At 36.5% G+C, this 68,064-nt stretch overlaps 1 protein-coding gene across 1 annotated transcript; it reads right to left on the bottom strand.

Annotated features, from left to right (window-relative positions):
- Positions 1-6,311: 6,311 nt before the first annotated feature.
- Positions 6,312-60,304, bottom strand: FAM184A (family with sequence similarity 184 member A). The gene is made up of 18 exons (XM_083368801.1): positions 60,066-60,304; positions 46,719-47,573; positions 40,189-40,324; positions 37,328-37,509; positions 35,923-36,120; positions 35,039-35,161; positions 34,082-34,243; positions 32,972-33,097; positions 32,435-32,581; positions 23,859-24,071; positions 22,843-22,996; positions 20,205-20,332; positions 17,399-17,583; positions 16,817-16,963; positions 13,481-13,598; positions 12,642-12,746; positions 8,323-8,522; positions 6,312-6,824 (listed from the first exon to the last, which is right to left on the bottom strand). The coding sequence occupies exons 1-18, from the start codon at positions 60,237-60,239 to the stop codon at positions 6,743-6,745; spliced, it is 3,435 nt and encodes a 1,144-aa protein (XP_083224927.1). The 5' UTR covers positions 60,240-60,304; the 3' UTR covers positions 6,312-6,742.
- Between the last annotated feature and the right edge of the window lie 7,760 nt (positions 60,305-68,064).

The raw sequence follows: 68,064 nt of genomic DNA on the forward strand, positions 1-68,064 counted from the left end.
AAAAGCAGAAATAAATGATTGGTGGCTGTTCCCCCCTCCCCCACCGCGGCTGTTCCTTATCTATATTACTTCTGTACAGTAAAATTTGACCATAAGAAAGGCTGAGCGACAAAGAATTGAAGCCTTTGAACTCTGGTGCTGGAGAAGACTCCTGCGAGTCCCTTGGACTGCAAGGCGATCAAACCGGTCAGTCCTAGAGGAGATCAACCCTGACTGCTCTTTAGAACAGGGGTCTTCAAACTTGGCCCTTTTATGACTTGTGGACTTCAACTCCCAGAATTCCTCAGCCAACATGCCTGGCTGAGGAATTGTGGGAGTTGAAGTCCACAAGTCATAAAAGGGCCAAGTTTGAAGACCCCTGCTTTAGAAGGTCAGATCCTGAAGTTGAAACTCAAATACTTTGGCCACCTAATGGGATGGAAGGACTCACTGGAGAAGAGCCTAATGCTGGGAAAGATTGAGGACAAGAGAAGAAGGGGACAACAGAATGAGGTGGCTGGATGGAGTCACTGAAGCAGTAGGTATGAGCCTAAATGGACTCCAGAAGATGGTAGAGGACAGGAAGGCCTGGAGGAACGTTGTCCATAGGGTCGCGATGGGTCGGACACGACTTCGTTGCTAACAACAACAACAACAGTAGTAAAATTTGGTGTAGGCGTTAAGGTAGCAAGCTAGCAACTGGGAGACCATGAGTTCTCATCTTTCCTTGAGTCATTCATTTTCAGCACTAGGAAAAAAGCAGGAAGGGGAAGCCACTCCTGAGATCTTGCCAAGGAAATTGCAGGGGCCTGTTCACGCAGTTGCCAGCAATCCATGTCTAGAGCAGTGATGGCGAGCCTTTTAGAGACCGAGTGCCCAAACTGCAACCCAAAACCCACTTATGTATCATCGGGTGTGGGGTGGGTGTGGCCCATTGGGTGGGCGTGGCTGCAGTGGTAACAGTTGAATGGGTGGGACTAAAAAGTTCAATCAATCAATTCTAACTGTGTGACAACTCCGCACCACCACCCCGCGAGTTGAAATTGATTCATTGAACCTTTTTTTTTGTACATGGTGGACGCCTAAAGTGAAAAGGTTTTATAAAACCCAGCTGAAGGCCTAGGCCTGGGGCGACAGCGTGTGTCCCCACAGAGAGGGCTCTGGGTGCCACCTGTGGCACCCTTGCCATAGGTTCGCTACCACGGGTCTAGACGGAACAAACACACACCAAAAGTCTATAGCAGACGTGTCAAACACAAGGCCCGGGGACCGGATGCGGCCCGCAAAGTGGTTTCATGTGGCCCGTGAAGCCATCCTGGAAACAGTGAGGGAACGGCCCCCACTGCCTTGGCCCTGGCCCAGAGACCCTCCTTCTGCCAGAGACCCTCAGATCTGTCCCACTCCTGCCCAGGCCCCCATAGGCACCCTTGATGCGAACGATGTAGAGCTGGCCACGCCCACCCAGTAGGCCACGCCCACCCTGGCCATATCCACCCAGCCCCTTGAGGGCAACTGCAATGCTGATGCGGCCCTCAATGAAATTGAGTTTGACACCCCTGGTCTATAGAGTGAAGAGAGCTTTGTGGTCAGGAGTCAAATTGATTAAGGCACAAGGGAAAAAAATGTGCTACGAAGCAGGATGTCGGGATCCCTCTGGAAGATTAAGTTCAATGGAAAAATTTACAGGATGTAACCAACATTTCTTCATGGGAATCAAGTCAGTCAGAGTAATAGGCTCATATGGAAGGCATTGGATGACTGCATGAACAAACAAAAAACCTTGCATATCTTTTTGGATCTTTTCTGTAGCATTGAATGATGGTAGTGCTGGTAGTGGTAAATGTCAGGTAGGGTAATTGTACAGTAAGAAATATCTAGAGGAAGCATTGGAGTAGATCCAAGATATAGGAATAGGAACATTGGAGAACAATCTTTGCCAAATTTTGTAAATGAAGTAGGGTGCTTGAATAATAAAACATACAGTACAGCAGTACCATTCCTCCAATATGGTAAGACAAGTTACGAGAAAAGAAGCAGATAAACCCCATCAGTTTATGGTGGTGTGAGATTCCTTGTGTAAAAAAGTTTGCAAAGTAAAATGGAAATACAGGTAAAATAGATTTCTCAATGTTCGCATCCCACTAGGCTCAAGGTTGACTCAGCCTTCCATCCTTCTGAGGTAGGTAAAATGAGGACCCAGATTGTTGGGGGCAATTAAGCTGACTTTGTAATAATGCCGCTTGGGGTGTGTGTGAAAGCCCTAACAAGCAGGCATATACATAGAATGAAGGCTACTGCTAAGCTTGTAAGCCGCCCTGAGTCTTTGGAGAAGGGCGGGATATAAATGGAATTAAAATAAAATAAAAATAAATAATAAATGTCTACCAGTATTTAAATTTGTAGAAATGAAGCTAAAGGTACAGTAATGATACCTATGCTTCTTTCTCATAATATGCTTTAAAATATAGACTGTTTTAGAAAGTGACATGTTGATGCCACACAATGTATGCTGGCTTCAAAATAAATTAAATTAAATTAAGCTGCTCTTATAAATTTAAACTTCTAGAATAACCAGAGGTGCTTCCAGGACTTAACAGTTCTGGAGACTAATACTTCATTTTGCAGCATGTCACCCATTTTTTTGTAATTTAAAAAACTAAAAGGTAGCATAAAACCTGTTGCACAGGAAGAACACTAGTATTCCAAGTTGCCATATTGGAGATCACAGTATTTACAAAACAACGTTTACATGTATAGATTGAACATTATAAGTTAATGAGAACAAATTGTATTGTTCAAGATTAAGAGGAAACTGAATTTTTGTAGCAAATTGTTGAAAAAAATGACTAGACTACAAGATTAGTTCTTTATTTATTTGCCATCTCATATTGGCAAATGACTGGGCTTTTTAAAGCTCACTTTCAGCATTTATATATAAATAAAATTATTATTATTATTATTATCCTACAAAATAGGACTTGTGAAATCTTGAAAAAGGTGCCTTGCAGTGTGTTGGCATGGTGATGCATTCATCTTTGAGGTATTAAAGCAGCTGTACCCTTGGGGAAGCATGTAAACTGCTTTGAAGGTTGTCTCCTGTTGCCTGAGCCATATACAGTCACTTTGGTGCTATCACAGTTTAAGAGAAGTCTGTTCATTCTGGAAACAACTTTTGCAGTAGCTGTGCAAACTTTCCAAAGGATGTGACTGTTTAATATATTGTGGAGAAGAGCTTTGCTTGTAGCAATTTGCTTTACAAAGCTGCTCTTTTGAATGCTTTTGATATATAATATGAAAGTTAAATTTCTGTGCATTAACAAACTGAATGAATAATATTAGTTTGAGGATTAGTTTATTAACTTGAGGACTGTATTTATAATTGGTATGGAGAAATGATTTGAGTTTTGTGATAAAGTTTCTGTCCTGTAGTAAGTTGCTGAGTCAGAGTAAAATATTATGCAAGTGAATGTCTTCTCCCATATTCTCAGTATAGAAGACAAGAGGTTGATTTCATTATTTCACTAGAAAAAAAATTGTGAACAAAAATACTAAAGTACTATTGCAGTTTTGAAGTTTATCATTTGACTTATATCATACCCCCACATCCCCAGGACCTAAGGTGATATATACGGTATCTTTCCTCCATTTCTTCTCCCACAACAACCATATGAGGTAAGTTGGGTGCAGAGAAGGCAACTAGATAAAAAGGTAAAGGTAAAGGTTCCCCCGCACATGCGTGCTAGTCGTTTCCAACTCTAGGGGCCGGTGCTCATCTCCGTTTCAAAGCCGAAGAGCCAGCGCTTGTCCGAGGATGTCTCCGTGGTCATGCGGCCGGCATGACTAGACACCAAATGTGCACGGAACGCTGTTACCTTCCCACCGTAGTGGTCCCTATTTTTCTACTTGCATTTTTATGTGCTTTCGAACTGCTAGGTGGGCAGAAGCTGGGACGAGTAACAGGCGCTCACTCTGCTACGCGGCACTCGGGATTCGACCCGCCAAACTGCCGACCTTCCGATCGACAAGTTCAGCGTCCTAACCCACTGAGCCACTCCATTTCTTCTCCCACAACAACCATATGAGGTAAGTTGGGTGCAGAGAAGGCAACTAGATAAAAGTCACAAAATGAGTTTCCATGGCTGTGGATCTACTTCAGTTTGGGACTGCCTACTTCTAATTCAGCATGTTAACTACATCATTCTGGCATCCTCCACCTAATGACAATGAGGGTGCTTACCGCAAGGAGTTTAGGGTTTGGTGAACTGGTGTAAGGAAAACAGCCTAGTTTTAAACATTGGAAAAACCAGAGATCATTGTCGATTTCAGAAAAGGCAGGCGCAGCCACACTCCTCTGTGCATTAATGATTCACTTGTGGAGATGGTTACCAGCATCAAATTCCTGGGTGTGCAGTTAACAAATAGGCTGGCTTGGTCACTCAATAGCGAGACACTGTTGAAGCGGGCACAGCAGCGCCTGCATTTTCTGTATCGCATGAGAAAAGCACATCTTCCTTCCCCTGTTCTTACCACTTTCTACAGAGGGATGATCGAGAGCATCCTGTCATACAGCATCATAGTCTGGCTTGGAAGCATCAGTGCTTCAGACAGGAAGGCAGTGCAGTGTGTGGTGAGGAGGCTTAAAAGATCATTGGCAGTTCCGTCGCTTCCATCCAGGACATAGCACGTAAGCATTGCTTGAGCAGGGTCCACAAGGTTGTCTGGGACACTACACATCCTCTTCATGACCTGTTTTCCTTGTTACCTTCTGGGAGGAGTCTTCGTGGTATCCGAAGCAGAACATCCAGATTCAGTCAGTTTTGTTCCATACAGTATCAACCTTGTGAACTCTAAAGTTTCCTCCTTCTATTATGTATTCAAGATAGACAGTAATTAATATTTATATGTTACTTATCTGTAAGGGTGTAGATCTATTCATATGTTGTATATAGTATGTTTAAATGTGTGTTATGTATGTGTATCCTTTGAGAGCAAGCAACTAAATTTCATTTTTAATGTGAGCCATTGTACTGACAGTAAAAAATGACAAGGTCTATCCTATCTATCTATCTATCTATCTATCTATCTATCTATCTATCTATCTATCTATCTATCTATCTATCTATCTATCTATCTATCTATCTATCTACAGTATCTATCTATCTATGAATGATGAACAAATGATACAATTTTAAAGAAAAACATAACACAATAGTATTTTGGATCATTATTGCAAAATTATCCAGTATATTTTATTATAAGGAACAGCCAAGAAATCCAACTTTAACTTAATATGGCTTTCTTCTAATGTAAAGGATGTATATACCTTTACATAGACCATAGAATATCTGCCAAATACTGTTTTAGATTAGCAGGAAAGCATTAGAACATTGCTTCCAGTGAAGCATTCAGGATGAGTTTACAGGAGATACAATTTGAAAAGTTTGATTAGGACATTTTATATGAAAACATACAAATTTTTGTACATATGCTACATATAAAACTGATTATATTATTGGTGGTACTATTGGTTGATTATGCTGTTGCATAATGGGAAGACGCAGTCAGGCTTTAGCAGAAATAATGAAGAGCTATATTTTTGTATCTAAGAATAAAAACTGTTTTTAAAATAACCACACAATCTCCCTAACTCCCCCTTTATGCATACAAAGATCAGATCTTAAAAGTACATTCATAAAACAAAAGTTTCTCCCTGAGATTACCAGTGTTAGTTTTATTGTGGTAATCTTGGAAATAACAGCAATAGTATCAACAAAATATATAAAAACCAGATTTGCCAGTATATTACATCTTTTCTCTCAGAAAACCTGCACAATTATAAGACAGGTGTAATAGAGTGGAAAATCAGGCACATTCTCCAGTTTAAAAAGATTGCGTGGTCATGGCTTAATTTTGTAATGGAAGAGAAAAATGTTAACATTTATGCTGGAGCTGTAATGAAAGATTTGCATGCTTTATTATGCATAATTATTTTGTTTAGAACTATTTTTCATTAATGCCTGAGTTTTGTCCAAAGGATAATATCCTCAAATTGCAGCTTTCCATAAATTTCACTTTATTAATACAGCATTACATAATGTAGTAACCCCAAATGTTAAATGTCTAAAGAGCACTGTTTCTGCATGTATTTATAAAATATTTATGACAAAAGTTGATGAACTTCAACATTAAAATATTTGTCATTTTTCTTACTATAATCTTATTACCACCTAGCTTTATATATTATAATTTAGCAGTCTTCCCCACTTTTAGAATAAACCACAATTTTTAAAGTCAATTCTCTTAAGTTAATTAAAAATATATGGATTTAAACATATTTTGCCATTGCCTGATTTTTAAATTAACATTTTAATATATAATAATCATGCAATTAATTGCATTTGAGAGAGAAATGGGATGTGAAAACCTTCCCTGAAACTAAAGAAAATACATATTTATAGGAAAAGTGGAAGAAAGATTGCATTTCTTCTATGAAATTTTATTATGTAGTAATTACAAACTTTAAATACTTTTCAATTTTAAATAAAAATAAGTGTCATTAAGCACATTTATATAACTATGTCAAGTGATTCCAACAAGTATCACATAAAATAGAGTGCATTTTCAAATCAGAGAGACAAATACGTTCTCATTCACAGTGTTTGACATATTACAAGGAAGCTTATTTCACATAAGGGTTTATTTTAAGGTCATGCTATTATGAACAGTACAGTCCACACCATGCTGTGCCATTCAAAATAATCTCTTAGAATGTGAAGTAACGAGCAAACCATTCCTGACGTTGTGGATCTGGTGAAGCCATTGGGGAAGCTTCAGTCTGAGGAGGGCTAGATTCATAAAAAGAAAAGACAGATTTAACCCACAACCAAGAGTCAAGGTGCAAAATGCCTGGAAAAAGCATACAAAAACAATACACAGCACAGAATCAATTTTTATAATGTCAAAGTCACGTTAGTCTGTGAGGTAGTTTAATTCCCCATTTTCAACCTTCGGTCATCCACTCCATTGGAGAGCATCAGCAGCATAGACAAGTCACTAAGCCACACAACAGGGTAGAAAAATAGTGTTTTGGAAAAAAAATTTGGAGTTGCTGCTTTGGTTAAAGAAAAGCAAGGGAAAGTTTGTTTTTAAAGAGCATCCTCTTTTAGCATCCTTTTCTTCTGGTCAAGTTAGTTGTCAAATATGATGCAAGCATCATATTCTTTAGGACATGCTGAATTGTCTGGCACTGAACAATTACATACTTTAAATATTACACACCCAGAGTGATTTATTGAAATTGCATGCACATGGAATCAGATACAATAGAACAAGGGATTCAGTACAAAGCAAACTCATTTTTACTCACAAACAATTATCAAGTAAACCTGTATGATATAATCACTACATATACTTTATTGCTTTAGTAGAACTAAATTTTATAGCTAGAATGTTAAAATAATCCCTACCGTTTATAGGACAAATCAGGGAACACAATAATTTGTAAGGAAACTCCATCATCACAATTCATGAATTCATGCACATGCTTGTTAATGGCGTCTGAGCATACATGCATTTTACATGCAAAGGGAAAATAAGGAAGATTACATTTTAAAGGGTTCTTATTTCAAGTTAAGAAATAAAATGTTATTATAGTGCAAACTTCCTATTCTATTTTCTGCCCCAGCTCTATTTTGTAAGTTGCATTAAAACAGAACTACATCAGAATAAAGAAATATTTATTTTCCAGAATATCAAGCATTATATAATATTATTTCAGTTATATAATAAAACATATTCCAATTGTAATGCAAAGCGGAGCTTGATAATTTAATGCTGAAGCATAGCATTAAATGGTATGTAATACATGCACATACTATATTCACATATACTCAAAGCTTGTTTTCGGAAAATATTTTTTCTGCGGTGAGGAAAATCAATACAAATCTAATATGGTAAATATTTTTTGTCAGAACTACCGTTACAAAATACCATTTTGATTTGGGGGATTGTAACATATACTAGGAGGGCAGGTAAAAATAAACATTTAAGACAATTGTTCATAAAGGTAAATAACTGAAAGCACACAATGCATTGGTAATAATACAACACACTGAAATTTTAAGGGAAAAAGACTTATTGGGGGAATCACATTTCAACAAGCTTTACAATAAAAAGGGATACTATAAAGAGGTTTAAAATATAGTGCAAAAATTATGATTCTAAAATAATACCCTTACTCCAGTACTCTTAAACCAAGTGGGGGTTCAACTAAAAAGAAATCAATTTTTGTTTTCCAAGTTAGGAAAAAAAATAAAAATAAAAAACTGGTGAGGCTCTGCTCACCTCAAAACCATCTTGGGCTCTTTGGGTGGTATTGGCTGTGGAAGTGGTCTGCTGCTGTTGAACTCAATATCGTGGATGGATGAATTAGGAATAGGGTCCAGGCGGTTAGCATGTCCATTGCCCACTCCACTAGATTCCAAAGCACTTAGATTGGGGGCACTCACAAACCTGTTTGCTGATCTATCATTCTTCTTCTTTTGCTGCATTAAAAATAACACATGTAGGGAAGGGAGTGTACAAATCAGGAAATTACTAAGATGTTTTAAATTATTATTCTTTATTAATGGTTTGGGGATTGCTGCAATACAATGCTTGACTTTTCAATAATTTTAGTAGATTTAGCTTATTTAGTTTCAATTCCCAAAGAACAGTGGAAACTGCTTTTCTGTTAAAACTAACACTGTGTTGTTGTAATTCTGAATCTCCCAACCAAAAAAACAGAAAGTTTGAATTGCAGGAGAAAAACTGATTTTACTTTCTATTATATTTGCAGCCATTTCCTTATATAATCGTGGTTCCTGATTGCCATAAAATCAGTTAAATCCTGCTTCAAAATATTTTAATAGGAAGACAAATAAATAACTAGGATTATAAGCAAAGTTTGGCCCAGTACATTTCATTTTTCAGAGAAAAAAGAACTTCCATTTGTATTTATTTTATTTTTCTGGCTTTGGCTAAGGAGAGAATATAGCAGATGTTGCCATTTTGGTACCAAATTCTTATATCCTGCCAGCTGAGTAAAAATAGGTAAGAGTTGAATAAAATGCTTCCAATCACACAGTGCCCCACTAAAGTGAACTATTCAATAAGATACTTCTTCAAAAATTACCAATCTTTTGATTGGATTAAGGATTTTAATACCACAACCTTCAGATTTTCACACAAAAATCTTCTCCCTATTTTCAAAATCATTCAAGTATATCTTTCCTTAGTTATTAATCTGAATAATTCAAAACGTAATTACTATAGTCTACCAGGCACAACTAATTCATTTTTTATATTGTTGAATATCAAACAGATGGGAAAACCAATTTATGAATTAGTAGCAAGCCATGATAAACGGTTAATATATTGTAAGTGGCCCAGGAAGCACTTAAGATTTTCTTCATGACTTAGCTAAAGTGCTATCATTTTTAATTAATTAAAAAAAGTAAACTACACAATAGCCAGTTACATACTAAAATTACCAAATTACAAATATATATATATATATATATATATATATATATATATATATATATATATATATATATATATATATATATATATATAAAAAATATGTGTGTGTGTGTGTGTGTGTAAATTACTAACAAAGAATTAAAGGGAAACTGAGATGCATTTCTGACTCCTTAGTCGTCCTCAGTCAGCTATACCCTTCTGAGATTCGAACCTGGGCTGATTGCATATGAGGCAGTGTTATGCAATCAGCCCAGGTTCGAATCTCAGAAGGGTATAGCTGACTGAGGACGACTAAGGAGTCAGAAATGCATCTCAGTTTCCCTTTAATTCTTTGTTAGTAATTTACACAAATATATGAATTGTCCGGTGTGACTACTGCCTGTTCGATAGCCTTCAAGATAGGCTGAAAACAGGAAATAAAGATTTGCCCCATGTTTGGGGCCTAGCAAGGTAATCTAAATAGTTAACATTTGAAACATATATATATATATATATATATATATATATATATATATATATATATATATATATATATATATATATATATATATATATATATTGTAAAATAAAAGCACTACTTAAACCTGAGTTGACAGAAACATATTCCAGAAGACAATTTATTGAGTCTGCTGACAATTCCTATTTTATTATAGTAGACTGGCTTGTAAATAGGGCTCTCCTTAATTACTGTAGGCCAAGTTAAGGAAAGGGATTACTGAATTTCTCTATTTTTGTTTCCTTTCTTATCAAACATCACATGTTAATTGGAAAATAAAAACCAATTACCATCCCTTAACATGGTGATTTGGATAAACGTTTCATATAGTTGATTTAACTACCTGTCAAGTTGCCAGGGCATGTTTATATCAAAGTTAGGGTAAAGCAAAGAGGCCAAAAACTATTTAATTCTATTTAAAAGAAGTAGGGCCTGTTTATATACGTAATAGATTTTAATTAAATTAAATATACGTGCAGTGGCAAGGAGTTAATTAAGCAAACCAGCTTCTTGTTAGAAGCAGAGGGAGAAAAATATACTAAAAGCAAATTATTAATACACAAATGAGATCTGAAACACTGCAACAGTGTTTTGTTATCTTTTCTGCTTCCAGCCAGTGCTTCACTATACAATCACCCTGCCTCATTTACATAATATTGTAGAAATGCAAATGATATTATTTGTGATCATTTGTAATCAACCTGTTTTTTTTTTACTTTAAATATCTCTTAGCACAAAAATATATATTAAAAGAACATGAATTGTATTATTTTTTCCAGTGAGATGTTAAGGAAAAACACACTATTGAGTAAGCGATAATGCAGAGAGGATATTTTGTTTCCCTATAATCTGCCATGCATTTCTGATTGCAAACACATCTTGTATCACCCTTCCTCTCTGCTCAGACTTTATAAAACAGAAGACAAATCTTATTAAACCTAGCACAGATTACGTTTGAATAAACACACAGGATACAATTTTAATGTTACAATCCTTAAGCTACTCCTTAATTTACTTATTTTTCCTTTTTTGTTACATTTTGAAATGTATATTGGAATAGACTCATTCTACAATAATTCAAGAGCAGACCCATTTAATTATTTTTAATTGGGTACACACCCGTTTTAACTGCTTGTTTTCCTTCTTTTTGAATCAAAAGAACTGTTCAAATGGCTATAAAAGATGGTTTGAAGAATTAAATTACACAGAGGATGTAAAGTGCCAGTGCCAAAACTGATAAAAATTTTTTTAACAATGATAAAGAGTTTCATTACAGGAAGATAGTATACACTTAATGAAGTATGAAATTTTAAAGAGATGTTCATTTTCTGCATTATAGCTAGTGCTATGAGAACGTCAACTGGAAATAATAATCATTGCAATCCTCTATAACATGTAAATGAAAAGTAGATGACCACTGTACAAAAAGGGAAGCAATGTGATCTATGAATAACTCAGCATCATATTAGGAAGTATAAAAATGATAATTCTTTCACTTGAAGGCACAAATATTTTTAGAAAGTGTACTATGTAGCAAAATCTTGAATTATTTTGGCAATAATTATTCAGATTTCCTAACATTAAATATTATTTACTTTATGTACTAAAACAGAATACTACACATAATTTCCATAGTTTCTGCTACTGTAAGTCAATCCAATAATGGTATTCTTAACTGTTTGGAGTTTTTCGTTTGGACTAACATGGATTCCATTGCTTTTTTTTTTTCTGGGAGAAGCATTTGGTTCTTTTATAACCATTTACTAAAGAAAATACATTCCGCTACTACATTGCAAAGGACTTAAAAGACAAAACTTCAAATCAGATAAAAGTCTGAAACCAGAATTGCTGCTATGTAACAAAGTATTTCTTCTTTTCAAGGAAGAGACTTTGTTACAACAGAAGCTCCAGAAAAAAAAGGAAAAGAAGCAATCTTATACTGATACTTTTTACTACCTTTTCCTGTCTAATTCACTAAAGTGTTAGTAAATGCTAAAACCAAATATCAAAATTTGATTTTGAAAGAGGATACCGTATTAGCAATCAAAGTGCAGTTGCAAAAATGGGTAGAATGAGCAGCGTAGGTTGAGAAAATTGTCAGGAACAAATTGTTTCTGAGAAATAAAATATAAAACTCTTCTAAAGTACGCTTCTTGCGTAGATGATAGAACTGCCTCGGATACTAAACAAGCTCAAAATAAATCAGTGCTTGGATGGCTAACCAACAGACTGTAGGTCAGGAAGTAAAGATGGCAGCATGAAATAGTCTCTATGTGTATTACTGCTAAGAGAACTGAAGGATGGCAGGAAGTCACCAGGGATTGAGCATGACTCTTAAGGAAATGTTGCTCTTTTTAAAAAAAGATATCCTATGTTAAACAAATACACTATAGAAGCACACTTACATATCATGTTTAAGACCTTTTACCCCAAATTAAACGCATCCGAAAATCCCCCAACAGCCACAATTCTACTGTATAAAATCACATAGGAACTTTCACTGAGAAGAAAAATTGAACATATTGTGAAAAACTTGCCTATTCCCAACCTGTGTTGTTGCCTGGTGTTTGTTAATGGATTTCTGTTATTTGCATTATTACCAACCCACATTTTCTATTTTTAAGTTATTAATTATGTTCCATACCTTTACTAGAGGATTAATAACACCAACATTAGGACTTGCATTAAACACTTTGTTGAAGTTAGTCTCCCTATTGACTAGTTCCAGTTGATAGAACTTTTTGTCATCCTAATAAAGAAAAGAATATGTTCATGTTGTTTTCAGTATATTCAATTGTGATTATTTAGCTAGTATGACCAGCCTTTGTTCACAAAAAAAAAATCTTGACTTCAAACATGAAACCATTGAAGCTGAACTAAGATTGGCAACATGGGTTCCATTTATGTAATAATTTGTGGCATTCCTATAATCCTCTACAGCAGCATTAGCATTCTCACTTTGCATTGAGTTCAAAGACTCTGTAAAACAAATTTTTTGCTGTCCCCTTATTGTGATACAGGAAGCCACAAGTGGTTCATATTAGCAAATTTCTTATCAGCAAAATTCAGAACATACTTATTAGAAATTATATTAAAACAGATATTGTTTATATAGATGCCACCCAGGAAGGAAAAAGTATCCACCCCGCCCCCAATGTTTTAAAATTTCTCTAGCATTGTGATTTATCTATAGTACAAAAGATACAATTTTATAAGTAACATTTCCAGTACACATTTATTCCAAACAGAATAGAGATTATATAGAATTAAATTATTTTAAAGACTGAATTATGAACAACTGTTTAAGAGTACAAAAAGAGATATGGAATTGTGTGTGTGCAGCTTAGATAACTGAGATTAAAACTAATTAAAAGTCACTTTCATTAGATTGTTTTCTTTCTCATATAATAGGTGTTTGGAATATTTGACAAAAAAATATTAGTGTCTGACAAGCTCAAAACAAAGGCCACCAAATTATCTTACAATCAGCTTCTTTATCAGCTGATCCCTCTCAGCAATCAGGTCTTTCAGCTCTGCAATAAGCTGCAGGTCTTCTGGCCTTGGTTCCCTGTTTTGATATTTATCTTCCATTTCTTCTAAACTTTATAGAAGACAAAAGTATCACCAATGCATTAGTTATGCGTCAAAGTTAAAAGATAATACTGTAAATCCATATGATTAAACTGATTCAATAAATAAATTTATTATATATAAAAAGGTATATATACCAATAAACATCTTTTTGTTGGGTATGCTAAAGAAAACGCTGTCATAATTTACAGTTAAAGCAACACAACTTCTATAATAAAATTACAATAAATCAACTAATGTATGAGAAAGTATCATGCAAACAACTAAAACAACAAGTTAGTATAAGCAGTCAAAAACACCACAGAAAGAAAGCGGAAATTAAGATAATTGCAGAAAAGTTCTAAAAAGACAGTGAAGAAGCATTAAAGGAGTGAATGGAAATAAATTAATTTAGAGAAAAATGCTGAAAGGCCAATGAAAAAAGAGCCTTGTATTTGTAGAAAGGTTAATAACTTCTGAGTTAACCTTTCAGATTGGTATCTAGTTTTGGACTTTTATATGGATTTTAACAGACAGGGGTAAACATTGAACAAACTGAAGCTATAGGCTGATATGATGAATTCATATGGATTATTAGGTGCCTTGATCTGGATGCTGCTGAAGAACCAGTTTTCTGATGGGGGTTTCATATATATAAAGATCTGGCTTTTCCCCTCAAGTGTTGGGACACACATTAGAACTGATTGGCACCGAGTTGTGGCTTTTAATGTTTTAATTGGCTGAGTTTTATAGTTTTAAAATGATTTTATATGTCTTTTCATTTTTAATTGGTAGCTGCTCAGAGTTGGTTGAAAGATAGGCGGCTATATAAATGAATAGGGTATATATTCTGAAAGCTGGATTTTATCCTATCAAATGACTTTAAAAGATGCAGACTTTTTGCCAAATTGCTCTGTGGTCCAATGGAAAAATACTTTATACTACAGTATCTGGCTAGATTACTGATGCATAGTTTTTATGTAACTTCTTTTAATGTCAGTTTATGAATCCCAGTTGATGCAGAGTATGCAAAAGGTGTTCAGATTGTATTATACTAAATACATACTAAGTACACCAATTGCCTTTTTCTTACTATACATAATTTAAAATTCTGCTTTGGTTTTAAAAGTCCTTCATAATTTTAATCAGGTTTTCTGAAGATTACCAGCATTCATAAAATTTGTTGGCACTATCCCCCCAAGCTTAATTCTAGAACATCTTAGGTTCACTACTACCTAGTGTATGTTCTATCAGCCAGGCTCAGACATTAACGGATCTCTTTTATTCTCTAAAGACAAATAGACTATATTTGGAAACTTTAAAAACTTTTATGAAATACTTTTGTACTTCATTAAAATCTGCAGCTTTTATATGTGGTCATGCCCCCAAAGTTACCGCTGTAAAATTGAGTTATTATATACTAAAACTACTTTTGATTTCATTATATTTTACGATAAATATTATTATATTGAACAGAATCTCTCTTGAAGAGGCAGTTTAGACTGGGTTCCCCAACCCTTGGGACACGCAAGCGGCAAGCAAGTGCGAAAGTGCACGAAGCTCCATTTGCACAAGCAGCAGGCACACATAGAAAGCTATCCCCTCTTCTCCCACCTCCGCTGCTGCCAGTCCGCATAACCGGAAAGGTTGGGGACAGCTGGTTTAGACTATTCTTCTGACTTACAGAAAAGCTCTATGCTTCTTTATTACAAGAAGCAAAAGTTAAATAGAAAAATGTATTATCAGGCAGTTTGTCAGTTCAAATTTCATTACAAATAAAACATTACCATTTTAAAAGAAGCATACCTACACAGACAGCTATTTAACTTTGCTACTCTAAGTTTCAGACTCAGACGAATAAGAGCTGAGCAACAGTTTACAATCGATTATGTCCTTGTACTGCAAAGATGTCCAATAATTATTAGTCAGTAGCCATAACACTTGAGAATTTTAAAAGGCCCTTAGTTAGCATTTTTTCCAAAGACATGATATTTTTCTCCAATAATAAAAGTATCCAAAAAGCTATGAGAATATAGACTATTTTAAGATAAGACAGTGCTTAATAATTGTGAAACTGAACTGGAAACTTAATTAGAAGACATAGCTTCAGTGTCATGAAATTAAGATTACAAAGAGAAACATGAAACACAGAAATATAAGGATCATATGGTGGTATAGATGTTTGTGGGAAGACACAGTCAATTAAAACTATTAATATAAACAACATTATGTAATATGGGAGTTATTAGTTTTAAAAATATTGCATCACCTTAATCAGAGGCACAAAAATAAAATAAGAGGCTTACCAAGCATCTTTAGTGTCATGTTCAGTCCTAATGAAAGCATGTATTAAATGGTGGTATTTATTTATTTTTTAAAAAAATTATGACTGCCCAACTCATTTTCTGTGATTCTTGGGCATCTTATAAGGATAAAATCTTAATACAAAAACAATACTGCCCCCCTCCCCCGGATGACAACAATCAGACAAGTCACTTAATTGGCTCCCTATTACTCTGGGGTCCCCAACCCATTGGCAGAACCATGTCTTCAGGGCCTTGTGAACGACTCTACAAATGTGGGGCCAATCTTATTTCTGCAGGGATAAGGGAAGGAGACCCTCCTTCTTGATCCTGCTAGATGGACCTCCTTAGGAGAGGGACCCATAGTATTCCCTGCCTCCCCATTCCAGGGGATTGAGTAGATACGACTGGGAAAAGACGTGACCCCAAGCCATGTAGGATTTTGAAGGTGACAACCAACATCTTGAATTGGACTCAGAAGCAAATCAGCAGCCCATGCTGTTCCTGCAGGAGAGGTGACATGTGCAAATCTAGGCTTGCACAAAACCATGCGGGCTGCTGCATTTTAGAAACCAATTGAAGTTTTCAAATACTTTTTAAGAGCGTGTAAAACTGTTTGAACTGCATCATCTAGCTGAGCTAAAAATTGATTGGTTTAATGAGCATGCCCAATGTCCTTTTATTTTGTACCAGCCTCCAACATTTAATATATTACAAGGGTTAAATGGAAGTATGAATTGGATGTTTTCTTACTGTTTCCCATGGTTTCACTTCTGCATGTTTGTTGAACTAGTTCTGTCAAAGTTAGTGGATACACTAAGCTTCTCAGTTGTATGTAGTTTTACAACCCTATGCCTCTCCAGTATCAATTGGAAACATAATGATTATATATTATTCCACTCAAACTCAGCCCGTATATGAAATTATTCAAGGAAGTAAAACTTACGAAACTTGCAAAGCTGAATTAATTTCCTTGAGCAGCTGTTGGGTCTTATTAAAATCTGCCAGCATACTTTGTTTCTCTCTGATGTGGTCAGCTGTCATGACATCCAGCTCTTTCTCATGTTTCTTGCTTAAATCTTGTTCATGTAGCCTGTTTCATTTTATGTTAAAAACAGTTATTCTTATCAGTTGGGTTCATTAATTTTGATATTTGAAAAGGCTTTGTGAACAGTGATACTGATAATTGCAAAATTATTACAATTTCTCTAACCTCTAGCTTATTTTTATAATTTTTGTCATCTCCTTTAATGCTTTAATAATGAAAAGCAAACAAAATCCGTCTAATTAAATGGTCAAAATAGATTTTTCCAGTTGCTAATGTCTAGAATAATGTGCAATGCCATATAATAGGCAATCCTAGCCTAAATGCACTATTGCATTAATCAGTATTAGACTTTGATGAATATAGCAGTTTGAATTTGAGTACCTAAAATACTCCATGTAAATTAAAAAAAAGGTTATTCTTTATCAGCTTTAGGAACTGAATTAATTAGAACTTGTTACCTGACATCAGAAATACTCATACCTAATTTGCTGATTAGATTCGCTACGTATTCGTAGAATTTCCTTCCCTTTGAACTCCAATTCCTTAGTTAATGCACTTATGTTCTCATGCAAAGCAAGTATTTCCTTATCCAATTCTGATATATGGTAGTCTCGATGCCTCAGTTCATCCTGTACGTCTGATATTCGGCACATAAATTCTTTCTCCTAATAAACAAGTATTAATAATCAAAGAATACTTTGTAATAGTTCTACGTAGTATATTCATTTCTGCAGAATAAACACTCAGTTTTTCCCCTAAAATATTTCTATTTCCTTATTAGTAGTTTAGATGGTATTTAGAAACAGAATATTTAAATCATTGGTGTTCAACCTTTTGGCTTGCCTGAGTTGCACTGAGTGAAGAGAATTTGTCTTGGGCCACATATAATATATATATATATATAAATAAAATAATGTTAGAAGTTTACAATCTTGTGGGGCTCCTTTACTAGCTGTCCAGGACCATATGCAGCCGGTGGGCCATGGGTTGTACACTACTGATTTAAATGAAAATGTATCCTCTTTAAATTAGGGGATTCTTGTCTTCTCTTTATTCCTCTTCATCTGTGAAAAATCAAATATAAAGTTAAAGGGAATATTGAATAAGAATTCTGAGATTACAACTGAGTTTTCAGACTGAGTTGTGCTTGCTTCTTTTTAGCCAACACAAGCTCCCTCCCCCCTGCCCCTCCCCCCCAACTTAGAGAGACTAAGACTGATCTCCAATTCAGGTTTTCAATTATTTGTCCGAAAGGTTTGGTAGTGTCTTTAATTACTATATTTTCTTTGTTATACTAGCTTCACCTTTATTTAGCATCAAAACATATTTCAGTAAAGATGTTTAGATCCAGACTTGTTCTTCTGTGAATAAAATACTTTATTTGAACTAAAGTTCTCTTTAGTTTAGCAGACACTTTTACTGCCACAATGCCACATGCAGTTCCTAAAACTAACAAATTATACAAATTTCTGTTGCAACCCCCAATCTCTTTCATGGAAACAGAAGGAGTAGGGAAAAATCCAGCCCTTCTCCTGTAGAAATATCCTGTGAGTGAAATTTCAGTCATAAAGAATCAGTCTTTAAGCCTAGAGTAGACATTAGTATAAAATATACAGAACATTCTGGAAGGTGCTGGTGCAAATTACTGTGGACTTGCTGCTGAAAGAGATGGATTATCTCCTCATTTTCTTCTTTATGCAACTATCTTATTTCTTTAACTCATCTACATCCTGTTTTAATCTTTACTGCTGAAGAGAGAGAATGGAATCTGAGTGGGTAGAATGTGAGAGTGAATGGTTGGCATGTCCAAATGAAATATCAATTCATAGATTAATGGAGCACATTTTTCATGCAATTAATTTTAATTTGTTTTTCATTAAGGTGTACAGTATTTTTTAACTTTATTATCTGAATATAATAGTTTTTCAGGTGAACAGATTTTTCTGTATGGAAGTGGATTGGAGTCAAATGGAATTGGGACCCCTAAATTGATAAAATAGGGAAGTTAGCAGTACATAATATTTTTATCTATTTATCTATCTGTCTGTCTATCATGTTTATCTATGTCTCTGTAATATTGTCAACCAGTGGGATCTACTGGTTAAGATGCCAGAGTGGGGAAATGCAGGTTCCCATCTTCTATTATGCTTGGAAGTTGGTAAGGGGCTGATAGATTTTATTTTGATGGGTGGATGGGTAGGTAGGTAGGTAGGTAGATATAGATAACCTGCAATTTTCAATTTTTATTGGCAAAATTTGGGAAAATTTTATTGCCAATCTTCTTCATTTTGATAATTTGCTGCTACCATTTAATTCTGTTACTTATCTTTGCAATAATAGTTACAATTATTTCAGTCAAAAATTACCATTGAGGTGATAGTGTAAGATAAATTCTGAATCAGACCAGACTAGATTAGTCTGGCTACAGTAGGTGGTTACAGCATGTGGACAATTTCATGCTTCATTCAAAAGAGCCTTGGTGGAGCAGTGGGCTAATGCCTCCTTAAGTAACACCAGCTGCCTGCAATTAGTGCAGGTTCGCGTCCCACCAGGCTCAAGGTTGACTCAGCCTTCCATCCTTCTGAGGTAGGTAAAATGAGGACCCAGATTGTTGGGGGCAATTAAGCTGACTTTGTAATAATGCTGCTGGGGGGGGGGCGAAAGCCCTAAATAAGCAGGCATATACATAGAATGAAGGCTATTGCTAAGCACATTGGTTTGTGCTTAAAATTGTAAGCCGCCCTGAGTCTTCGGAGAAGGGTGGGATATAAATGGAATTTAAAAAAAAAGCAACAAGGTAACCTGCTTAATGCTAATTTACAATTAGTGTATATTGCTACCGTATATGGTTGTAAAACCTGGACATCAAATGTAAAAGCAGCACAAGTTTAAAGTTACATACAGAAGCATGGAATGATAAATGCTAAACAAAACGTATGATAGATCAAATATATGGATCTGCCACTAGACAGGAGTGTAGGATATAATGAAATTCAAATGGCAATACACTGGCTACATTATATGACAACTAGATCAACAGTGGTGAACATCAATCCTTGCAAAATGCCAATGGACCTTAATAGAGTAGAAAATATCCCAAAGAAATGCTAGACAGATGATGTAACTCAATTCAAATGTGTTAACTGGGAAATGAATCAAATACCATATATTAATTTTTGATCAAACAGCTTTTTTTACTTTTTGATCAAAAAGATATATTAAAGGTCAAACACTTGTGCTATAGCTTTATAGCATTAATAATCTTTAGGGCATAGAATATATGTACCTGATGCCTGCTGAGTTCTATGCTTCTTTCAAGTTCCATTTTACCTGCTGCTACTTCTTGTTGATGATTGTGCCTGAGCTGATCAATTGCTGCAGCATGTTGATGATTTAGTTCTGAGCGCAAAGAAGCTGAGAAATACAAATAAAGTATTTTAAAAAATACTTCACAAATATTATTTAAAATTTTTGATATGTATACATGTTATTATCATATAGTTACTGCATCATTTACTGATGTTTTTCCCAATGGCAGTTTGCCCATTGATTTTCTTACTATTTCCCAACCATTAGTGGGAAAACCTTTTACAATAAGTGTATCACACCGACATTCATTAAGAGTACCACAATTTGTGTCTTCCATATTTATAGTGTTTGCAACCCAGTTTCAATTTATTTCTGTTCTTCAAAATATTTGGTGTTACTCAAGCAAGAAAGTCATTTCAAAATGTGAAGTAAATTTGTTCATATCCAGGTATGTGTACTTCCTATAAAAGAATTGTGTAGAGCACTCATGAATTTGGAAGGAAACTCATAAAGGCAAAATACCAAAATAAAGGATGACATATTTTTACATTTCTGCTTTATTCTTATTATCTTAATATTATTAGACTGGAAATATAATTTCTATTTCCAAAAAGAGTGCTCCTTTTTCAGTATCAATCATAGTATTTCCTAGGATATATAACATGTATATATTTTAAGTATGTATGTTTAAAAGACTTACAACTCAATCTTTTGTACCATGCATATTCAAAACAGTAAGCAAATATTTTAAAAGCAAATCAGTAACACATTCCAAAAAGAGAAACAAAAACAATCCATAGAAGATAATGATGATGATAATTATAGCCAATAAAGGAGAATATTTGTACATCAGGGTTGAAATTAGGGGTCCTTGATGCTCTCTGACCTTGGTTGTTTTCGTACAGACGTTTCTGTGCTAGTCCTGATGATGTTACCTAGTTTGGATAATGAAACATCTGCAAGAAAACAGTCAAGCTCAGAGAAATAATAACAGCAACCAGATAAGCAAATCATACAAGGAAAGTATATTATATAACCTGTGAAAGGATCAAGGAAACAACTCCATTATCTTCCTTTTAAGCAAGTATTCTCTTTTCTTTTTCTAATATTCAATTTGATGATGTTGATCACCACTGCACTTCTTTTAGTGAATTGTTTCTTTGTAATTTTAAATACTACATTGTATTTTTTGTAAACTTTGAGTTTCTCCAATTATGTGGATACTTCCCTCTAATTTTCTATGATCTGATTTTATTCTATTTCTGTTGAAATGAGGCACTGATATTGATAGTGAAAAAAAGATAGATATAAAGGAAACACTAAAGAAACTGCTATTATCAAACTTGAAAAAGGAGAGACAGGACTATATCCCAGAATATGACAATAGAACACATCTACCTAAAATACCTATGGGAAGTTTTTATTTAGCCAGGCGGAATTTTTTATATAAAATCTCATAGCAGAGTCATCAACTTGATTTGAGAGATGATAAATCATAACAACTGTAAAGACTGAGTTATAGTATCACATTTATATTATAAATTGTGTGGTATTAATTACCCTTCAAGGAATACCTAAGGAAGACTGCTATTTTTCATGTTAAAAACCTATATGGTTTCAAGAAGAGATCCAATCTAAAACTAAGGACAAATTTCCTGATAGTTGGCTTCTGGTTGCCCTCCGGGTGCGATTCAAGGTGCTGATAATCACCTTTAAAGCCCTACATGGCTTAGGCCCGGGGTACTTGCGAGACCACCTGCTGCTAATGTCAACCTCCCATCGCCTGGTCCGATCCCACAGAGTCGGCCTCCTCAGGGTGCCGTCGGCCAGGCAATGCCGGCTGGCAACCCCCAGGGGGAGAGCCTTCTCTGTGGGTGCACCGACCCTCTGGAATGAACTGCCCCCAGAGCTGCGGATGGCCCCTGACCTTCGGTCCTTCTGCCGTGACCTAAAGACCTGGTTATTCCAACAAGCGGGCCTGGACTGATCACAGTTTTTAAATTTGGTTTTTTTAATTGGTTTAACTTGTTCTTATTTCTCATATTGTTTAATCCTCTTTTAATTTTTGTATTTATATCTTTTAACTTTTTATTGTTGTGAGCCACCCTGAGTCCTCAGGGAGAAGGGCGGCACATAAATTTAATAAACCAACCAACCAATAGTGAGAATGATTGACCAGTGGAACGGCCTGCCTCTAAAAGTTGTGGGTGCCCCATCACTGGAGATTTTAAAGAAGAGATTGAACAGGCATTTTTCCAGAATGGTATAGGGTCTCCTGCTTGTGCAGAAGGTTGGACTAGAAGACCTCCAAGGTCCCTTCCAACTCTGTTATTCTGTATGTAGGTCCTCCAAACACAGAAAGTTGCAGGTGACCTAGGGAAGGCTGGTCGATTTCAAAAAGCTTGACATTAAAAACCACCAAGAAACCCTAGAACTATAAACTAGTTTGAAAGTCAGAAAAACAACCCATAAGAAGACAAAGGCAAACCATTTCTATATTGTTAGTAAAACGAAAGCCAAATTCCTACATGGTTGTGTATCAGGCAGCAAATTATATCTGCCCTCTAAATCAAAGCTTACATTTTAAATTGTGACATGAAAGTACAGTACAGTACCAAGCATTGCTTTCCCTTCGTCTTCCAATTCAAAGCGAAGAGTCTGCACTTCCTGTTCCATTTCTATTTTGAAAACATCCATAGCTTGTCTGTGTGCATCTTTCAGTGCCTGAAGTTCTTCTGAATACTTCTGTTGCAAGCGTTCCTCAAGTTCCTATGGGAAGTAAATCAGAATGGGCAGTGCTTTTTTTGTAAGAAAAAAGGTGCCGGAACTCACATCTTGTTAATCTTTTATTTAAAAAATTATATATTCAGTTCTTAACATAAATTTAATTTATTGAATTTAAGGCAAATGTTCATAGTAAATTTTATACTAAAAATTAAAGGTTTTCAATTCACCAATTTTTTAAAATAAAGAATTTATTTATCGTTCGCACGTAGTCAATCACTGCACACACACCCACACCCACACACATCAGTTGTTTAATGAAACATAATGGTCACCACCCGCAGTAAGCACTTGGTGCACAACCACACGACCAGTCACAAGGCGAGCACTGCCACAAGCTGAGCAGCGCCATCACAACCAGCACAGGCGAAGTACGCATGCACTGGACTCAACACACAAGCAGCCTGCATGAACCATTTTAATGATTTTGCTACGCTCAACAGGGCGATTCAAGTCCACGTGGACCAAATATCAAGTTTTCAAAAGTTACTTTTAAAACTTGGAAAATCCGTCAAAAAAAGATGCCGGAACTCTTTTCCGGTGCGTTCTATGACAAAAAAGCACTGAGTATGGGAATATTCTTACAATGAAGTATATAAAATTATCTTTACGTTTTTATCTTATGGAATCTTATCTGTAGCTTCCCTATCTTATGCAGTAAATCGCTGCACTCAGAATGCCAGTTAGCAAAGTAGTTTGGTTCCAGACAATTGTAGACCAAAATGGGTAAGGGACTCTTGGATGTTCAAAATAAAAATTAAGTATTTAATTAAATTTGTGTTCATATTTGTTTTTTGTGGCCTTTCATTTGAAAATGTGTGATATTAACAACCCCCACTGAACACACCTTTTGCTCTTGTTCTTTTGTTTCTTCCATGCTCTGAAAGGCAAGCATATGTGCTTCTTTCATGGACTTATGTCTCTGCTGATGTTCTTCCTCCAGTTCTTCAATTTCTTGGGTCAGTCTCTGCCGCTCTTGACTAAACTGTGCCTGCAACTGTTGCATTGTGTTCTGAGACTGTGAAAGCTGCATTTCTAGGTTTTGCTTTAGCAGAGTGATCTAATTCACAGAAAAGCAAAATGACATAGAAATATCAGAATTAAATTCAAATTAAATATATACATAAGATTTTTTAAAACTATAATTAATTTTGGAAAAGGTACAGAAACTTATAAACATATTACTGCTCTGCTGAACAACTACAATCCCAGTTGTATTTTGAGATATGAGAAGCAATGTACAGAAATTTTTTTAAACATCACATGCCTATCTTTTGGCATATGTTGTTCAGTAGCACATTTCTTTTAGCAAACGTTCAGGTATACATTATAACATGAAACAAACATGATACAAAAGATAGGAGAACTGGTACAAAGATTACTGCTTTGCATTCTCATAAACTGCCTTTCCCCCAATGTTTGTGACATTCTCAGATATCTAAAAGTCAAGTTCAAAGCACTCAGTTTCTTTTAATATCTAAAGCTTGTTAGTAAGAGTTACAGAAGTTCTTCTTAAAAGTAGAAAAAAAATGTTTCATAAAAACAATAGATGAAAAATCTTCAATACACCTAATGAACTCAGTTGGGTTTACAATGTTATTTTTGAATTCTGGAGTAAATTACTAATATTTTTTAAAGAAATTAAATATCAGATTTTTAGATTACCTCTAGAATTGTTTAGGACATTGAAAAAGAATAATCATGTATTATATTTAACATTTCTACTGCTTACTGTATTCAACTATGGACTAAGGACACCCAGTTTCAAACTGCTACTTAAACATGTTGCTCAGTTCATGACTACATCTGGTACTATCTGATAATCAAACATACCTCACAAGCACATCATTACAGTAAAGCTGCAGAAGTACTATGTACATTGCCTTAAGATCTGGAAGGAAAGATGATATATAATCCCACTAATTTGTAATTCCTTGTTTTCATATTATGATTTTGTGGCTTAACTCGTATCTTTCTAGATAATTTCCTAGGAATTTCAGTATTAAATTGAGTGATGTGCTAGCCATGCAGAGTAATGTACAGGTCTTACATAGTCTTTTCAGGATGGGCAGTTCATGTTAGAGATTGAGATTTCAAGAAAGTAATAGTACTGTGGTCAAGATCAGATAGCAGAGCTATACTGCTTTTATATCCAATTGGCATTCTTTCTATTAAAACCTGAATATACACTATGATAGTGTATATGATATGATATCATATCATATTGGTGTTATTGCTTCTCTCTGAATAAGTTCACATAAAGTAATAGTAAAGACCACAGGGACTATCACTAGTTTCATTCGTGGTATATTAGCTTTCAAATAACTTAACTGTAGGACAAACTGATTAAATTTAATTCATATGATCAGTGCAAACTTTACTTCATTGGTGTATAAATATTTATTATGAAGATCAGAATGCCAAATAGTTACAAGAGTATTTTTTAACACAGATGAATTCACAAGTAATTCAGTGAAGGTACAGATATCCTATATATAGATGGAAGAATTAATATACAAGTTGATTCAGATTTAAGATTTCTACTTTCATTTACAAGATAACATAAATGCTAAATGTATTATACCACTGTAAAGTTTTTGAAGGCACTTTGTCAGATGCAATAATGTGAACAAAGAATCTATCACTGAAATGTTGAGGTAGCAGTATTCTCAGGAGGTTATGGGTACTTCAAGGGCTTTGTCTTCATGTGTCTGTGCTTGCAGATCTGCTTTACTTTATCAGCAGTCCCCAAAGAAGTTTTGTCTGGACATACACATGCACAGATCATCTTCCTGAGAACACAGCTGCTTCAACACAACAGAGAGGCACATTGCTTAAGGCAATGTGGAATGCAAATTACCCACTTGACCTATTTGTGCAGTGGAAAAGCATTTGTAACAAATTCAGTACCTTTTGTTAAGATGTTAGATAAATGTTTGAGTTTTCTTCCACCAACCTTTTCTCAACCTTTTCTTGCTCATGGCCCAATTCTGAGCTTCATTTATCTCTCTGGCTCCCCCCCCCCATTTCCACTATTAAGATACTTATTATAAACTGCAGTAATATTCAATATCTATATTGCTGAAATTAGCACAAAGAATGAGATATAAGGATTATGACAAATTAATTATATGCCCGGCAGTTAGATTTGGACGTCTCTAAACGTAATTATGACTCCCTAAAAATATGGCATGGCCCATAGTGAGAATCACTGCACTAGAGCATTTTAGATAGAAGATCATCCAGTTTCTACTGTACAGCTGGAAACAATTTTGAGCTAATGGCTCCTCTAGGTTCTTGATTTTTTTTAAAAAAAGCCTATCTAATAGCTACAATATATATTATTTAATCAACTACTGTAACATTTAGAGAAACAGAAAGCTATATTGGTAGTCCATCACCATTAGTTAAGAAAACTGCATGGCAGAACTACGTAGTTGTCTTGAAGCAAGGAGGAGGAACAAAATCTTTATGTAGTGAAAATTTTCCCAAGTCAAAAAACCTGCAGGATAAAAGGGCATTCTTTCACCAGTCTTGTTTCTCCTTTATTCCCTTGTCTATGCATCCTATTGTAAATCTCACTGTTGAACGAAAATGGAAACAGTGGGTTTTAACCACGAGGATTTCTCCTAAATTCTAGATTTTTGCTACGGAGGCCTTTGAGGAAATGGAATCTCTGGAAATTTTCAAGTTAATATCTCTTTAGTAAATGAATCAGAGGGAAAATGATATTGCTTTGTATCAGCAGTGGAGAATGTAAGTGAGCTTAGAAATCTTTATTGCTGACTAGTGTTTAAGAATAATAACAGTTTTAAAGTTGATAGAAGAGTCTCTAGATTTGTTCAATGAAATAATACCTAATTCTAAAGGGAAGCTTATTAGTTAGTACTGTTTCATGTAAATTGCACCAAGCTTTTATAGTCATAAGATTTCAAATTAATCCAATGGAAGTGATCGTAGAAAATATGGTCTTACATCTTTTACTGTCTCGTTGATGCCTCTTAAATGCAAACATGTATTTTCCTGGGAAATCACCTCCTAAAATCTAATACCTTGGGATGCATAGCTATCGTAGAAAAGGTATGGCTTTTAACAGTGGCAATGACAGCTACAGTAAAAGTATGCCCATGCCCTTTCCCCACTATTTGAGCCCTGAATTTCTAAATACAATGAAATACTAAAATTCTTCACATTGTGTGGGAACGGCCAGAATTTGGTCTCTCAAGAATTTGGTTTCTCACCCTTCAGCCTTTCCAGACCCCCCTTAATGGGCCTTTCTGTTGGTTTCAGTGAGAGCACACTCTCCTGGCTTACAGGGAGGCTGGCATGTGGGAGGTTTGGGAAACGCTATGATAAAGCCTTCACATACATCTTATGGTACCTTGTTTTTGTGTGATCTCACAGGCACCTGAGTAATCCAATTATTTCTATGTATCCTATGTTGTATGAGATTGATGTAGTTTTTGTAATATTGGAGGTGAATAAAAGTTCAGCGGGCAGTGCTCACGGGAGTTCTTTTTGGAGACGAGGCTGCCTGGCTGGTTCAGGACAACTCTATCGACCCGGGTCTGAATTCCTTTCCTTTCGTCTGATTTTCTTTTCCCTTCAACATTGCTTAACAATGTTTACCCCAGGAGTGAATCTTTGCTGCATTTGCTCTGTTCCACTCTACTCAGCTTAGAACTGAATAAGGCTTTAATAGAAATCTAATCAACACAAATGCCCCATTGTTTATTTCCCCTTTGAAAATGATCCATATTCACTTGGTCATTCCACAACACTAATCAGGATTATACATGAATCATGTTCTTCATAAAACCTCTAATAGCAATGTGCTACTAATGAAAACTACATACAGTATTACCATAAAAAGCAACATACCTTATACTTAATTAATGGTTTGGTGTAAACAGAAATTCCCACCCCCAAAAAATAATCACATTCAGCCGCTTTAAATGTAAGGATATATTTAATGTGAAATGCAAACATGCATGAAATAACCAAAGAAACAATTTTATAAATTTATTATTCCCTTTTGAAAAATGAACAGGAACAAGGATTACTTAATTTTGTGAAGCTACATGAAATATTGATGTTTGCCCAGAAATATTCCCAGTGGTACTTGTATATCTGTGAAAAATGCTTTACTCTCACAAGCTTGGCTGCCAAATGTTTGCCAATACCTTTAGCTCTGATATTTCTGTAGCTTTATATATCAGATCCTAATAAATTTCTCAAGGCCAGTTTTGGGGAGGTAATAGGGTCAAGCAGATTAAACAAATATGGGAGACTGACAAAAAATAGGTATGAAGCATGCAGTCTATCAAATTAATTCAACTGGATTAATCAGTGTTGATATTTTGAATACAGGTAGTCCTTGTCTTACAACAGTTTGTTTAGTGACCATTCAAAGTTGCAACGGCACTGAAAAAAGTGACTTATGACAGTTTTGCACACTTCTGAAACATCCCCATGGTAATGTGGTCAAAATTCAGATGCTTGGCAACTGATGTATTTATGACGGTTGCAGTATCCCAGGGTCATATGATCACCTTTTGCAACCTTCTGACAAGCAAAGTCAATGGGGAAGCCAGATTCACTCAACAACCATATTACTAACTTAAGAACTGCAGTAATTCACTCAACAACCATAGCAAGAAAGGTCATAATATGGGGCAAAATTGTCTCATTTAGCAACATAAATTTTGGGTTGAAATGTGGTCATATGTTGAAGACTACCTGTACTGACGTTTGGGATAGAAATGCATATTTTAATCTTTTTCTTATATGTTTAACTTAACACTTTACTTTTTTTTAAGGCAGAAGTGTAAATGTATTTAGTGGCTAAAATTACAAAACTGTAATATTTTGCCATGGTACTGGAATGTTTCTTCTGATTTTGGAACAGTACACTGAAAGTGCTATGGGTTTGAAATGGGCCAATTCCAATTTCAATATCATATTACTTTAAACAATCACTTAGAAGTTGGAACAATTGTTCCAAACTTTCAGCCACAATCTTTTTTGCCCCACTCTAGTCACAGACATAAACATTAACATAACATTAAGAAATACTATTTTTTCCAACCTGCAACCCAAACAGTTATTTACACCGCTTATTACACGCATACATGTATTGTAATATTTTTGAAATTTTTTGCTGGAATTGAACATCCATATGACCCAATAGTTTGTTTAAAATTGAAAGTCTGCCAGAATAAAATTTCTTGATATGTGTATGCTACTTTTAAGCTATATAAAGTCATTATCTCAAAATGCAAGCCATGATTATAATCTTGTCAAAAATTATAGCCATGGAGATTGCAATCTTATACCTCCTGACCACTGATTTCAAGTTTCTTATTTCTGAGAAAACATCTATAGGATTGCACCAAACAGAAAAAAATACCAGACAAATCTATGATACTATAGCTCAAAAGATATTTTGCATTATCAAACTGTGGCATATTAAAGGAAGTTGCCTGTAAAATATTTGCTACAATAACTGAATATCAGAAGTCCAAGATTTATAGTAGTTCATCCATAGAGTTGCATTACTTCATGCTTTATAAAAAGGCTACGTAATATGCAAATATATTAGCTGCAAGCTTCTTTTCACTATATAGAATGACTGATATATGATAGCAAATATGAATACAGACATAATGAATGCAAGTCACAGCTTTTTATGAAAATATGTAATCTCTTTCTAAAAATATTTTAATTATTTTATTTCAAAGGATTAGTTTTTAAAGCAACATTGCCCAGTATGCAAGCTGAAAAGTAGAGGCATGCCCTTGCGTACAAACTGTAAGTGCAACTCACTTACATTGCTGATAGATTTATGCAAAGCTTCACCAAGATAGTGCCGCTATGAAGAAAAGATCACAAGAATAAAGGAAATAATTCAGAAATAACTAAGAAGATGGAATAAAAAGGGGCAGTAAAAGACAGAACATTCATATTGATATGATAAAGGAAATATGTTGAGAAAAACTAATATAGAACAGTTTTGCTATGGTCTTATAAAGCTTCTGAACACTTAGAAATATCTAAATCATTCCAGAATTATATGCAGTTTCTAAATGAAATTATTTTATCTTTTAGCCCAAATAGTATTCAGCAAATTTAATAAATACATTCCTGAAAAACTGGCAAATATATTTGTTAGCATATCTGTTTATAAATTTGGGAAAAAAAGTTCAGCTATATTTTTCAGTACTGAACATATACATTTTTTTACTTCTTAAATAATTTTGCATCATAATTTACTATTACCAATCCCAACTTAATTCATAAAAAAAATTCTTTTCTTCTTTAAATATGAAATTTTCTTTATAATATCTACTCCATAGCAAAATTATATTTGAAATTTATTATATACTGCCATTTATTAACAAGCTAAATATGTACTGTCAGCATGTATAAGTGGTACATTACCATATACATTAAATGCAACATGGGTATGAGGACCACACTTGTTAAAATTGAATGATGAATAATTTCACTGTTGGATACATGATTTATTCCCAGTCATTTGTTCTTTCAAACAAATTATTAAAAACCTTAAGATGCTTACTGATCTATGATATACTTCCTAAATTATTAATTAATGTTTTATTAAAATCACAATTTACAAAGAGAACAATTCACTATTGAAAGTATGTATTAATCAAACTATTATCTGTAGCTGTCTTGAATCAATCTCATAAGAGTAAATAGCTAATAATAAAATTAACTCAGAAAATCTCAGCCACAACAAAATATTCTAATCCAGAAAAACTATGAGATCTCTGCCAAATAGCAAACCTGTTTACTTTACTGAAAATGAAATAATTTTTGACACTATAAGAAGAAGAAACCACAACTCCTTGGTTATGCTGATATATTTCTAATACATACTGTATTTTTAAAGACCAAGTTCAAACTTTATTCAGTATGGCTGCTCATTTTACTGGACATTATATAGTCTACAACAAAGTTTTTTTCTTAGTGAGGAAAGCATGAACTCTTGTTATTATGCAATGATCTAACAATAGAATCTTACTTTTGTATTGTTTGAAGAATTTCCACTGAACTCAGTGGAAGAATCCTAGGAATTATTGTCAGAATTGTCCTAAAGGATTTCAGAATTAAAATTATGTTTTGCTACTACTTAATTTTAAAATGTGTAAGTTGAACACAGAAATGTACATCCCATATCCTATTTACTCTTAGGATATATGTGTATTTTTGGCATTTTAATTTGTGTTCATCTATTGCTATTGTTTTCAATAACTAGCTGTAATGGTTCAAGTTAACTTACTTCAGAAAAAGAAACACAAAAGGCTTCAATATGAAATTCTTACAACACTTGACAGAATAAAAGAAGATAAATGCTTCCTCCAGTGTCTATTAGCAGAAGAAATGTGTGCATCAGCTAAAAATTATACAGGTAGTCCTCGATTTACAATCATTCATAGTGACTGTTCAAAGTTCAGCATCGAAAAAAGTGACATGGATGTTTTTCACACTTACAACTGTTGCAGCATCCCTATGATCACAGGATCAAAATTCAGAAGTTTGGTAACTGGCATGTATTTATGACAATTGTAGTGTCCCAGGATCATGTGACCACCTTTTGTGACCTTTTGATAAACAAAGTAAATGGGGAAGCCAGATTCACTTAACAACCATGTTATTAACTTAACAACTACAGTGATTCACTTAATCACTGTGGCCAAAAAGATCATAAAATAGGGCAAAACTCATTTAATAACTGCCTTGCTTAGCAATGGAAATTTTGGGCTCAATTGTGGCTATAAGTCAAGGACTACCTATACTGGAATAAGCTTCCATAAATCCCTTCCTGTCCAAGTACTGTGATTTTTGCAATTCTCTAACTGAATATATTTATTTATTTTATTTATTTTAATTCCATTTATATCCCGCCCTTCTCCAAAGACTCAGGGCGGCTTACAAGCTTAGCAGTAGCCTTCATTCTATGTATATGCCTGCTTATTAGGGCTTTCACACACCCCCAAGCGGCATTATTACAAAGTCAGCTTAATTGCCCCCAACAATCTGGGTCCTCATTGATTTATTTCTCTAGAACTTATTAATCTATTTACTATAGAATATAGTATAGAATAGAATCCTGCCTGTTTTTTTTAAAGTAGCATTATATATTGGATAGAACTGAATGATGCCATAACCTTTATAGGCAGCATTCTAGTGTGCTGGTTGTATGGCATGTTCCTATTTTTAATAATTTAAAAATATTGAGTCATATATACATACAAGGTCAGAGAAATCTACACATTTTTATCAAATTTAACAAGTATTCTTATCAATTTTTAAGAGGATTAATTTTGCAACAAAAAAATCTCACTTCAATAATCTAAAAGTGAAATTAATTAATAATTTATTAATTATTCTGGTTACCTGATCCAAAAGTTCTTCCACTTTTTTCTGCCAGCTATCTCTCGCAGCATTTTTTTCTCTCTCCTTTAGCTGCAAGAGTTGTGTCAATGCTGACTTTTTATCTTCTTCATGCTGAAGTCTCAATTCCTCTCTAAGTTTTGTACATTCCTGCCTAAAAAAAAAGAAAAAAAGGCAAAGCTAAAACTTATTCTACTATTTAAAACATTGTAGAAGCCTTGTTGAAATGCACAGTCTTGGTCAAAATATTATTGTATTAAGCTATATATTTGTTCCTTTGAATCGGTTATTGACTCTTGGCGACTACCTGGACTAGTCCCTACAGTTTTCTTCACAAGATTTTCTAAAATGGTTTGCCATCACCTTTGGGTTAAGAGAAAGTGAATGACCCAAAGTCATTCAACAGGCTTCACGCCTAAGACAGGAGTAGAACTCAGGGTCTCCTGGTATCTAGCCAGATGCCTTACCTACTGCATCAAATTGGCTCCTATTTATTAAGATACACATTTCTTTAAGAGAGAAAATAAGTGGAAAAAATACTTGCCGAAGATTTTCTGTCCATTTTATTTCCAGATCACGAGCCATTCTATCAAGTTTTAATTTTTCCTCTTCCCTCATGGTTACAATTATTGCTTCATGGTGTTGTCTCTCCTGGTTTAACTTCCCCTTAATATAAAAAAATCTATAACAATATTATGCTAAGAAATAAAATTAATGCATTTCAAAATGCAGATTTTTAGTATTTTTACATTAACATGGAAATGCTTAGTGTGGCTGCCCCTTTCATACAAAGCAACTCTACATAGCATACAATTAAATAAAACAGCATATAAATAAAATAAAGCATGATAAAGGATAAAATGTAATCGTTAAAATGAGACCATTATAGGAAAAAATAAATATATAAATACCACAGAGAAGGGAAGAATATCAATCATGGTGGAGCTATCTAGGAATGTCTCCAGTTCCCAAATATCCCCAGGCCTGGTGCCATCCCAGATGGCATCCCACCCCAAATGCCAAAATGGCATAGCCCTTGAAAAAGTAGGACCCCAAAGCCTACTGTGCTCCATCCAGCCCTTCACAAACTCTGGACACTAAGATATTCACCACCTCACTTAATTTGCCAAGAGCAGAGATGTATAGTTGGGTATCAGCATACTGATGATACCCCTCTCCATGGTCTTGGATGAGCTCATCCATTGGCTTCATGTAGATATTAGAAGGGAGATCACCAAATCCTGTCTATGATTGTAACAACAGTTTGCAAAATATTGATACGTATATAAGACAGACCTTTACCCACAGCTCAACACTAGCTAAATGAAGCCTAGCTTGACCATCAACTTATGGTCAATTAGCAAAACCACAAGCAGAAGATGAAAGCAACACTTACATTTGCTCCTGCTAGCTGGTACAATGGTATACAGTATCTATTGTAAACCCTGAGGTTGCAAGCAACTGTAGTAGCAAGCATTATTTAATAGACAATTTCCTTTAATTTATCTAACACCCTTTTTAACAAGCTGAAAACCATTGTCATATTAAATAAACTAAATAAAAGATTTCTCCATATATTGTATAGAAGGTCATATGACCACCTGAATTTGCCTAATGGAATGGATACATATAATAGAATTCTGCATTTACCTCAACATTATACAAGGAGTCAGTGGTTTCTCTCAGTTTTGCCTGGGTTAATTCTAATTCTTTTTGCAATATTTCTTGGGTTTCCTGAAGGCTAGAAATGTGCCCTTCTGCAGTACTAAGGCCCTGCTCACTTTTTTTTAAGACATCCTGTAGATGCTCTACCTATAATACAGAAAGAAAATAATGTAAGTTTATTAAAAAAAGAAAGAAATCAGATTTGTATTTGATGAATGTATATTCAGATTCTCAGAAATTATCTTATGTTTTCAGTCATTTTAATATACTGAACCCAAAATTAATTAACTAATTGTTCTTAAAACATGTAAAACAAATGAAGAGATAATATATCTGTAACATTCATTTCCTTTATCCATTTAGAAGAACTAAACACATAAAACATTATGCATATATTAAATGATGCTGGTAATAAATAACATATTTTTTTACCAGCATCATATGTTCTGATAGAAAATACTGTGAAAAGTTGTACCAAGTTCTGAGGGAAGAAATGAGGGAATAATCCACCCCAAAGGAAGTCCAGTGATAATAGTGCCTAGCCAGAAAGCATATAATGTTGACCGTATTTGACAGCAGAAATTAATCTGTAAACTATATGCATGTGCATATATAACACTCAGAATCCAAATCAGTGGTTAATATTATCGCTTGTGGTATTGAATTCCATATGTAAAATAGTATTGAATGGGTAGCCTAATAGTTTTGTTAGTGATCTAAAATTCTAGCGCTAAAAGAACACATTTCTTTCAACGTAGTTTATAAAATATACACCATGAATAAAAAATATATAAAAAAATATTTACAGAATTGTTCTTTTAGCCAGAAAGAAGCAGAATAGAATGAATCCAAGTCTAAAATACCAATTAAGAAAAAACATTAATAATTAAACATAGTTGAATGCATACAGCTTTTTGGTAATATGATTCTGTTGATTCTTACCTCCTGATTGGAGGAAGTCAATTTGGTTGTCAGTTCTTCCCTTAGGCTTGTCAACTGCTGTCGGAGCTGATTCTTCTCATCTTCAAAATGTTGTTTCTCTTTCTCAAATTGCTGCTCCAGCTCCTTAAAAAACAAAACAAAGCAGAAAAATGTTAAGTCTTCTGCTGTTTATTGATTATATTCTTCAAACATATTGTTTAATGACTTTTCCTACACAGTCTCCCATACAATCCAGAAATGGGTTTCAGAGAGCAAATGAATCTAAGGCAGTCCTCTCTAGATAACCTTAAAGCCTAGAAGGATTGGGATGGATAATTCATCAGTCAAGACCACATTACATCTCTGCTGCATGAAGTGCTCTGGCTTCTAGTTTCTTTCTGGATGCAATTCAAAATATTGGTTATCACCTTTAAGGCCCTGTATGGTACAAGACCAGGCTATATGCAGGACTCGCTCTCTCCCTGGTGGTACTTGCCTTTTCTACCAAGTCAAACAGGGCAGGTGAGCTCCTTATCTCTTTCCTCAACTGTTGTCATCTGGTGGACGAGAAAGCACAACATCTCTGTAGAACCTCCTGCCCTGTGGAACATCCTCCCCCATAACCTCTAGCAGACCCCATCCTTCTCTCCTTCTAGAAAGCCTTGAAAAACGGACTCTTCCCTCAAAGGTGATGGTGGAGCCTGAGGAATTCTGGGAATTGAAGTCCATGAGTCATAAAAGGGCCGAGTTTGAAGACCCCTGGACTAAAATAATCTGTGAAGCTGGAAGTTTTCTTGCTGCAAAACATGTGGAACAACTTAAATCTGCTATTACAATTAAAAACAACTCAACATATGTTGTCATAGTAAAACAGGAACAATCATAGCAATTTATTTTTCTCTTACCATTTGCAGTTTCTTTTTTTCCTTGTTAGCATTGTTATGTGCTGCTTCAAGAGCAGTATTATGTTTCCATGCCAACTCCTCCAAAGCCTTGGAATGAACTTCTTTTAGCTGCGTAGTCTCTCCTTCTAGTTTAACTTGCAATTTCATTAGCTCCTTTTCATAATATTCTTGTTGTGTTTCCCTTGCTTCATTTACTCTCTTTAATTTAAACAATACAACTTAGAATCAAAATCAGAGAAATGTCTTTTGGAAACCATATGCTCTTGAGTTCATTACACTTCAGGTGCCATTGTGGTTTTGTCCTATGCATGCAATATCTAAGCTATATCAGTTTAGATATTAATTATGTGGGAATGATAAGGCAATCAAGCCTTCAGATTCTCTCCTTCAGCTGACCTGAACACAGGAGCTCACTTAATATAGCAGAACTAGATATCTAGTTCTTTATTACACATTTAAACAGCCCTCAGCTTAAATGAGGATGCAAGCCTTTCGTATTCTATAGTATTTATTTATTTATTTATTTTTATTACATTTATATCCCACCCTTCTCCGAAGACTCAGGGCGGCTTACAAGCTTAGCAGTAGCCTTCATTCTATGTATATGCCTGCTTGTTAGGGCTTTCACACACACCCCAAGCGGCATTATTACAAAGTCAGCTTATTGCCCCCAACAATCTGGGTCCTCATTTTACCTACCTCGGAAGGATGGAAGGCTGAGTCAACCTTGAGCCTGGTGGGATGCAAACCTGCACTAATTGCAGGCAGCTGGTGTTACTTAAGAAGGCATTAGCCCACTGCTCCACCAAGGCTCTGTTATCTACATTAATCCCTTATCTCAAAAGGCAACTTCTACAAATTTGACTGACTCCAACTAAATTTCATATTTCTGTGTGTGTTATATATACAGTATATATACAGTATACACATATATACTGTGTGTATAAATCTGGCACTTTTTTCCTGCCTTTTCCACATATTAATGAAACCTTATTTCTCTCATTTAATGGAAGGTAGTGGTTATCGGCATATTTAACATCCTTGTCCTCATTAACTAGAACTCCCAAAATATTTTTAACAGCTTGTAGATTAATCAGTTATGCAATAGCAGTTGTATGTTATACCAGATGTTGAGTATTAAGAAACTGGTAATGAATGCCTTGTACAACTAATGCTTACAATAATGAAATAGCTTGACTTGTATAATATGTTGTGCAAGCAGACTTCAAGATACTAGTTCTTATGATCAATTGCTTTTATGCAATTGAAGTGACACTTTTGAATATTAAGGTTTTTAAAAAAAAACCATGGAGGCCATTCAAAGAGAGAGAACAATACTTTTCATATTTACATAAAATCTACACAGTATGAGTTTTCATTTGTAACCCACCCATGAATATTTTACCTTCTCCAGTATAAGAAGCTGCTGCCTTTGTCTTTCATCTAGACTTTGTGTTTTACTGTGTAACACATTTCTTTCCTCTTCCAGCTGAGACAATTTCTCCTTTAATCTGGATTTTTCTGATTCCAAATCAGATATTGTAACTTCCTGAGTCATTTGAGTAGCTTGGAGCATTCCAACATGACCTGTAAGAATGAAGCATTAAGTATTTCTGGAATATTAATGTTTGTACTTGAATGGCTTCTCATACTGGCCTGGTTCACATTATGTATCAAGCTACGGTATATTGTGGCTGGTTTTAATTTACTTGGTTGTAAGAATATAAACCACAGATGATAACTCTAGGTATTTTATGAATCCAGGCATTAATTTATTCAGTAAACAATGGTTATACAGACTTTGGCATAATCCCACTCATTATGGGGACAAATTTGAAACAAGAGATATTCTGGAATGCCTCACTATAATATCATACAATGTTAGACTTGATTCATTGACCAGAAGTACAATACTAGGCAGGCTGAAATCTGGAGGAAGGATACTTTGCTCCTTTTTGTACATATTTTCATGGTTTAGCTCCTGATCTCCTACTATGATGCTACTTGTTTCATAATAAGAGAATTAGTGAATAAAGCTTCTCATAAACACAGATGTTTTAAAAAAGAATTAATTCTAGTTACAATACCATATTATCTGAGACAAAATTGCAATCAGATACATGTAAAAGCAAAAAATATTTCAGTTCACCTTCCACCAGCACTATCCCAACTCCACAAAGTATTTCTATGATGTTATCACATTGACCCTCCATGATTTCAAGTTGAATTGTTTGTCTTAAATTAGACAAGAAATATATACAGACTGCCTGATTTTTTGTACCTTTAAAATGTTTGAATCATACTTATTTATAATATATGGATTTACATCTTTTATTATAGACATTTATTTTTTCTACAATGTTACTATTAAGCAGTTTTTCAACATATTAATAAATAAGTAACTGAAAGTAACTATATATATTGTGAAAAATATATATTTTGCTATTACTTGCTAAATAAAATTGTGTTAGCTGGATAGGAGATAGAAATGCTTATCTTTATAATATACTGCTTATTTATTAGTTTTCCCATACAATGCAAACCAAACTCTGCTCAAAAAATGTTGTAAAAGTAAGGTACTATCAGAAAGACATATTTCTCTGGTTTGTTATATACCACACTTTTTTAAAAAAAAATCAATGTCTATATAATTGGAAACACATTAAGGCAGGGATGTCAAACTACAGGCCTGTGTCATGCTGAAACCATGCCCACCCCATTGCCGGCAATGGAAAAAAAGTCACAATACGTTGCGACATGTCACGTGACATTGCGAGTTTGACATCCCTGCATTAAGGCATCAAGAGTTTTAGTTTCATTTTTAGAAAAATTGTGTCAAAATGACTATTTTTTCAGAATTTAAGTGTAATGAGGTAGCTATCTTAAGCAGCTGATCCTAGGAAACAGTGGTGAGATGCTGAAACACGGATCTACGGACATTTTGCCGACATTATGCATCATCTGAATTCCCCTTGTTTCCTCAGTTGGGGTGGAATACAGTGTCTATTTCCAATATCTTCAACTGTCAAAACAAATAAAATAGAGAAATGCCCAATATAACAAATTAAGGGTAAAAAGGTAAAGGATCCTTTACTCCAAGCATGTCAAACTTGCGATGTCATGTGACATATCACGACTTTTTCCCCATTGCCAGCAATGGGGTGGGCGCAGTTTCGTCATGACGCATCCAGCCCTCGGGCCAGCAGTTTGACATGCCTGCTTTACTCAATTACTTAAGACAAAGGTTGAAAACCTGTGCTCCTTCACATGTTAATAATACTCATAATCTGCCAGTTCTAGTTTTGTTAGCTGGAACAGATGAGAGCAGTATCCAACACCAACAATATTAGCTGAGTGATGTGCAGAGCTAATAAAGAACAAAACACTACGGTGTGTGACTACAGCAAAATTCATAATGAACCTTATAGTTTTTCACATAAGAAGTCAGATGTGGAATAATAATTTGAACAAAACACGATATATCATTTCATGTACAAAATAACAGGTATCCCAAATCCAAACAGTTTAAAAAAGAGAACTAGGCCATTGTAATAGTCAGATGATAGATACTAAGTCATAATTATTTTAGCTGGGATATTTTTGTTCAAATGGACTCTTTAAATATTCATTTTTGCATGTTATATTTAAATCAACTACACTTAATTCTTAGTTCTTCATAACACATTTTATAAGTATTTTGTAATATTCAAACTATAAAATATTTCCAGAAAAACATGAAAAACAATTCCATGGGCTTACAATTCATGAGATTTAACTGTCAGTCCACGCTTCCCTAAATTAATATTGCCAACATTTCTGTAGGGAAGACATTGGCTAAGTAAGGCTTATGTCATAAGACTGCAATCATCTGCATATTTGTTAGCAGTTAGCCTTACTGAATAATGAGCCCTACAGATTCTGCTGGATCTGATATTTTGCCTAAGCCAGGGGTGTCAAACTGCCGGCCCGCGGGCCAGATGCATCACGACAAAACCGTGCCCACCCCATTGCCGGCAATGGGGAAAAAGCTCCGATACGTTGTGCGATGTCATGTGACGTCGCGAGTTTGACATGTCTGGCCTAAGCAATGAAAACACAGACTGAAAAAAATAAAATTATTTTTTAATAAAAATAAGAAATAAAGATACTTTTGTATGAAAAAGTTAGCATTTGTCTTATGCATCAAATGTTATCTAGAAATAAACATTCTAACAACAATAACTTAAAATGGATTATATACAAAGTAATAGAAACATACACACATACTAGCTTTTAGCACTAGGTCTGTGGCTTGTTGTTGTAAGCGCTCTCTTGCAGCTGCTAACTCAATTTCAACCTCCTTGTGTTTGCTTAACAATGACATTTCCTCTTCTTTGACATCATCTAGTTGTTTTTGAAGAGCCTAAGAGAACAGAGAAAATTATTAAAAATGTATTGTAAATCTAAAAGTTGAACATAGAGGGATATTACCAATATACAGAACAAATATTCTGTTAACCTCCTTGTTTATGTATATTTGCATTCATTTTGTCAGTTCTGAAATTTTCATAAGTTCTATATGACTTTTGTACAGAAGTCAGACAAACATATGCCTACACTTTCACTTTTGGTAACAAAGATATTCTGGTAAATGTGCATGACTTACATTATTCACAATAGAACATAATCATCTGTGATTAATTAGTGAAGAATGAGTGCATATGTACTATATAGTGAATTGGACCTAAGAACTATGATTAAAAGTAAAACATTTAATAGCACTATTCTGCATCAAATTGAAAAATACATTATGTCAATTCTAAAGTAGTTGCTATGTTTAACGTTAGGCCAGAGATTATGCAAGATTTTATTTAAATGCTTATTCAAATAGAAGAAAAACTGGATTTATTTCATTTTTATGATATTGCCTTTTAGAGGAATATTTTCTTCAAATCTGGGCTGTTCTAGTCATAAAAACCTGTAAGAGGGCCATTTAAAATAAAATATTGTGTGGAATATGATAAATGTCCCTCCACTAGCAAACTAATTTCATATGCAAAAGAAGGGAAAAAAGTTTTTTAACAGTTTTCCACCTTTCTGTGTAGCCCTACTCAATCTCTTACACAGAATAATCTCATCCACTGCAAAGCAGATAGATACAAAGGTAGGATAAATTGCTGAAAATACAGCAATTTTATTCTACTGACAGAATAAAAAGTTGTATTACACTTTGTAATTGTAATATAAAATTTTATAATTTTATCATTATATTATAAAAGAAATACACTGAAAGAGTAAATTATAAAGAGATTAATTAATATCAAAATTCCAAAAGCTGTTGGATAAATCAAATAGGTTCATTATTTATTTTATTTATTTATTTTAATTCCATTTATATCCCGCCCTTCTCCGAAGACTCAGGGCGGCTTACAAGCTTAGCAGTAGCCTTCATTCATTAAAATAGAATTCCTTGAAACAGAATTCCAGAGTCTTTGTGAAGTGTCAAAAAGGCCTCATATAATACAGTTACTAAGTAATGATATATTTAAAAAAAATTCTAAGGATATTTTGACAAGTTATACTAAATATTCCAATAATATTGTAGATAGGTTAGCATCTGTAATTTTGCCCAAAGGAAAAACTCATTTAAAATTTGAAATAAATGTTAATTTGGATAGATATTAATGTCCATTAAAAATGAAAATCTATTAAAAGAACTCATGACAATTTAAAATGCAGCTTAGAAGCAAGATTGAAACCAATTAATAAATATGTTACTGGGTACAAATCAGTAACCAGTCAATCAGTCAAAATATTGTTTTGATCATTTCTTCAGGCTGTGTTAGATGACAACAAGGTAAAACTTGTAAGTGCTTAAAATGCAAGATGAGAGTGAAAATACCATTGGGCAAAAATTAACATTTAGCACAATATTCTTTCCCACATTTCTAAGTACAAAATACTTAAAATGGCTCAATATTGTACAAAGAAAAGGAAATGAACTATGTAGATAAATAGCAAAAGGACTTAGACTTATATACTGCCTGATAATGCTTTACTCACACACTGGGTGGTTTACAAAGTCAGCATATTGTCCCTAACAATCTGAGTCCTCATTTTACCAACCTCAAAAGGATAGAAGGCTTGAGCCCCGTCAGGTTCAAACTCCAGGTTGTGGGCAGAGTTTGCCTGCAATACTGCATTCTAACCACTGCACTATCAGAACTCCTTATTTTAAAATAAACTATACAGGCAGTTCTTGACTACGACCATTCGTTTAACAATAGTTCAAAATTACAATGGTCTTGGAAAAAGTGACCTACAACCTGTCCTAGAAGTTATGACCATCGCACCACCCCTGTGGTCATGTAGCACAACCATTTACGATGGTTGCAGGTCTTGCTGTCATGTGATCACAATTTGCAATCTTCTCAACCTGGTTCCAACAAGCAAAGTCAATTGCTGAAGTTGGATTTACTTACTTGACTGTGTGACACAAAGAATCAGAACCATGCATTAAATTGCAGTTCAACCTTTATTGCTCAAGGCTACACACAAGAATCTAGCCAACAAAATTCAACACTAAATTGGCACCAGATAACAATCAGCACCAGATAACAATCAATGAATTCAAGAGGGATTAAATTTAGGCTGTTTGTGGGAATGTAATGACTCTAGGAGGATGATTCGTTTAACCACCTCCCCCAGCTTTGCCTGCTCTTCTCCTATTATGATTCACTTAACAACCAAGTGATTCATTAATTACCATAGTAGTTTCCTGATTCACTTAATAACTGTGATAAAAATGGTCATAGAATCAGGTCTGGTCACATAATGACTCCCTTTATGACTGCACCAACTTATGACAGAATTTCCAAACCCAAATCTGGTCATAAGTTGAACACTATCTTTATACATATTCTATATCATAGCAATAACAATGCAAACAGGCTCAGAGACCACTCAAAGGACCTCAGTTATGGGTAAGTTATAGTTAGGGAACCTGTATGTGCTGGAATTTCAAGTAGCTATTTATTTCTTTATAGCCTATATTTTCCCTAGGTGTCAGGTCCAAATAACCAAGGAGTTACTTCTAAATAATTTCTTTATTATTGCTTGCCTAAAAACAAATTTTTGCCAGATGAAAACAACTATCTGCAATAACCAAAACATACTATGTGAATCCCCTTCATTGATTACTGCCTTGTCGTGGCGAAGGGGCTTGCGTGTGAAGAAGGAGAGTGCAAAAGTTGGGTTGAAACTAAACATTAAGAAAACCAAGATCATGGCATCCGGCCCTCTCAATTCCTGACAAATAGATGGGGAAGAAACGGAGGTAGTGACAGATTTTATTTTTCTGGGCTTCAAGATCACCGCAGACGGGGACTGCAGCCAAGAAATTAAAAGACGCTCCTGGGGAGGAAAGCCATGGCAAATCTAGACAGCACACTAAAAAGCAGACGCATCACCCTGCCAACAAAAGTGCATATAGTCAAGGCCATGGTCTTCCCAGTTGCAATGTATGGCTGTGAAAGTTGGACCATAAGAAAGGCTGAGCACCAAAGAATTGAGGCCTTTGAACTATGGTGCTGGAGAAGACTCCTGCGAGTCCCTTGGACTGCAAGGTGATCAAACCGGTCAATCCTAGAGGAGATCAACCCTGACTGGTCTTTAGAAGGCCAGATCCTGAAGTTGAAACTCAAATACTTTGGCCACCTGATGAGAAGGAAGGACTCACTGGAGAAGAGCCTAATGCCGGGAAAGGTTGAGGGCAAGAGAAGAAGGGGACGACAGAGAATGAGGTGGCTGGATAGAGTCACTGAAGCAGTAGGCGTGAGCCTAAATGGACTCCAGAAGATGGTAGAGGACAGGAAGGCCTGGAGGAACATTGTCCATGGGGTCGCGATGGGTCGGACATGACTTTGCAACTAACAACAACTCTCTGAATTACTAGGGAAGGTCTGACCTTGCTCTCTAACTACCTACCAGATATTCCAAATTCTGCTGTCTCTTTGCCCTCTGGGAAAGAGCTCTTGCCTTTTGTGACTCCTGACTACACTTCTACATCTCATGGCAATATACAGGGGAATTTATTCTGTGAGCAAGTTGTCTGCCAGGGAATGAGATGCTAAAATCACTCAATAAATTAAAAGAATTTAATTCTTAAAATGTGATGAAATATTAGTAACTGAACTACAGGAAATAGAAATGCAATTAATGATTTAATTAATAAATACTACGGCTGTTTAGGGCTTTAGATTTGAAGGCAAACAGGTATCCTGGAATATGCATGGTCCTCATTTAGATCTGTCTGCAAGTCTTAAATGAAATGCATCATTTTCCAGGATTCTGTAGCTACAGTCATATGATTTTCGGGGGGAAAGGCAGTAGCTTTAAAAAGTTGAGAAAGATAGGTAATGTAAAAAATAAGCAATGTGGATCTCTAAAAACAGAGTTTTAAATTTAGGGATAGGAAAAGAAAAAAAAAGTGATTTTCAATATTATTGGTACAAAATAGTTAATACAGATAAATTATTCCTCCCCTTTGTGGCCATTTGTGCATACATACACATTTTCAAGGTATAAAAGGTATACAATGTGAACCTATTATAAACCAAAGAAATTAAAGGTATGAAATAAGAAAAAGGAGAGCAAATATAGCTAAACCTAGTATATGACTTTACTATACTACTCCATATCTTTCTCTCCTTGCAAACCATTCTTGCTTTTATCTTGATTTTACACTGCCTAATACTCTGCACTTTGTTCTGTAACTTCTTACCCTTTTTTCAGAATTTCCTCAACTCCATCCAGCCATGACTTTTTCAGTTTTCCTCTATTTCTAATTCAGTCGCTCCTTCCTCATCAGCCAGTGTGATTGTGGGATAGTGCTAGGGAGACCCATCTTCAAACACAGCAGGCCTGACTTTTGGAAATTCAGTGTCTATTTCTACTGCATCCAAATTATTTTTATACTTTTCCCGACACGCTTAGCTCTTTCTACTATATAACAAAGTGGGGTGTTTGCATACGATTATATGCAGTCATTTTCACTTCTTTCAATATTAATATATATTATTTTCAGAAGAGAAAAAAACACTATCCATTGTTTCCCCTATCATTTGCATGTAAAATTTCTCCATCTTTACTAAATATTCTACTATATATATGTGTGTTTGTGTGTGTATGTATATATATATATGTATGTATGTGTATATATATATATGTGTATGTATGTGTATATACACACACACACACACACACACACACACACATCTACTTGATATATTTTTATTTATATACAATTCACTATAGCTCTTTTTTCCTATCAAATATAGCATCCTTGGTCTTTGATATACTGATTTTTACATGCATACTATTTATTGCATTTAAAAATCTATTTAGCTTTTTAGATTTCAACCAACATGGAACAATCTGCATACCAAAATACAAATTCATATTTACACAATTAATAATCTCACCACAAACATTCATTATATATTTTATCCACAAATCCATTAAATAAACAAAAAACACTAAACATCCTTGTCTTACTTTGTTGGCTAGTACTGAACCATTTGCAAAATATTATTTTTATACCTGTTATTTTTAGTGCATTCAGCAATCAATGGCTGATTCTGTATTCATGTAATATTGCCACAATTCAAGCCTATTGACTGCATCATATGCTTTCTCTAAATCAACAAATGTACATAAACTTTCTCTTATTCATGCATTTCTGAGTATCTTTCTAAAGAGCAAAAATCTAGTCTACACACACTGCCTACACATCACATTAGTCTACATATCCTAGACACAGTGTACTTCACAGCTTTTACCCATTGTCACATTTTGTAACTTTCAATCATAATTCTTCCAAGCATCTTTCCAGTTAGCCTTAATAAAATCTGCTGTTTTCTTTTGTATTAGTGAACTATGAACAGCCTTCCTCCAATTGTCAGGTACAGATACAAACTGTACATCTTTAGAAAAATCACAAGTCATTCCATAAACACAACACATCCATATTGTAACTTTTATCCAATTTGGTATTTAGTGTTTTTATTTGGTAAGCATTTTCAGTTCCATTCTTCAACATGCCATTATTATTTCCATAAAAAATATCTATTTCAAGAAAAATTAGGAAAAGATATGGATAATACAATTACAACCTTAATTTTAACAATAAAATAATATTTTGATCTGGGCAAATGTGCATATGTATGTGTATATATAGATACACTAACATTTCAACTTCCATCAGAGAAGATGCCCATGGAAGACTTCAGCACATAAAGGAAAATGTGGAATACACAATACATGCAATAAATAACAATGATTACATAAAAGTTTCAGATGTAGTGAGGAAAAATCTACTTCACTTAGCGTAGAGAAATATGACTTTCCCCACTTGCTTTCTTCCACTGCGGCCTCTTAGGCCACTCCTTTAGCTCAGTAGATGTTATAAAACAGAACAGAATGTTTATTGGCTCCTGCAGGGAAGGGAAAGGATATTAGAACCAAAATTGCTTCGGCAATGAGCTCTAAAAATCTAAGCCATTAATTTTAATAGAACACTATTTCAGTTGCCTTTGGCCTTCACTATTAGAAGAAAAGCTGCTGCAGTTTTAATACAGAAAAGCAAACTTTGTCACAGGTCTAAATAAAATAGGAAGAAATTACTTGGTCTGTCCGTCTATTGCAGGTAAACTAATCTGATTTTATAGCCAGCTGAGCAACATGAAACTTCATCAACATCATTCTAACAACTGTATTTATTTATTATTAAAGAAATAGCATAAGAATAATCATCTCACCTGTGCACTGTTTTCTGAGGTACTCAGAGCCACTTGAAGTTTCTGGCATTTTTCTCGAAGAGCCCCTGCTTCATCCTGAGCCATTTGCAACTCAGTTTTAAGCTTCCCCAGATTTTTTCGTATAACTGATTCTTGACTCTGAAATTCCTTTCTTAGTTCTACTTCTTTTTCTTTGCAGGATTTCAGGCTTTCAGCTGTAAACAATTGTGATCTTTTCATAGTATCAAGTTCATGTTCATAGAAAGATTGAGCTTTGCTGAGTTTACCTTCATACTCGTCAATAAGTTTTTTTCTTTCTATTCTTAGCTCTTCTATTTGAGCATTCAAATGTTCCACATCCTGCCTATGCAATTCTTCTATTTTTTCCTGACCTTTGCTTAAAGTAACATTTTGATTTTGATGTGTCTTCATAAGTTCTTGGACCTCAAGTCTATGTGCAGCTTTCAGCTCTTCAAGAGCTGAACGTTTATCTTTCTCAAATTGTAACTGCAGTTGTATAAAACTTCGTAATCTTTCCTCAAATTTCTTTCTAATTTCTTCCACTTCACGTGACATAGTTACAACACGCTGGACATGCTGAGCTTCTGCACAGAGTTGCATATCCTCAACTCTGTCCTTATAAGCCTCAAATTCAGTTAAGGCTTGATGCTTCATCTTTTTGTGGTCTTCTAAAGACTCTTCTAAAACCTGGATTTTTCTTTTTAGATCCATTTCTTCAGAAACTTTACTCTTATATTGCAAAATCTTTTCTCTGGTTTCTGCAAGAATTTGTTGAATTTCTTCTTCGTGAGCATCCTTGAGCGCTTGCATAGCAGCTTCATGTTCATCATTTTTTGTGTTCAAAGCATATATTACCTGTATATATGAATATATAAAAATATATTTTCTTATAAACTATTTGAAAACAATACAATGTGAGAAATTGTATGGTGAAGTTCAGAATAACACAAAATATATTAATACACAACAAGATTAATGACTATTTTCTAATTAAAATATCACGGGCAGCAAAATTAACTATGTTAAAATGTAATATATTAAATATGTGGTATTGTTTCCTACGTCTGTGTGCTACAGCTGCTAAATTACACATACATTGAGAAAGCACATTTAAGCCTATGTATGTACTTAAACTAGAAAGAAAGCAAAAAAAAAAAAAAGCATTTTCCATAGATCAGGTCTGGGACAGAGACTGGCCAGAAGTCAAGACCGAGACTTTTCTATGATGCAAAATCCTGTGAATTACCTAAACAGAAAACTAACAATTGAACGTTACATATTTATCTTTTTATCTGGCCATCTGATTTCGAAATGACTCTGAAGGACCTGCAACTAAGAACTATTATATGCACCAAAAAACATATAAAAGATACCACAGACTGGAAGAGCAATGTATCCAAAGCAAAACCAAAATAAAATGAACAGGCAAAGAAAGAAAAGACAATCATCTTGTCTCCAACATCTGGGAGAACAAGGTTTTGAATAGTTTCCTTGAACAACATAACGGGGAGGGGGAGACACACAGATCTCTGGGGGAGGAGGTGTTACTCCATAGGGCAGGAACTGTAGCTGTGTTGGTGCATGTACTGAGTTCCACAAAATGACAGTTTGTGTTATTTAATTGACAGGACCTGAGAGCATCTACCTTGCTAGACTGAACAAGTGGGCAGAGATGACTGGAACTAGGTGGTTCCTCATATAGCCAGGCCCTATACCTTCAGGGGCTTCAAAGGTGATAACCACTATCCTGAATTGCACCCAGGAGCCGAAAAATGTAGCCACTCAATCTTGTAAGGATGGATCACAAGTCTGTTCCTGCATTTCTCCTCTGGCAACATATAATCATACCAACCTAATAAAATACTTGGTTTCTCAGTCTTCAGAGGCATCAATTACCATGTTTATTACATCTCATCCTTCTGCCACAAGGCTTCAGATAATTTAATATTATAACAGATGATATAAGTAAACCTATAGAATACTACATCAACTTGCCAAGAACATTCAGTGTACTTCCTGCAGGAGAATAATATAACCCAAGAGGGCCACTTGCACTTTATTTACAACTCAAACAGCCACTGCCCCATTCCTCAAGGTTGTGTAAAATTGGTAAATCCAGTGGAAAGACTGGTGTTTATTAGCCCTGTTAGTCTCTGATCAGTGATGTTTCTAGGTCTTCGTCACATTTTTATTTTATTTTTTTATTTTAATTCCATTTATATCCCGCCCTTCTCCGAAGACTCATGGCGGCTTACAAGCTTAGCAGTAGCCTTCATTCTATGTATATTATATATTAATATGTATATTAATATATAATATACATATTAATATGTTAATATATATATATATAATATTATATATATATATATATATATATATATATATATATATATATATATATAACATATATAATATATATATAACATATTAATATGTTAATATATATATATTAATATGTTAATATGTATATTCATATTAACAAAATTATGAGAGAGAATGAATGAAAGAGCAATTTAAATTGGGAACAGTGGAGTAAAGGGGTATGTGCCCAAATACCCATATCTGACATAGTGGTTTATATTTTTTAAATCAGAAAAATGAATCATATTGTAGATATGCATCACAATATCCACAGATGAAAATACATAGTGAAAATCTATTTTAACAGACTGCTACTCCTCACTTAATAACCCTAACTGGGACTGGCAAACCTACTATTAAGCAAAATGGTCACTAAACGGGAAACCACATGACAATGATTGTATTTTTTTGGTTGGAAAGAGACAAGACTAGTTAATTTATAATTAAGGTCTGTGAGTTATAGAATCAAACTATAATACTGAGGTTCTCTTGCATAAAAAGATTTTCTCCTTTCTTACCCAACTGCAGTGAGTGTGGGGTCTACTACCTATTTATATGCATTAACCTGCCTTACCAGCTTTGGTGGGGATGTAGTTTCCTCCATGGTGGTTCTTACATTCTTGTTTTCTGCTTGACTGTTTGTCTGGTGCTAATCTCAGTTTATCTGAATGTTAGCTGCTGAAGGAGATGTGTACTAGTCTTTTTGTTTCTTTCCTAGTGTTTGTTATTGTCTCTTTTGAATAATGTGTAAAGGTAAAGAACTCCTTTGTCCAGTCATGTCCAACTCTAGGGGGTGGTCCTCATCCCCATTTCTTAACCGAGGAAGCAAAAGTTGTCCAAAGACATTTCCCTGGCAATGTGGTCAGCATGACTATACACCAAGGTGCACAGAATGCTGTTACCTTCCCACCAAAGTAGTATCTATTTATCTACTCACATTTCCATGCTTTTGAACTGCTAAGTGGGCAGGAGCTGGGCAGGTAATAGGAGCTCACCCCATTGTGCAGCACTCAAAACCCAATCTTTAATGGCTGAAACATCAATCCCCCCCATGATGTGAATAGTATGTAAATGTGCCTTATCTCTATGCAGCTATTAATGGTTCATTTGTGTGAATGCCAAGCTTCTGGGAATTCTCTAGCATTTTTGGATTTGGCTTCATCTAAGATGCTAATAATTTCCCACTTGAAACTATAGTAGAACATGTCCAAGTTATATTAAGATTTTTATATTGCTCTGTTAGTTTTATATTCCTTTATGCTTCTACTTGCTTGCATACAACAAGAAAATGAAATCCAAAATTAAATGCAGAGTGACTTCATATATTTCTGAAATATCTATACCTACATATTTATATCTATATCTATAGGTAGTCCTCAATTAACAATCATTGGTTTAGTGACTGTTCAAAGTTAAAACAGCACTGAAAAAAGTGGCATGACCGTTGCAGCTTCCCCATGGTCACATGATCAAAATTCGGATACTTGGCAACTGGCATGCATTGATAATGGTTGCAATGTCCCAGGGTCATGTGATCATTTTTGTGACCTTCTGACAAGCAAAGTCAATGGGGAAGCCAGATTCACTTAACAAGCATGTTACTCACTTAATAACTGTATTGCTTATCAATGGAAATTTTGAGCTCAGTTGTGGTCATAAGTCAAGGATTACCTGTAACTATATCTATTTCTAGCTAATAACAAGCAATATATATTTCTCATTATTTCTTTAAAATTACTTTAGTCTAATAATGTCAACCACTATGAGGCTGGCAAGCTTAAAAAATAAGAACTACATGGATTCTGTTCTTTTTTCCGGGTAGGTAATCTAACAGAATTGTGAAGGCTACAGAAGTAATTCATCCACATAACATATATACATAAAGCAGAACTATTCTCAATTTCTTTTCCATTCTATCCCCTCTCCCCCATGGTTCTTGTTTCATGGACCTATTTTCTCCTTAACAATCTTATCACTGCCAAGTATTCCATCACAAATAAAGATACACCAAGAAAATATTCTAACTGCATTTTAAAGGCATTTAGAACTATTTCTGTCTCTTGACTTTTAATTGGTGGAGGGTGGAAAAATTCAAAGCTACTGTAAATGAAAGATTAGAATAGCAATTAAAGTATCCTATGAAAGAGGATTACTTCATGGATTACTGCCTTGTCGTGGCGAAGGGGCTTGCGTAATTCAATGAAGCAATGAGCTATGCCGTGCAGGGCCACCCAAGGTGGACAGGACATAGGAGAGAGTTCTGACAAAACGTGATCCACTGGAGAAGGAAATGGCAACCCACTCCAGTATCTTTGCCATGAAAACCCTATGGACAGTACCAAAAGGCAATACGATATGACGCTGGAAGTTGAGCCCCTCAGGTCGGAAGGCGTCCAATATGCTAGTGGGGAAGAGCAGAGGGCTAGTACTAGTAGCGCCAGAAAGAATGAAGCGACTGGGCGAAAGCCGAAAGGACGCTCAGCTGTGGATGTGTCTGGTGGTGAAAGGAAAGTCCGATGCTGTAAAGATTTTTTCTCCATAGGAACCTGGAATGTAAGATCCACGAATCAAGGCAAGCTGGATGTGGTCAAACAAGAGATGACAAGACTGAACATCGACATCTTAGGTATCAGAGAACTAAAATGGACAGGAATGGGTGAATTTAATTCAGATGACCATCAGGTATACTACTGTGGGCAAGAATCCCTCAGAAGAAATGGAGTAGCCTGCATAGTCAATAAAAGAGTAGGAAAAGCAATACTGGGATACAATCCTCAAAATGACAGAATGATCTCAGTTCGAATCCAAGGCAAACCATTCAATATCATAGTAGTCCAAGTCTATGCCCCAATCACCAGTGCTGAAGAGGATGAAATTGACCAGTTCTATGAAGCCCTACAGCACCTTATAGAACTAACACCAAAAAATGATGTCCTTATCATCATGGGGGATTGGAATGCTAAAGTAGGAAGCCAAAAGATAACTGGAATAACAGGCAAGTTTGGCCTTGGAGTACAAAATGAAGCAGGGCACAGGCTGATAGAATTTTGTCAAGAGAATACGATGGTGATAGCAAACACTCTTTTCCAACAAACCAAGAGACGGCTCTACACATGGACATCACCAGATGGTCAACACAGAAATCAGATTGACTATATGCTCTGCAGCCAAAGATGGAGAAGCTCTATACAGTCAGTAAAAACAAGACCAGGAGCTGACTGTGGCTCAGACCATGAGCTTCTCATTGCAAAGTTTAGGCTTAAACTGAAGAAAGTAGGGAAAAGCACTAAGCCGCTCAGGTATGAATTAAATCATATCCCTGTTGAATATACAGTAGAGGTGACAAATAGATTTAAGGAATTAGATCTGATAGACAGAGTGCCTGAAGAACTATGGACAGAGGTTCACAACATTGTACAACATGTAGCAACCAAAACCATTCCAAAGAAAAAGAAATGCAAGAAAGCAAAATGGCTGTCTGAGGAAGCTTTGCAAATAGCTGAGGAAAGGAGGGAAGTGAAAGGCAAGGGAGAAAAAGAAAGATACGCCCAATTGAATGCAGAATTCCAGAGAATAGCTAGAAGAGATAAGAATGCCTTCTTAAATGAACTGTGCAAAGAAATAGAAGAAAACAATAGGGAGGACCAGAGATCTTTTCAAGAAAATTGGAGAGATGAAGGGAACGTTTAATGCAAAAATGGGCATGATAAAGGACCAAAATGGCAGGGACCTAACAGAGGCAGAAGAGATTAAGAAGATGTGGCAAAATTACACAGAAGAACTATACAAGAATGAGCTTAACGTCCCTGATAATCTCAATGAGGTGGTCACTGACCTCGAGCCAGACATCCTAGAATGTGAAGTGAAGTGGGCCTTAGAAAAGCTGAGCAACAACAAAGCTAGTGGAGGTGACAATATTCCAGCTGAACTATTCAAAATCTTACAAGACAATGCAGTAAAAGTGCTACACTCAATTTGCCAGCAAATTTGGAAAACTCAACAGTGGCCACAGGATTGGAAAAGATCAGTTTACATTCCAATTCCAAAGAAAGGCAGTGCCAAAGAATGTTCAAACTATCGCTAGTAAAGTTATGCTTAAAATCCTACAAGCTAGACTTCAGCAGTATGTGGATCAAGAACTACCAGAAGTACAGGCAGGATTTCGAAGAGGCAGAAGAACTAGAGATCAAATTGCAACATACGCTGGATCATGGAGAAAGCTAGGGAGTTCCAGAAAAACATCTACTTCTGCTTCATTGACTATGCTAAAGCCTTTGATTGTGTGTATCACAACAAACTGTGGCAAGTTCTTAAAGAGATGGGAGTACCAGACCATCTTATTTGTCTCTTGAGAAACCTATATGCGGGTCAAGAAGCAACAGTGAAAACCAGACACGGAACCACTGATTGGTTCAAAATTGGGAAAGGAGTCCGGCAAGGCTGTATACTGTCGCCCTGCCTATTTAACTTATATGCAGAGCACATCATGAGAAAGGCAGGGCTAGATGAATGAAAAGTTGGAATATGCTGGGAGAAATATCAACAACTTAAGATATGCAGATGATACCACTCTAATGGCAGAAAGTGAAGAAGAACTAAAGAGCCTCTTGTTGCAAGTGAAGGAGAGTGCAAAGGTTGGGTTGAAACTTAACATTAAGAAAACTAAGATCATGGCATCTGGCCCTCTCAACTCCTGTCAAATAGATGGGGAAGAAATGGAGGTAGTGACAGATTTTATTTTCCTGGGCTCCAAGATCACTGCAGATGGGGACTGTAGCCAAGAAATTAAAAGACGCTTGCTCCTCGGGAGGAAAGCCATGGCAAATCTAGACAGCACACTAAAAAGCACCCTGTCAACAAAAGTGTGTATAGTCAAGGCTATGGTCTTCCCAGTTGCAATGTATGTCTGTGAAAGTTGGACCATAAGAAAGGCTGAGCGCCAAAGAATTGAGACCTTTGAACTATGGTGCTGGAGAAGACTCCTGCGAGTCGCTTGGACTGCAAGGCGATCAAACCCGTCAGTCCTAGAGGAGATCAACCCTGACTGCTCTTTAGAAGGCCAGATCCTGAAGTGGAAACTCAAATACTTTGGCCACCTAGTGAGAAGGAAGGACGCACTGGAGAAGAGCCTAATGCTTGGAAAGGTTGAGGGCAAGAGAAGAAGGGGATGACAGAGAATGGATGGAGTCACTGAAACAGTAGGTGTGCGCTTAAATGGACTCCAGAAGATGGTAGAGGACAGGAAGGCCTGGAGGAACGTTGTCCATGGGGTCGCGATGGGTCGGACACAACTTCACAGCTAACAACAACAAATGAAAGAAGATATGATGAAAAAAGGAGGACATTGATTTTTTAAAAAAATTAAGTGCTAACCTCAACCAAAAATAATTATAACAGCAATGAGTAATGTTAGTATCAATGTAAACACTCCACTCACGAGAACACTTTTCTCTCACATACACACATAGCTGCTAGCCTTTCACAAGGCACTAAAGAGTTGACTGTTCCCTCAGGCATTTGGATCTTGAAGTTAAGCAAATTCTGCTGGTTGACTAATTTTATTGGTGTTTTTCTTCTGTTTCTAAACTTTACTTATTTATGGTCAATGATCAGCAAAGTAGTTACAACACTAAATAAAGCATCTAAAAGCAGGCTCAAATGAAATGAAAGGAATAAAACCCTAAGGACCTGCCAGTTAAAATTTACATGTAAGAAAATAAGCAATACAAAATAAAACAGATTGTAACAATACATTTAAAATAAAGATTTTAGGAATATCTTCATTATATCTTTCTAAGGTTTAGATATTTTAAGCCTTCTAAATGCACTAACTTCCAATAAAGACTTTGGAATTCTATGACAGTGGGGTTCAAATCTGAGAGTAGAACTCAACTACCTCTGGCTGATTAGAAACTTAATCTCTACAAGGAGTTATGGGTATATTAGTGTGTAGGTACTCATAAAAGCAATGGTGCCCTTTATTTATTCATGCATTGGTCACTTCATTATTGGATTATTGCAATGTGTTCTATATGGGATTGCTCTTAAAGACCACACAGAAGCTACAGATGGTTCAAAAAGGTGCAAGCAGCAAGGGTTGCCTCTTGGTGTGGGCATGTTTTACCATTTATGTGTGAGCTGCATAGTTTCCAATTGGCTTCTGAGTGCAATTGAAGGTGCTCGTTATTACCTGTATGGCATGGGGCCTGGATAATGGGAGGCCACTTGTTCCTACTTGTCTTGCCATCCTAGTACATTCCAGCAGAGTAGGTGCTCTTCCATTAAATATTTCCATCTTGTGGAACCTAGGAAGTGTGCCTTATGTGTTGCAGCCCCCTCCCTCTGAAATAGCATCTCTTCAGAGAGGAGGATGGTGCTTTGTCTCCTAGGGTTCCAAAATGTTTGGAAAACAGGCTTTGGTCCCAGTCCTGGAGTTAAGGCTTGCTATTTGTATAATGGCCCCTATCTGCTTTATGGATTTTGTTATTATAGCATTTGAGTCTGGGCTGCCTATTCATTTTAGCTTTTCTGTGTGTTTTTTTAGTATGTGTGCCACCCACAGTTGGATGGCCAATAAATTTAATATTCATTATGGTCATGTGGTAATTTCTCTCATGAAATGGCTTTTATTTTCCTTTGTAAACTGGGAACATTCCTTTTCAATCTTGGACATTTGTGATGTAGATTATTATTTAGTTTTTAACTTTTTGTATGCCTCCCAGAGTCATTGCTATGAGATTGGTAACCATCTTCTAAACCATTCAAATAAAGGAATAAAGGATAAACATTTGATTTGTTCCTTTCTCTGCACCCTCAATTAATACATACCGGTAGGTGGGATGTTTAGGCTTTTTTTTCTAGCAGGTAATCAGTTGCCTTACAATAGAGTTAAAATTTGCACCTGTAGCTGCTACGAAAAGGAAAAAAGCCTTGGAATTTTGCCCTAGAATAATCAGATTGTTCTGCCTCCTTATTTCCTTTCTCCCCAAGCTATTCTGCCTCAATAATAAGCAGACTCCTTGGACACCAGCCAAGTCAGTATTATACCTGCACATGCTCTTCTGTTTCCAAATCTGATGCCATGAAAAGTCAGGACAGTAGAGATACCATATCTGGGCTGTAAAAATCCAGACAACCAAAAGAGGGAAGCAAAGAAAGCTTCAATTAACAGCTGCCATCTATTAGTTACTCAGATTTCCTGCAGTCCAGAAACTGTTAATCTTTTTTGGTGGTGGTGTGGGGTGCTTTTGAGTCACTTTATGACTCCTGGTGACTTTCTGGACTAATCCCTGCAGTGGGCAAAGCTTTTTGGAAATGTTTTGCCACTGCACCCTTTCAAAACCTGAGCTAGTTACCCAGCTGTTTTTATTATTATTGAAAAGTTTTACAGTACATTTTAAGTATACTCCATCCCTCCCCCTCCCCCCCACATCCCCATCATCCCCCCCCCCACTTCCCAGAGCTGAAAGCAGGGTATTGCCTCGAACAAACTTAAACTAAAATATGCTAACCAACTATGAATACACTTTAAATCCTATCGCACTTTACCTCCCCTTATACATAGGTAAATAATAGTACATCTTATAATTCTAATATTCATTCATATGCTAGATGAAATTTTTTAGTCCCATATTTATTCTGAATATATTCAATCCATCTTCTCCATTCCGAAATATATCTCTGTTGCGATTGTTCTTTCAGGTATGCTGAAATTTTTGCCATTTCTGCCAAGTTTGAAACTTTTAAAGTCCACTCTTCTATAATAGGCAGTTCTTCCTTCTTCCAATATTGCGAAACCAGAAGTCTTGCTGCTGTTATTAAATTCAACATCAACTTAATTTCTATAAACCCAGCTGGTTTTGTGCCTAAGGCAGGACTAGAACTCAGTCTCCCAGTTTCTAACTGACATCTTAAACTACTATACCAAACTGGCTATCATATGCTGTATAGTAGAGGAAACAAAACACAACAGACAAAGAAAAAAGAGTAAATCAAGCAAAGGGTGGAAATACACCAAAAAATCTGGACCAATCACCACAGTTCTGGTCATCTGACCATCTTATGAAGGATTCTGGATTTTGTTTGGTATACACTAAGCCATGGAACCTAAACTGGATTAAAGATATGTATCATTAGTGAGGTCCTGCAGCTTCTTCTGTTCTCCTGTTCCTAGAAGAAACTTAACTTTATCTCATGTAGCATGAAGTAAACCAAATGAGTACCTAAACTGACTCCCGGCAGCATCTGGTGATACAGTAGTGTAAAGATAATTAGACAAGATTCAATTAGAATATGTGCTGCCTGAAGGTGCTAGACAGGACTCGTATAGCACAGGCTCCTTTGTAACCTTTCATCAAATTCAGAACAATAAATGGAATAAATATGAAGTGTCAGAAACTCAGCTTGAATGTTGGAATGTTTTTATTGTTATGAACATGCTTTTAAAGGGAATTTTTAATAACCATAAATTATTTACAGGTAATGGGTAGTCCTTGACTTACAATCATTTGTTTAGTGAAAGTTACAACAGCACTGAAAAAAGTGACTTATGACTATTTTTCACAATTGCAAATGTTGCAACATCCCCATGGTCACATGATCAAAATATGGATGCTTGGCAACAGCATATGTTTAGGACGATGGTAGTATCTTGGGGTCATCACCTTTTGCGATCTTCTGACAAGCAAAGTAAACGGGGAGGTCATATTCATTTAACCATGTTACTAAGTTAACTGCAGTGATTCACTTAACAGCTGTGGTAAAAAAGGTCATAAGTTGGGAAAAACTCATTTAACAACTGTCTTGCTTAGAAATGGAAATTTTGAACTCAGTTATGGTCATACATTGAGGACTACCTGTAGTCATTGAATTACAATAGGCCACCTAGCAACCATTCAAAGTTAGGACCAATTTGAAAAAGGGGTTCTGACAGTTGGATCCCTCCACAATGATCACATGACTACACTTCAGACAACTGGTAACATCGCTGCATTTACAACCATTTGCAGTGCTCTGGGCTTACACGACCATGTTTCATAAAAGTTTTGCTTAAAAGAGGGCTTATTTTTTGGCAAAAAAATTGCAGTGGATTCATTTAATGACTGTGATCACTTAAGGACTGTGGCGTTTGCATTTTCAATTATGGCATTCACTTAATGACTGTTGCAAAAAAAATCATAAAATCAGGTTGCTCACATGACCAATCTGTTTTATGACTGTTACAATTTTCAACAGTAATTGCCAGGTTCCATTATGGTCGTAACTTCAGAACTACCCCTTAGTGATATGGCATATTTTTCACTGGGCATATCAAATTTTCCTCATCACACATTCAATACATTTTGCTTTCTAACAACCATTTTAAAAAGTTGTTCAAGAATTTTCACATTATATAGAACTCAAACTATGAAATTGGTATTATATAGACATCATATTATATTACATCTGAATATATCAAGAATAATCTCATCCAGGATTCAGTATGAAACCAGAGCTGGTCAGCTGCTTTGGAGAAATGTTTGTGTAGGATTTAAAACTATGCTTCATCCATTTTTAGTCCTAGGATTTCCATTTGGAGCCATATTATTTTTGAATCTGACATCTCATGTAAGTTTATAAAGGGTTTGGTTGACAGGTGCCTCTTTAAAATGTAAAATACAATTGTGAATGGTATTGTGCTTGCATTAAGAGTATAAATCGATGAAGTCCAATAGTTAATCAAATTCAGAGCAATCATCTGCCACTTGAATAAACACTGGACATTTCGTATACAAACAAAAGTAGAAATCATATTTATAAAACAGATTCAACCATTTAAATTATCATTAATCCTTTAACAATGCTGAAATTAACATACCAAACTTGTCATAAAGTGAGCAATATTTGTATACATCAGGCTTCTGGAATCTAGTGCCTCCAGATATGTTGGGAATTAAACACATGGTTTAATTATCTACTGATTATAGCAGCTGTAGTTGAACACATCTGAAGACACCAGGTTTGGGAAGGAAGTGTACATTAGTTGTGCTTGATTAATATACATTTTAACTTTACCAAGCCTATCAAACTGTGGTTGGATTATAAAAGCAATTTATATTCTTGAAAAACATTTTTCCAAACTATCAAGGCATGTCTATTTATATACAGTATATGCAGTCTCCTATAACGTGTATAGGAAATAAATACATACATCTTGCAGAATTGTGATTCCTGGAATATATTGCTTGAGATCCTCTGATGACACTTGTTCCAAATTACATCTAAATGACAGGCTACATGAACCTCTATCAGGGCGAATGCCTTTTTATAGTAGATTCTGATTATGAAACAATCCCCCCAAAGAACTTTGTAATTCCTCTCTAAAGGCAAACCTACTTATTTTAATATTGAAAACTGCCAAGATTTGCATGAATAGCAGTTGTGAAACAAATCAATGGATCTTAGGCATTGTAAGGCTCAATTAGAAAATTCTTGAATCCTTATAAAAAACAAGGTAGAACACAAGTTAAACAAGTTATCGAAAATGAAAACATATTTAGATGCCAATGTAAAAGCAACAATTAAAATATATGCAATTATGCACCATTGGCTATCAGGGATACAAACATACTATTCATTGGTACATTTTGTCAAATCTCCCTATGTTCAATGGAGTTTATCATTGTGAGTATATCTTAGATTGCAACTTTCATTCCTCCACTTAGGAGAAAGAAACAGCATCACAGAGAAGAACATGCCTCCTATTGTGATAAATAACAGAATAGTCACTGTGCAATAAAGCTGTCAAAAAAACCAACAACGTTCTTCTGAAACATTCAGATATTCCGTCAAATGATAATTATTCTCTTTTAACCCATGCAAAGTTTGAAATGCAGAGTTTCAAAATACATACCAAAACCAATAATAGGAGTGAGCCAAAGAAACATTTGAGGAAAAGACTTGGGGGGGGGATGTGTGTGTGTGTGTTGGGGGAAAAGGCTCTCCTACCTTGGTTAGCTGGGCTATTTTCTTGCTCATTTTGAGATGGAGATCGTGGTTGTATTCCATGCCGAAATGGGAGGACGTCGCCGAGGAAGACGAGCTGGTGTTGAATTTCCCAGTGCTGGTCGAAGAACTGCCGCTGTAATAGTGCTGCTGCCAGCTCATCCCTGGTGTCGCCATCTTCCCCAGCAAAAGAGACCCTGTTAAAACGGATCTGCCTGCCAGGCACCAGGGGAGGAAGAGAGCCGCGGGGATGGAAAGCAAATGTGGGGAAAGGGAGGGAGGATAGAGACAGGGAACTAGCACTCTGGGTAAGAAAGGGAAGGTGCCAAAAGGAAAGCGGGGAGGTAAAAATTCCTCATCTCTCCCCCCCGACTTTTTTTTTAAAGGGACGCGCGCTCGCTGGCGCGCGCAAACAGGCGCGCGCAAAAACCAGCACCTGGCCCCCTCCGCTGTCTTCTCTTTCGGGCCTTAAGTGGTCATTTTGGCCTTTTCTGCACCACTGTCTTATTCGGCTGGGAGGAGAAAAGGTGTGTGTGTGTGGGGGGGGGGGAAACAAGGGAGCCAAAGCCCTCTCCTCCCGCCGTTTCGCCCTGGTGAGGGAGGCGGGTATTTGGAGAGAAAGAAAGGGGAGAAAAAATCCCCCGAAGTGTGAGCTTCTCCGTTCAACGGGTGTATTAAAAAAAACGGCCTCCTGCAGACCCCTCCCCCCACCCTCCCGGGAAGCCCCGGCAGTCCGTTCCCTTTTCTCCCGTCGAGAGATGGCGGGAAAGGAGAGGGGTGTGTGTGTGTGTGTTGTGTGTGTGTCGGTGGGGGGGGGAGAAAGGTGGTTCTCCGCTCTTCCTTCACCGGAGCATCGCTCCCCCGCGGGACTCTTCTTTTTTTAACTCCCGCGGAAGGAGAAGGACCCCCGAGCAGAGCTCTTTCCTGCAGCCGGCCTGCGCTTCCAGGGCTCCTCTCTCTTCCCGACGGAAAGTTAAAAATAATAATAATATAAATAATAATAATAATAATAATTAAAAAAAAACACAGAAGAAGCCGCGGCCACCTCGCGCTCCAGACCCGCCGTCGCCAACGGACGGTTACCAGGGTCCCACCAAACTGTTTACACCTTGCAGGTAACGTCATATCCGGCTCTGTCGGCCTCTCGTCTCCGCCCCCTTTCAGAACCTCGGAAAGAGGCTTTAAGAAATAAAATTAAAAAATGAGTCGCTCGCAGGGATGGGAGCCCTTCGCGCGCCCGCCAGCCTGTGGATACATCCGCGCTAAGGTTGGGATGGGGGTGGGTGGGGAAGGGGGTAAGAAAAGGAATCCCTCTGGATCTTCTGTGGATGTCAGTCTGGAATCTGCCGCTCCCTCCTCTTCTCCTGGCGTCAGGCTTAAAGAGCAGCCAGCTTTGTTTCCTGGGCTGCAATCAACAATGACAGGTGTAACAGCTCAGACTACTCTGGTCTCCACAAACAGTACCCGCCAAGAAAGAAGATCTCTCTCTCTCTCTCTCTCTCTCTCTCTCTCTCTCTCTCTCTCTCTCTCTCTCTCTCTCTCTCCCTCTCTCTCTCCCTCTCCCTCTCCCTCTCCCTCTCCCTCTCCCTCTCCCTCTCCCTCTCTCTCCCTCTCCCTCTCCCTCTCCCTCTCCCTTTCTCTCTCTCCCTCTCCCTCTCCCTCTCCCTCTCTCCCTCCCTCTCTCTCTCTCTCTCTCTTTCTCCCTTCCAACCTTCAGACTTTTTTACGTGGCTCTTGCTGCTTTGGAAGAGGTGTACTACACACCCTTCTCAGACATGAGCAGTCTAGGACAAGCTGCTCTCTGCTAGGTTGTGCAAGCTGGAGCATGAATGAAGCACCTGGGTTTGAATGCCTGCATGGGCCACTTTGTTTATTAGAGTGAAAAGGCTGTCCAACTCGACGCTGATTTGGGGAAGCATGCTGATTAAAAATAGATTGCAAACATGCAATCCCTAAGAACAAAAAAATAATTATGAACGTGTGAATGGAACACTGCACTCCAGATGGGCATGGCCTAACTGCTCTCATAATTTGGGGAAAATAATAGGTCAGCGATTGTTTAAAAGCTTGCAGGATTGGAGCAGTCTGAATCTCCAGGGGGATGCTACTCTAAAGGCAGGCCCTGTGGCAGAGAAGGTGCACTTCCTAATGCCGTCAAATGACATTGCTTAATGGATGGGACACAAGGCAACCTTGCTATGTCAGATCTTATGAGCCAGGCAGAAATGATGGGACTGAAGCATTCCAAGGCATAGAGCTTGTATATCCGAGTAAGGGCTTTATATTTCATAAACTGCATCTTGAATTGTTTGTGGAAGCTCACTGATAACCAGGGCACCTCACACAGTAGAGTGTGTATTGAGGTGAGCCCAGAATTGCTCATACCTTTGTGTTCTGGATCAGCTGTAGCTTCCCAGTGGTCTTCAAAAGCAGTCTCAGGTAGAGCACATTACAAAATGACCCAGACCTGAATGACCATGATACTCCTGGTCCAAGAAAGGACACATTTAGCAGACCAAATGAATCTGTGAGAAAGCCCTTTCAGCTAAATTGCCACCTGATCTTCAAGCAAGGTGCGATGGATTGTGCCTATAAAGGGGGAAGTGTTGTGAAGGACTATGATGAAAAGGCAGTTTTCCAGGAAGGAGGGAGCACATTCCAAGGAGATGGTTGAGACAAGAGACAATACAGTCCAAGGCTGGATTGGAGACAGAGGAAGAGGTTTAGGATAGCTGCTCCCTAGAGTCTCCCAGAATATATCTGTCAGGATTAGAGTAGTATAGATTTAATCTGACAAGATTCTGTCTTTATAATATAAACAAATAAAGAACTGGATTGTTCTGTGTTGTTCTTGGGCTGGGCTTGTCACAAGAGCTGAGAGTCCAGGAGGACCCCCAAACTGTACACATATTCTTTAAGGGGTTGTGCCACTTCATTCAAAATAATAGAGAATTGTAGCACCAGAAGAACCATGCATCCCTAGTTCTTTAGTCTTGTCAGGGTTACGTTTAAGCTTGTTTTTCCCATTCAGATCTGAAGAGCCTTCAAGTACTGGGACTAGACCTCCACAACATCTAAGGAGTGACCAGATATTTGGTTAAGTATCATCATCATACTGATGATCCCTAACCTCATTCACTAGATCAGTGGTGGCTAACCTATGGCACGCATGCCAGAGGCGGCACTCAGAACCCTCTCTGTGGGCATGCTCACCATGCCCCAGAGATGGTAACCGTCCCTCCTCAAGCAGCCACCCGCTAACTCGCCAAGGTCCCATGTGCCGGATGCATCCCAGCATGGCTGGTTTCCCTCCCTCCCTCCCCCCGTCCCGTCCCTCCTGGCCTCGCATACTCTCCTTTTCCTGGGCATGACCCACTGCATCACCTCCTCAACTGTTGGCTGGCCATCCAGCTCAGAGGTGGCATCTTTGAACTGCCGGCAATGAGCTGCAGAGCCCCAGAGTGCACTGGTCGAGGGGCTGGCAAGCTGTGGCTTCTGACAGACACCATCGGACCCCATGCGCTTGCTGGCCTCTCTGTGCAGGGACCGATGGTGTCAGGCAGCAGCCATCCCAGCCCTTGCCTTGCCCCATGGCAATGGCATGCCTGCCCTGCCTTGCCTCACCCCACAGAATGAGCCGCTTGCCTACCACCCCACTTGCCAGAGGTGGGATCTCCTCCATCCCTGCTCACCCCCCCACAGGTGTCCCTCCCCACAACCAACATAGAGGTGACCATGCCCACCTTGGCCTCACCCACCCAATCTGCCATGACCACCACAGTCATGCCCACCCAGTGGGCCACGCCCACCTGGCATTGAAGAGCTTGCTGAGGGGGTTGAAGATCTTGCTGATGAGAGCCCTCAGCCAGGCCCCTCCCACCTGGTCACGACGGAGACCCAGCTGTGTGAGCCTGACAGCGTGGATGAAGATGACCCACAGCTGGCCCTGTTCAAGGACGCCCGATGCAGGAGGCAGTCAATCAGGAGTAAACAGAGGAAGGCAATGTGGCACCTCGGAAGGAGGCAGAGAGAAGCCACGCCCTGAACTGTATAAAAGGGGAATGCGTGGGAGGGCTGGTTTGCTGAAGGCAACCATTTGATTAGTTCCTGTTTCATAGCTCCTGTTTCATGGTTGGTGTCTTCTTTGCTCTGTTTTATGTTAATAAATTTGGCAGGCTTAATTCCAGCCTCTTGCCGTTTGTAAAGGGGTTGTCCCTGCCTTTTCTGCAGGGCCGGTAGCAGGCTGATACAGAACAGCCTTCTCCTCCAAAACCACATAGCTGGTCCAGAAGGATACCATGATTAAAGGCCACTGAGAGATCGAGAAGAAGAAACAAATATTTTTGCTGCAGAAAGGGGGATTTGTATGTATGCATGCATGTGCACATGGAGACAACTGGGAACAAGTTTAGCAGCCGCATGATAAATGATGTGGCTGCTTTAATGAAGGGAGGGCTGAACCCAGAGGGTAAAAGATTTTTAGGGATCTTTAGATTCAGAGTCTCTGCAGTCATAAAGACAGCAAATGGCAAACCACGTGGCATGCTTTCATAATGCAAGCTTTGACTTTTTGTATTTGCAACCCAGTGTTGCACACAAATACAGGATAATTTAAAATAAAAATATGTTTGAATTAGAGACCATGAGGCAATTGCACTGAAGTTCAAATTGAAGGCAAAGACTGGCCTAAAAAGGGCAGAAGTTACCTAATCCTTGTTTTTATAGATGTATGTAACTTAAGGGTATACATGTGAATGAGTGTAGAAGATAGGTATTTAATTTGGTATATATAATTGCAGAGTATTCGATTGGATGTAGCACATCACGTATCTTGCGAGGTCAGTGAGGCTAACTAGAGTGTAACTAAGTAGTAGTAGGCAGGAATATAAAAACAATGGGAGTTTTGAAAAAGCAAAAGGGAAATATTTCATGAATGTATGAAATACAGTTTTTTTTATGGACAGTTACTGATATGAAAATTCCAAAAGTCTATGTTTACCTCCTAGTTTCTTTTCCTGGCTTATCAATATTCCTTAGCCTTCCAAATAAAACTAAAAATGGAAGATGTGTAACCTGAGCTGGCCATAAACAAGGAGTGTATATCGGAGGTGGTGACCCTGTATGCAACAAAATTTCATTTTGATGTATGCCGATTGGTGTACATTCAAAGTGACAATAAAGTTGTTTTTTGTTATTATTATTATTATTATTATTATTATTATTATTATTATTATTATTATTATTATTCTAAACTGATGGTTTAATTCCCCTATAAGGATGTATTTGAGCTAAGGACTTTTAGCTTGATCTCCAATATTCCTGTTCATAAGCTTGGTTAGATGGAAATTACAGGCTCCAGTAGTTACTGGTATACAAGTGGCTGTAAAGAAAGCCTGGAGCAACCTTGAAGGCAAATGGAAGGCAGAAAGGTAAACCAAGATGACATCTTAGGCACGTAGTGAAGACCCAACCCCAAAGCACCGACAAGCAGCTATTAATCAGGAGTTTCTATCTTTCTTCCCTCTTAACTGTTGGAGGATTCATCTAACACTGATCTCTGAGAACCAGAACTCTGCATACAGACTGCAAGCAAAAGATGATCCTTCTTCTTTCTCTCCTTCTTCAGGTGAGAAACGTTCTATTTAATTCTCCTTTCCGAGTGAGGTGTTAAGGTGCAAAAGATGCTCCTTGTTAGCACATCAGTGCATGCATGCCTACGTATGAATGCTACGACTGCATTTGCCCCCCCCACCTTGCAGTGATAGAAAGTTTCAAAATATTTGACTCACTTCATGAGGGCAAGAGTTGCTATATTCCTCTTTCTACATGCTCTTTCTATAACAGACCCCTGGATATAGTGAAACACTTCTTGAAACATCCCCCATTTCCCTTGCTGCCTTCTGAACTTCTCTTTCAACTTTGTCTCCCTGGATTGAATACAGGTAGTTCTTCGCTTAAGACCACAATTGGAACCAGATTTTCCATCCTGAACGGTTGTGGTCATAAGTCAGGATGGACCTGATTTTACAACAATTTTTATGGTGGTCAATAAGGGAACCCAGCTTCCTAATGGATGGTGTTGTTTTTTTTCTTCTTCTGAAAATTGGCCAAAGATGTCACCAACTGCAATCACTTAACCACAGGCCACTGTAACATTGTAAATGTGAACCGATGGCCAATCATCCCAATCACAGTCACATGACTGTGGGAGGTGATGCAATGGTTATATAAATGCAATACAGGTCATAGGTCACTTGTTTCAAGGCCATGATAACTTTGAAACATTTTAAAATAAACAGTCGTAACTTGAGGACTACCTGTATGCAACTCTGAATTCCTTGGCTGAACTGAATTTAATAAGGTATTAATTTCTCACCAATGATTAATACTTATTTGATTGCCTGGTATACTTTTAGTCTCAGATGTTCTTTATGCTACATCTCCTATAAGCTACTTATTATTTGATTGTGCTGTATACCATTTTTTCTCAAATATTATTGTATAAATGAAATTAAATATTATAGCTTCCATTTTGGACTTAGGAACACACAAACCTGTTCTATAACTTACAGTGTTAATTGGCATTGTGCAAATTAGTGAATTTACTCAAATTGTGTAAAAGTGGTTTTTCTTTGGGTAACAACACACAAGCCTGTTATCCAAACACAACAAGGACATTTAAATTGAGCAAAAGTATTTTACCTACATTCAGTGGTGGGATTCAGATATGTGAACAACCGTTTCTCTGTGTGGATGCCACTTCCGGAAGTCCATTCTGGGCCTGGGCAACAAAAAACTTAGCTACCGGTTCTGCTGAAGTGGTGCGAACCGGATGAATCCCACCACTGCCTGGATGAAAACGACTTTTTGATAAATGGTTTTTGGTAAATATTAAGCTTGGGAAGCAGTGTTTAAGTGCTATCATGCATGTCACTGTGCTTTCCCACAAAGTGCTTTTTTTTATATAATTACCTATATCCATTGGAACAGGGACGCGGTGGGTCAGTGGGTTAGGATGCTGAGCTTGTCGATCAGAAGGTCAACAGTTTGGTGGGTCGAATCCCGAGTGCCGCGTAACAGAGTGAGCGCCTGTTACTCGTCCCAGCTTCTGCCAACCTAGCAGTTCGAAAGCACATAAAAATGCAAGTAGAAAAATAGGGACCACTACGGTGGGAAGGTAACAGTGTTCTGTGCGCCTTTGGCGTCTAGTCATGCCGGCCACATGACCATGGAGACGTCCTCGGACAAGCGCTGGCTCTTCGGCTTTGAAACGGAGATGAGCACCTGCCCCTAGAGTCGGAAACGACTAGCACGCATGTGCGGGGGAACCTTTACATTTACCTTTACTATCCATTGGAAGTACCTACTGTAGAACCTCTAGCACTTACCCATAGGTTATAAAGCTTTTGTTAAATATACTAATTGGATTTACCTGAGAAGATAGATAACCACCAAGCACTTTTAAGAAAAAGTGATCAATCTTAACACAATTCAAAACATGTTGAAATATTATAGATCCTCCTGAGGAAAAAAAGAACTGGACATTTTCTCCACTTTTGTTTTTATCTTGTTTTCTTTAGTTTCTTAAAGTCCACCAAGGGCACTTTGGCCGGCTGCTAACAATAGTTTTCATATGCAGAGTCTGTAACTTTAAAAAGGCTTTTTAAAATTTAAAATTGTCTTCTTTCAGTTATTTGGCAATATGAATAATTACCAGCCCTTCTCAAATGTTTCATACTTTCAACAAAGTAATTAAAAACTATGATGGGACCATTTTGAATGAATTGGAAGGAATAAATCATGTCCAAAATGGACAATTTCCTTGCAACGAGATTTAAAAAGTAGAATGACCAGTCAAAAGGTTCATTGAAAACAAAGAGAATTGAGAAATACTCTAGTAATTCTAAATGTCTTCCAGAATCTCAGAAGGACAAGGGATCAGACATACTTCTTTGTTTTTTAAAATTTAAACAGGAAATCAAATTGACTTTTATTAAATAAC

The sequence above is a fragment of the Vipera ursinii genome, assembly GCF_947247035.1.
Source record: "Vipera ursinii genome assembly, chromosome: 1".
Classification (NCBI taxonomy): Eukaryota; Metazoa; Chordata; class Lepidosauria; order Squamata; family Viperidae; genus Vipera; species Vipera ursinii.

Excerpts from the sequence above, each read along its gene's own strand:
- FAM184A (XM_083368801.1), bottom strand. The coding sequence starts at position 60,239 with ATGGCGACACCAGGGATGAGCTGGCAGCAGCACTATTACAGCGGCAGT. Across the intron at positions 40,325-46,718 it reads CCTCAGAAAACAGTGCACAG|GCTCTTCAAAAACAACTAGA; the intron begins GTGAGATGATTA and ends CTGTTCTCTTAG. Across the intron at positions 8,523-12,641 it reads TTATTAATCCTCTAGTAAAG|CAAAAGAAGAAGAATGATAG; the intron begins GTATGGAACATA and ends TTTTTAATGCAG.